The sequence below is a fragment of the Euleptes europaea genome, chromosome 12 (assembly GCF_029931775.1).
Source record: "Euleptes europaea isolate rEulEur1 chromosome 12, rEulEur1.hap1, whole genome shotgun sequence".
NCBI classification, from domain to species: Eukaryota; Metazoa; Chordata; class Lepidosauria; order Squamata; family Sphaerodactylidae; genus Euleptes; species Euleptes europaea.
The window spans coordinates 20,806,585-20,878,673 of record NC_079323.1 but is presented as its reverse complement, the minus strand read 5'-3'; the positions used below and the strand labels follow the sequence as shown (position 1 = coordinate 20,878,673).

Sequence of the window (72,089 nt, the reverse complement as noted above, 5' to 3'; positions counted from 1 at the left end):
GCTGCATGGGGCAAGGAGAGTCTTTAGAAGGGGGAATTCAGTGCAGGGTTTCTGCTAGGATTGCCAAGTGTGGATTGGAAAATTCCTGAAGATTTGACAGTAGAGCCTGGGGAGCCAGGGTGTGGGGAGAGGTGGGACCCCAGAGGGGCATATTACCATAAGGTCCACCTGCCTAAACAGCCATTTTCTCCAGGGGGACAGATCTCTGTAGTCTGGAGATCAACTGTAATCCCAGGAGATCTCCAGGCCACATTTGGAGGTTGGCAACCATAGTTTCTGCCCTTAGCAACACAGCCTTGTGTTTCTTAAAGTGCCGCTACAGAAATACTTCCCACTCAGCCTATCGCATGAATTCCAGTTCCAGCCCCCTTGGGAGCTCCAGGTTCTCTACAATTTGGGGCTCCACTCCATTGAGTAATTGCATTATGGTGGCAAAAGAAACTAAGAGGAAGGTAAAGAAGGGACAGAAACCAAAGAGGATCTGCAACAGTTTTACCCCACCCCATCTCATAGAAGGGCTCAGCAAGAAAAGCTGTACTGTGAGCCTGGAAAACCACTCTATGAGTTCTGATAAGAGTTATAATCCCAAGAATTAAATAATTGTCATCAGGGTTACAGCCACCTTTAGGGCTTTTATTTGCTTTAGGGGATTATTTTATTTTATTTTTGCAAACCAGTGATTATCATGCCCACGTCTGTGGGAAGAGTAAGTGGCACCTCCAGCACTCTGTTCCCTAGCCTGGATTTCATGAGTAATGAGATCCCACTCAGCGTCGAATTATAGCTCACACAGTGGAGGCCAAAAGAAAAGGGCTAAAAATGGAAAGGAAAGCCAGGACTGCTGCAGAGCTTTTCAAACTAGCAAGTAAATATCCTCAAAATAAGCTAAAAACGGTGGCTAGCGTGGGAAGAAAGTTCAGAATGAAGATGTTTTGGAAGGCTAGGAAGCAAGCAGTAGTAAGATAATGACATCAGATAAATTAGAGGGTCTCTTAAGAGCTTAAAATGCTGGGGGGACAACAACAACACAGAGACTCTGAACCCTGCTTGTAGGCCATCTAGGGGCTTCTTTTACTGCTGTTTTTTTGGTCTGATCCAGCTAGGCTTGCCAGGCAGGGCTTGGGAACCAGCAGAAACCAGCAGAGACTTGTGGGGGGGGGGGGATATGGCAGTTGGCAATGGCATGGCATCACTTCCAGGAAAACCCCCGAAGTAACATCATGACTCTCTAGGAAGCACTGTAAACTCTATGATTTTACCACAGAGTTTCTGACAATTCCTAGGGAAGTGTGGCATCACTTCCAGGTTTTCCCTGAAGTTATATCATGTGGTCAGCCTGATGGCAATTTTTTCTTTCTTCCCCCTTTTTTAATTCTATTTTTCTATGGATCCTGGAAACCCTGGATCCAGCAGGCATTTTTCTTACATTTTTATAACCATCATTTTAAAATATATGGGCAAATGTAACGGCATATCCTTATGGACACAACCGTTGTGGGTGGGGGGGACTCTTTACCTTTCTGCAGTGGTTTCAGTCTCTGGAATAAGAAGTAGGTTTTTGCCTCCTTATAGCTGAGTCCCAGATTGTAGACAGGTGATTTCGTCCTATGGAATCATCTTCAATGGGCCTTGCCTTGGGTCCCATTTCATTCCACAATGCTGTTTAATGTTGGGAGTAGCATGTGACAAAGAAAGGATGTTGGGAACTGGCATGGTGTTGCAGCCCTGCTTAGGGTACTCATAAACAAGGGGGCATTTTTCACGGTAGATTTTGCTTCTCTTTTGCCACGGACCCAAAAAAAAAAACTGATTTTAAATTTTTTTTCATGGCCGCAATTTATCCCCGTCAGTCTCGATGTAGTTTTGGTTTTTCATGGGAACAAAGCACTCTGTATTTGACAACGGTTTGGTCTGTCCCTTTTGCAGGAGGCCTCCCCTTCCAACAAGCTCATTGTTTATGCCTGCCCCCAACTCCGCCCCAACTCCGCCCAGCAGATTACCTCCTGTGGTTCACCAGCCCCAGCGCAAAAAACAAGCACCAGTCCCTCTGGTCTCCTCCATTTTTCTTCCACCCTCGCTCTGTTCTGCTTTTGGAACAGTCAGATTCCAAATTGGGGGGGGGGGGCAAGGCAGCGCTTTCCTCAAAGCTTCCCTCTATTTTCTATAGGTGTGGAACCCATTGCCCTTTAATGACAGACAGGATTGTGGGGGGCAGGAATTGCATCCATGTGCCCAGAGAAGTGTTTTCCCAGAGTATGTTCCCCCCAGAAGGCCCCTGGCTTGCGCACTGGCCCTGATCTGACCCAAGTGCAGCGTGAGAGAGAGGAGGGCTCCTGGCTTGAGTGCCGGCCCCGATCCAGCCAGTATGCATGACGGGGGGGAGAGGAAAGAAGGCCCCTGGCTTGTGCGCCGGCCCTGATCCGGCCCCAGTGCATCGTGAGAGAGAGGAGGGCTCCTGGCTTGTGCGCCGGTCCCGATCCAGCCAGTGTGCATGACGGGGGGGAGAGGAAAGAAGGCCCCTGGCTTGCGCACCGGCCCTGATCTGGCCCCAGTGCATCATAAGAGAGGGGAGGGCTCCTGGCTTGCGCGCCGGCCCCGATCCAGCCAGTGTGCATGGCGGGGGGGAGAGGAAAGAAGGCCCCTGGCTTGCGCGCCGGCCCTGATCCGGCCCCACTGCATCGTGAGAGAGAGGAGGGCTCCTGGCTTGCGCGCCAGCCCCGATCCAGCCAGTGTGCATGGCGGGGGGGAGGAAAGAAGGCCCCTGGCTTGCGCACCGGCCCTGATCCGGTCCCAGTGCATCGTGAGAGAGAGGAGGGCTCCTGGCTTGCGCACCGGCCCCGATCCGGCCCCAGTGCATCAAGAGAGAAAAGGGAGACCCAGAGCAGACTGGCTGGCCACCCCTCTTCAGAAGAGTGATGGGAGGGAGTTTTGCCTTGGGTTTTCCGCTCTCAGGATGCACATCTTTCCCATCCGAATTCTCAAAAATCCCCCCTCCCCGCTGAGGTAGAGGGGCCAACAGCCCCTTCCCTTGAACATCCCCCCCATGGGTCCAGCTGCCACCACCACCACCCCCAGTGTGCGAGGCGCACATGGCATGGCCCCGCCGGTCTCCCCCTGGAGCCATCCGTCCGACGTCCCCCTGGGCTTGGAGGTGTGGGCCAGCTCCAAGGCCCATCCCGGGCGAGGGGCGGGGAAGGCGTGCCTCCTGCCCGCCCGCCAGCCTCCGGGACGGAGGGAGAAAAGTGCCAGGACTCTAGGCAGGCAGGCAGGCAGGCAGCAAAAGGGGTGGTATTCATGTCTGAGCGCAAAACTCCCCCAGCCAATCGCCATTCTTGGGGAAGGAGAAAGTAGACGTCATGGGCAGGGGCAGCGGAACCGAAGCAAACTATTCTTCACGGGTCTCTGAGCCACAAAACGCTCACCAACAGGAAAGAACGGCTCAGAAGTGGTTTGATTTGCCGCTGTTATAACGCGGCTTTCATTGCTCAATCCGGAAAAATCTGGAGCTGCAATGAATAACCCAAAATTTGCACCGACGCAAATCAGATTCGAAACCGCAGCAAAGCTCTGTGAAAAATGCCCCAAGGTGTCAATCCGTGATCTAGTCACAGTTTTTTGGGGGGTTGTTTTTTTTTTTTTAACTCTTGCATTCTTTTCTTGAACACAGGATTAGATGACAATGGTGAAATACCTGTGGCTGATTTATGGTTAGCATTCCCAGGATTCCTATTGTTCTTGGAGCAGTGCCTGTGTACCTTCTTGTTGACTTTATAACTCGCATTTTCAACTTTGCCCTCTTTATCCCTTTCGAAAAGGTTTTGATGTTAAGCCAGTGCTTTAGTGCTGACTATTCTGCTTACACTGCAGGACAAACCTTCAGTCCCTGCTACACAGGGACTATTTCATTCAGAAAGGTGGAGGCCCAAGGTCTCAAAAACATGGCAAGAGCAGACTGGCCATTTAAATAACAGGGTGATTTCCTGGTCGGCCACTGCCTTGGGGGCTGCTGACAGCTGGGAGCAAGCCCAGTGTCTTGTAGTGGTTAAGAGCAGCTGACTCTAATCTGGAGAGCCGAGTTTGATTCCCCACTCCTCCACATGAGCAGTGGTGAACCGGGTTGGTTTCCCCCACTCCTGCACATGAAGCCAGCTGGGTGACCGTGGGATAGTCACAGTTCTCTTAGAGCTCTCTCAGCCTCACCTACCTCACAAGGTAGCTATGGGCAGCACCTGTGTGTCTTCTGTAGCAAATATTTATATGTCACATTTTGAAGATCTTTACATATACCATAATAACCCTGTTCTCCATCATATTATTTTTGGAGGTGTTTCATAGATGATGTTCTTCTTATTTTCCATCCAACTGAGAAATTTCAGGATTTTTTAACTTGGATTAACATTCAAGATGAGCATATAAGCTTTACTAGTTCACAGGATACAAATGCTATTAACTTTCTTGATGTAACCATATATGCAAACTCCAATCGTCAGTTTGCCTTTAGACCTTTTAGAAAACCCACCGATAAAGGTGCGTTGTTGCATTACCAATCCTTCCATCCAGTCCACCTTAAGAGGAATCTCCCTTATGGACAATTCCTACGTCTCAAACGCAACTCCTCTAGGGAGGAGGATTTTCAACAGGAATCCACTGTTTTAAGGAAGACTTTAAAAACGAGAGGTTTCCCTAAGGAAATTATTGAAGCATCTCATAGAAGAGTGAATTCTGTACAAAGAGACGAATGAACAAACAGAACATGAACAAACTAGACACATTAACAGTAGCTTTGCAATACTCACCTTTTTCCAGGGAAATACAGAAAACTATTTTTAAGCATTGGCACTTGGTAGCCAACTTACCAGGCTGTGCAAGACCACCAAAATTTGGTCTCAGACGCACATGTTCCTTAAAAGATCAGCTCGTACATACCGATGCTTTACCAACTCCATCTAGAAATCACCCAGCGGGATATTTTTGTTGCAGAGATTGTATAGCATGTGCTCAATCTTTACCAGTCAGTGAATTTCAGGATACCAGAACCGGATTCAAATTCAAGCTTACCCAATTCACCAATTGTAACAGCAAGGGGGTTATTTATTTAATTCGATGCCTGTGGGTTACTTTATGTAGGGAAGACGAAACACCTTTAATAGCACATTACAAGGAAATGAAACACAAGGACCACGAAATGTCTTTTTTCGTGGTATGGCAATATAGGGGCAAACCTTATCAAACCCAAAATATGGATAGACTCTTGGCCCAACAAGAGGCACTTTTTATCTTTTTGTTTGATTCTTCACATCCAAACGGACTCAATACTAACTTTGAATTGTCCAGTTTTCTGTAAGTTTCCTTTAACGGTATGGCTCTCTATAATGACAGGTGTCAATAATTAGGTTAGTACAACCTTAAATGTAGCAGGGAAGGAGCGCTTGGCAGATGACGTACGCATCGCCATCCGCTTGTAAAATGAGGCTATACGCCACCGGTTTTTGGTATGTATAATCTTCCCTTCTGCTATGTATAATTATTTATGGTATTTTGACTTAAGATCTGGGTGATTGTTCATCTATGAATATGTATTTTAGAACAAATGTTCCAAACGGCTCAAGCTTCAAGTTAAACTTTGCGGGACTGCCGAAATTGAGAAAGCCTTGCGAAATAGGACTACCTTTGGAAACCTATTTTTTGGCATCCATGGAAGGATCTTCTTACACTAAGAAAACCTTGATTTTTGAAAAGTTTTGAGCCAATCTGGCACTGTATAATTTGTACAATTTGCTGTTGTCACAGAAAGTGGTATAATTGTTGTTGTCACAAGCTGTACTTACATGTTTGTCACAGTCTGATAACATATGTTTAAGCAATGGATAACTAAAAATTGATTATGCTTCAGTGTATGCCATAAGTGCTGTTTATTTCCATAACCAGTTCCCAATTTTGGCACTAGTCTTTACTTTGAGTTCTAACCTCCAGGTAGTAGCTGGAGATCTCCTGCTATGACACCTGATCTCCAACCAATAGAGATCAGATCACCTGGAGAAAATGGCTGCTTTGGCAATTGGACTCTATGGCACTGAAGTCCCTCCCCCAAGCCCCACCCTCCTCAGGCTCCATCCCAAAAACCTCCAGGCAGTGGTGAAGAGGGACCTGGCAACCCTATCCTGCAGTCCTGCCAGATTGTGGGCACTCTAAAGCCCATTGTTGGCTCTGCTGAGCTGAATGGCCCTGCAACAATGACTTGCAGCACCACAGAGACCACCATCCGGCTTGACTTGTTCCAGGGCCATTTTAACTTCCCTGTCTACCCCAGTGTAGTCAATATTGGATTTAGGCTGGGAAGATATGGATTTCCTCAGGCTTCTGAAGTTCATGGTGGAACCTAGATACAGTCAGTCTCTCATCCTAACATATCTCCCAGGGTTGTGTGGAGATAAAATGGGGAAAATTCCATATTTACGTCTCATATAAGGCGAGACGTAATTATGATAAAGAGGAATTCTGGTGAGCAAGACACAAGTCCACATTTAGTTTGTGTGTTGGGTAGATTCATGCAGAGTTTGGCACCTGTTGGAAGCATTAGTGGGATTGCGTTGTCAAATGTCCATCTCCCTGATGAACTCAAAGATGCAAAATGTGGTTGCTTTTAAGTTGACTTGGGAAGCCAGCAATGTGACATCATGTGCCTGCTTGCTTCATCATGACCATAACTTTTCATGGATCCACTCAAATTATATTCATGGCTCATGAGAGCAGCCTCTTGTTGTGAACTGGTCTTCAAATGTTATCAAGACGTGATCTCACCAGGTGTAACTCATGTGCTTTCCCATTTGTCCTGCCTTCCCAGAGGATGCTTCTCTCAGCCATTACAGCTGTTAAATTGTTGAACTCATTATTGCCTTTGTGAATGGTCACTGTGCTTTGTATACTGTAGAGCTTTGCATAGGAATGTCATGGACTATAGGCCTGTACAGACCATCTGTCTTTGTGTTGACTCATCCTATGTAGAGGAAGAGCAGGCATGAGTACTCTGGCCCTGCCTGCGCAATTGCTGAGTCATTTGCAGGTGCAGAAGCCCAGAGGAAATGCCAACATGTATGTTGCTGATCTCAGGGAGGGGGTGCATGCAGGAACTTCCTCTGTGCAGTCACACCATTTAAGACAACTCAGCAATCACACAGAGATGGAAAGCATGGCCAACACACTCATGCACACTCTCCCTTCTCAGATGTGAGTCAATGCTCTGATGGGTCGTCTGGCCTTTGAACCCATTATTCCCAAAAGATCCCCCCCCCCAAGTGTGTGTGTTAGGGAGACACAGTCTTCTGCATTGGCCATCAGCCCACTGAGAACCGGTGGGCGGAAAAAGGTGTAAAAATGGCTCTGTGCTGGTGACATGGTGTCACTTCTGGTGCATACCTGGAAGTGATGTCATGGTGCTGGCATATGCAATGTTTTAGAATATGGCAAAGCACTGCATCAACATCACACCAGTGACGTGACGTCACTTCTGGCTATGCACCAGAAGTGACATCACGCTGTTTGTTTGGCAATCTCCCCCCAGTCCTCACCCAATCCACCGATGCCAGCTGTCAGCTGGCAACCCTAGTGTATGTGTTGATTGAGAATGTAACTTTAGGTATAAATTTATCTCCCATGGATGAACATGTCATACATCTAAAAAACCAGGGTCTAGCCCTTTAAAATCTATGCAACAAGTATTCTGTTAATATTTAGGTGCCACAAACCTCCCTTGTTATATTGACCTTTTCCACTTGGCAAGACTGTCCTGTGGAAGCCACAGTTTCACTGCCCCAAGTCCCATAGTGGCCATTGCCCACACAGCAGCACCAGGTAGCGTTTCCAGTTCTCCCATTATACTGGGAGACCTCCTGCTAATCTCCCATTTTACCATAGAGTTTTTGCAAAATCCTAGAGTGTCCTGTGACATCACTTCAGGATTTCACCAGACATGATGCCAGCATGCCAGTCCCCACTCCCTATATGTTTTTGGGGGTTGCATCATGGCAACCCTACCACCAGAAGGCTTTTCCCAAGGGGGCTGAAAGACTGATATATCATTATATCGATCACCAATTTTTAAGAAAACCTCAAAAAGTTAGGGGTAATAAGTACTGTTGAGACTGAGGAAGGGAGAATGGGTTGGTTTTATTTGTTCGACTGCTTGATGGTATGCCAACAAAGGTATTGAAATTTGGAAGGGAGAATGGCTTCCGTGTGGGCAGGACCTGGGAAATTCAGACTTTCCTGCCCATGTGGCAGCTAGCCTGGCTTTGCTGCTATCTTTCCCAAAAAATTTCAGCAAAGCAGACTTGAGTAAGATTACAGAAAAGATGAGGAAAACGCAACTGGTACATGGACGCACCACACTTAGAGTGGCCAACCTCTTCAAGTTGCCAACCTCCAGAGGGCACCTGGAGATCTCCCACAAATAACCAGACAACAGACATCAGTTCTTCTGCAGAAAATGGCTGCTTTGGAGAGTGGGGTCTATGGCATCACATAATTGCTGAGCTCCCTCCTCAAACCCTACCGTCCCCAAGCTTCACCCCCAAATCTGCACAAATTTCCCAACCTGGAGTTGGCAACCCTAACCACAATGTTTCCCCACAGCATCCAAGTCAGGGCAAAAAACACGTGTAAATGACCTTTGTTGTTTGCATTGAAAATCTGAAGACATTTCAACTGTCTCTTTAAGCATTCTAATGCATACAATAGCGATAGTGAAGATAGTTTGGAACAAAGATAATTTGTTCTGTAAAAGGCCAGAGTCCACATAATAATGTTTAGCAGCCCAATCAGGAAATGAAGTATGTCTTAATAGGCTATTTATTGTTATAATACCTGCCTCTTTAACCCACGGGAAGTAGCAAATGGAAACTAATGTAAATATTAGTATAAAAGTCATATTATACTACAGCCAACCAACCAGAACAGCAGAAAGCTGTGTGCACCACAAAACAGTGTGCAGACTTTCAGGATCTCTAGTACTCTTCATCAGGCTGGATGTACAGCACAAACCCCACAAAAGGGTGTGGGGAGATAAGTTGTTCTAAGGTATGGCAGCCAAGCCAAATGCCAGCAGTTGTAGTCCTAAAATGGAAAACAGGATGTGCTGCAGACTAAGTGGGATTAATTTAGCCAGCCTTAGGTGCAAAACAGGTTTGAAAGTTGCACCCAATTGCAAGGACGAGAGAGGGAGAGAGAGAGAGAACCAGTGTTCTCCCCTTGGTGAACATTGTATGGCATTTAGGCTCCTATATGACTAAAAAAAGATGTAATGTTTCTTAACAATCAATTAGCCTCAATGGCTCTGGTCAAGTAGATCACTCCCAGGGCTGGAAAAAATGACCCCCCAGCTGAAGGGAATACAAAGTTGTGTGCATGTGAAAAGAAAGTGTAATTCTGATGCCAGCCAAGATAGGCTGAAGCATCTTGGGCATGTTTGCTCCATCTGGTAGTTATACTGACCTCTAGGAGTACCTTTTGCTTCCTTCTTTATGGTGGTGCAAAGGGCTGTCAAGTCACCACCAATTTATGGAAAGCCACTAGGGTTTTTAAAGGGAAAAGATGAACAGAGGTGGTTTGCCATTGCCTGCCTCTCCATATCAACCTTGGACTTCCTTGGTTTGTTTCACATCCAGTTACTAAGGAGGGCTGACCCTGCTTAGCTTCCAAGATCAAACTAGCTTGGGTCATTAGGGTTGCCAGGTCCCTCTTTGCCACAGGTGGGAGGTTTTTGAGGCGGAGTCTGAGGAGGGCGGGGTTTGGGGAGGGGAGGGGCTACAATGCCATAGAGTCCAATTGCCAAAGCAGCCATTTTCTCCAGGTGAATTGATCTCTATCAGCTGGAGATCAGTTGTAATACCAGGAGATCTCCAGCTAGTACCTGGAGGTTGGCAACCTTATGGGTCATTCAGGTCTGTCCATCTTTACTGTACCTGTATATTTTGGTAAAGAGTACAAATACTATAAGAATATATGAGCCTTGCTGGATCAGACTAGTGATCCAACTACTCCAGTGTCCTGGTTCATACAATGACCAACCAGTTGCCTTGAAGGCACAACAGAGCATAGAGGCCAAGACCTTTACCTGGAGTTGCCTTCTGGCTCTGAGTTTCAGAAGTTTACTACCAAAACGCCATATGTCACCAGTGCAGTCTTCTCCAAAGGGAAACAACCTAGGTATGGACTATAATGGAGGGGGTGGGGAGAATGTTGTTGTAAGCCACTTTTCGTTCCCAGTGCAGAGAAAATCAGGATATAAATATCTCAATAAATAAATAAACAAAGTTGAACTGGAGCTTCTTGTAGCTCAGAGATATGGAGCACCTATCACAATATGAAAAGCAGCAGCCAGTCCATGGTCTCACCAACACTCAATGTGGTGCTCAAACTTATCACTGCTCGTTTGACATAATGTTAGGTTCTGTCCAGGCCGTACATTGATGTTGCTGTTGGTACAACTCATTCTAAGTATTTGGGCACTAGAGAGGCAAATCACACACGCATGAAACTGCCTTATACTGAATCAGACCCTTGGTCCCTTAAGGTCAATATTGTCTGTTGGTAGAGCCCTCCAGGATCTCAGGAGGTCGTTTAACATTACCTACTAACTGATCCTTTTTAACTAGAGATGTTGGGGATTGAACCTTTGGACCTTTTGCATGCCAAGCAGAGGCTCTACCACTGAGCTACAGTTCCTCCCCTTATGACTGGCTTGTTTAAAGCAATTTAAGTTATTTCCTACACTGTCACGATGAAGTGACCATGTAATTTTTGCACAGTTGCATGCAGCCCAATTCTGTCTATGTTCACTTATTGGGTCTTCCATCCAAGACAGTGTACATTTATTTGTTTTTAATTATTTATAAATCAGTTGGTTAGCTTTCCCTTTTGTTAACTGTACTGACTGTCATTATGTAATGTATCAGTTTTGTTTGTTAAAATTTGAATGAAATAAAATTAATTATGAAAAATAAAATAAAATGGACATACTGCCTCCCCAGAGGCCAGCATCAGGTGGCTTCCATAGACCACAAATCTTTGCCTGCTTACATGGAAGTACAGGTCATTGAATTAAGTGGGACTTATTGCGCTAACATCCATAGATGCAAACTGCTTCTCTCTTATTTTTAACAGTGTGGTCCTAAACAGAGCATAACCTTTTCAGTCCATTAAAGTAAATGGCCTTGGAAGGGTATAACTCTGCTTAGGACTGCACAGTAAGCATTCATTGCACTGTAATAGTGTAATCATACTCACTGTCTAACAAAATATAGGGCAATAGCTACTTGAAGGAGAAGTCCTACACCCTGCTGTCTCCTTCTTTGTAATGGGAGGTTATAAATAGACTAGATTAGATGCTAGCAATCATATTTCACCATTTCTCAAATGATCAAGAATTTTTTAAAAATTGAAAACAATACCCCCAAATGGCAAAGATAGAATCCTGAACCCTCCAATGTTGATCCAGGGAACCTAACCATTAAATGTCAAGAAATTCCCTGGGAAAGTCCAAACATAAACACACACACTTGACTACCATTCTGATTCTTACGGGTATGCTTTGATTGTAACCTCACATATTTTATGACTGTGATAATGGTGGATTTATGTTGTAATTGTAGAGCCACCTCCTCTATTCCAATTAAACCTAGTCCTCTAGTTCAGAGATCCTAAATCTTGCCAGGTTTGTGGGCATGTTTGGAATTTTGAGGATAGGTAGTGGGAGCCAGGTACAGATTCCAACTCTTGGTTGAATCCTGATTCCGACAAACTAGTATTTTTGTTGTCAGACACTGACTCATTTATCACTTATAGGCTGTCACTGTTTGCTTTAGCAGTTAAAAAGATAAGAGACAAACTGGTGCCAAGGAATGTAACCCGCTAGAACTGATGGCCAGCTAGGATATACTCTAATTATACTGTATTTTATCATAATTTATATGGCATCTTGCATTTTATCTTTACTGTATAATTTTCGTGTAATATACTTTGTAAAGGCTTTTGGCTTCCTACACATAAATATTTACTATTTATCACTACTATTCTCGGTTGAGAAGTTACTGGAGATTTGAGGGGTGGAGCCGGGGGAGGGGGAGGGGAGGGTTTGGAGGGGGGGAGACCTGAGCAGGGTAGTCCACCCTCCAAAGTAGCCATTTTTCTCCAGGGTCTGGAGAACAGCAGTAATTCTGAGAGATCTCCAGGTCCCATCTGGAGATTGACAGCCCAGAGTCAGCACAAAATCACTGCCACCAGGCAATTCCAAAACGAGTGCCATAGCCGATCACAAATGCTGAGAGGTTCTAAGCCAAGGATCATCTTTATAATAGAGGAAGTGGTTACTGGATGGGTGCTCCCTCCAGACACAAAGGCGATGCCTCCTGAGTTCTTCTGAAGCACCTTCTGCTTCAGGTCCAGTGAGGTGGATGGAAAGCTGGGGCTGTCCCTTTGCTTTGAGGAAGAAGTAAACGGGTGCCAGGAAAGAGTGGCAACAATGGGCTCCACTTTTGGGATCACCGCTCTAACTTTGTATCTCTGCACATATGGGGTAGGACCTCCTTATTCCACTCCCTTTCCACCACTTACACAGAGGGCTCTCACCAACAGTACCCTCCTTTCAGCTCAAACTACAGTCAAATTCCGATTAGTGCAGTTTTCACTAACATTGGCTGTTACCGCACTTTGTAATTCCACCAATGTATTAAGAGTTTGAAACTGTTATAAAAAATACTGTTCACACTTTGTTTGGCCCCTTTAGCTGTGAAGACGTCTTCCAACCATTTTTTAGCCTTGGCGTCCAAAAACCCTTTTAAAGCAATGTTTTTTATAACATTTCCAAACTCTTGATACATCGCTGGGAATACCTAGTGAGGTAACAGCTATTGTTTCAATGCTCAGAATCAGAAATCATAGGAAAGGGTAGGAATGAGTTGCACAAGACATTCCAAATCAAATAATGAATCAGTAGCTCTTTCCATACACTGTAAGGGGGTACTTAACATGCATGGGGGAGGGAGAAGGGTTGTGATGGCTGTCCCTGACCTATGTGTACATATACAGGGCTGTCTCCACATGAGAGGGAACCAGGAAGGAACCCCCTTAGAACATCTGGAAAGTGCTAGAGCCACAGCTGAAATTTGGCCAGGAATTCTGACGTAAGTAACCACTGCATTTAGTTCTCACCAGTGAACTTCAGCACAACACTAACGGGGAAGACAAATAATTTAATAAGATAAGTCTTCAAAATGGCAACAAATGTTTATTAATACTGGAATGTTTTACTGTTGCATTCTTAATAATTCTTATGCCTCAGAAACAAATGTTTGTATTAAAGATTAGCCAGTATAACTGAAAATATTTATAGACCCCCCCCCCAAACGGATGTACTTTTTAGATGGGCAACATCTATATGCCACTGAGGATTCCAAGTGAGGGGGAGTACTTTCCTCAGATCTGCAAAAGTCACAACAAAGATATGAAATTTCTCAATGTGATAAATGACTATGCCTTGGAACAGTTAGTCATAGATCAAACTAGAGCATATGCAAACTTGGATTTAATCCTGGGCGATGCCCAAGATCTGGTGTGAGATGAAGGTGTTGTTGAACCTCTCGGGAACACTGTCATATTACATTTCAAAGGACAAAAACTTCTCAAAACTAAGGTGATTCATTAAAAAGAAGTGGAAAGAGTAAGTCAGGAGGCTCACCTATCTGTCTGTTTCTGTCTGCCTACATGTTTTACACTGCTTTTCTCTCTAATGGGGACCCAAAGTGTCTTATAATATCATTCTCCTCACAGCAACAACTCGATGAGGTAGGTTAGTCTGGGAGAAAGCCCAAGGTCACTCAGTGAGTTTCATGGCAGAATGGGGGTTCAAATCTGGGTCTCCCACATTCTAGTCCCAATACTTCAGGATGGTTGAAGGTTATTTAAGCTATTTCAATAGAAATGCGTATCACAGATTGATACCCAACCCCCCTCCCCCAAAAAAACCCACACTCATCTGATTTCCTGTTATCCCCAAGCAAACATGAGGACTTTGTGATGACTGGCCCTAATTATAAAATATCCAACAGTTGCATGTAGATTCAGGCACTCTGTACACACTGGTTAGTGATTAATTTGATGAATTTCACTTTATACCTCTCCCCCTACCCACTTGGAGATACCTGATGGAGAAAATTATGAAGTTATTGAGTTGATACCATCCCAGTTTGAAAAGGATCAGGTATAGGGTTGCCAACCTCCTGGTAATTGGCTAAATCTCCTGTTATCACACAGTATTTCAACACGCAGCCACAAAAATTCCTTTTGTTATTTTTATAAATATTACCTCCTGGTAATAGCAGAAGATCTCCTGCTATTACAACTGATCTCCAGCCCAGAGAGATCAGTTCACCTGGATAAAATGGCCACTTTGGCAATTGGACTCTATGGCATTGAAGTCCCTCCCTTCCCCAAACCCTGCTCTCCTCAGGCTCCACCCCAAAAACCTCCCACCAATGGCAAAGAGGGACCTGGCAACCCTAATCAGGTAGTATTTGATGTGGAAACCACCTACCTGAGGTCCTGAAAATTGGAGTAAACAAATTTGATAGACAAATGGTCTGATGGGGTATAAGGCAGCTTCATTTGATCATGTGAAGCAGTAAGAGTGAAACATGCTTCCACTTAAAAACAACAACTGTGCTTCAGTAATCCTATATGGATAAGATCAATTATATTCCTTTCCCCAAATGTAATAATTGTAAGTGTATCACATGAGTAAGATTATTGTCCCTGGGATATTTTTGGTAAATATGTAGCATTATTTTTGGTTTTGGCCTCCTTTTCTTAAAGCCAGACTCTTGGAAAATGCCATTGAGCAAGACTCTAATTTAAGCAATCACATTGCCACACTTCATCAGTTAAGCCTGCAATCATTTTAAAAATGAGGCTTTGCTGCATTGCTGATATAATTTAAAACATTTAAGATTTGCAGGTATTTGACGATTGCAAAATGAACTGGTTGCCCCACAACATTCCTTCTGCACAGAAATTTTCTAAGGCCTTAATTTTTAAAAACTTGATTCCAAGATGGGGTTTCCTTTCGCCTCCTCCCCTCAAATACATTCTTTTCACTAACACCAGTGGAAGTTTCAAATGAATTCTTATTAAGTAACTGGCAGCACAGTTGAAATACCAAGCATATTCTGTTTCTGGAGTAGGATTTTATTTTATTTTGGAACATAGCAGTTTGGAATATTTCTTGTTTTAAAAAAATACTCTGGATATACTGCAGATCTGTCAAAGGATTTTTAATGGTACTGAGGAAAACAGAGCAGTAGATCTTTGAATGATTGCAGACATTACTTATGAACTAAGCTCTGGATACCTGATCTCCAAACATATCTGTAAAATTATTGCACTCAAGCACTGAACTAAAACGCCAGTCTCTGCTGAGAAACCATGAACTTTAATCTCCCTTACCAAGACATTCACGTTCAGTTATTCCCATCTGAACTCCTTGCAACTTCCAGAAACTATTTTAAAGCAAACTATTTTCTGACAGGAAATGGCTCTGAAGCCCTGCAATTGTCGTTGGTGCCATGACAGTGTGCGCTGCTCATGTGACAGTGTGCGCTGCTCATGCGCTCTGCTACCCACCTTGTTCTTGTGTTCTTCAAGCTTCTCACATCTTTCCAGTATTATTTTCATTTGTTTGGCTTCCCTTCCCTAATCATGCTAGTTTCAAACTACTTTTTGTATACAAAACCTTATGTTCTCTCTCTCTTTTCTATTCCTCTGACCTCTCCCATATTAGAATCATAGAGTTGGAGGGGGCGGGGCCATATAGACAACTAGTTCAACCCCCTGCTCAATGCTGGATCAGCCTAGTTCATCCACCCGCTGCTTGAAGACTGCCAGAGAGTGGGAACTCACCCCCTCCCTAGGCAGCCAATCCTACTGCTGTGCTATTCTCACTGTAAAACATTTTTTCCTAATGCCCAGCTAGTACCTTTCCGCCCGTAATAATTTATACCCATTATTGAGAGTCCTATCCTCTGCTGCCAACAGAAACAGCTCCCTGCCCTCCTCTAAGTGACAGCCTTTCAAATACTTTAAGAGAGCAATCATGTCCCCCCTCAGCCTCCTGTTTTCCAGACTAAACATTCCCAAGTCCCCCAGCCTTTCCTCGTAGGACTTGGTCTCCAGGTACCTGATCATTCTCAGACTGATTGGCCTGTAGTTTCCCGGGCCATCCTTCCTCCACTGTTGAAAATTGGGATAACATTCACCCACCTCCAGTCTTCTGGCACATCTCCTATCCTCCAAGAGGTCTTGAAGAAGATAGTCTCTTTGTTCTACTGGTACTTTTATTTTTCATCTCCAGAGGAAGAGTTTCATCTTAATTCTTTTATTTATGTTATTTTTTCCGCTGGGACTGTCCCCTTAATCATCTTGGTTGTTCTCTTCTGCACCTTTTCCAGTTGTGAAATATCTTTCTAAAGTACGATGTTCAGAACTGTACACAAATTCCAAGTGTAGCTGTACCACAAACATCTAAAAGGACATCATTACATTGTATTCTAATTTTTTTCAGTACTGCCACACACTGTCAACTTTTTTGCATTATCTTTATTTACTTATTTATTTAATTCATTTGTACCCAGCCTTTCTCTCCAATGGGGACTTGTACTTAACTTGCACTTGCTTACACTGAATCTAATTTGCTGCGTTATCTCCATTCACCCATGTTGGATAAAAAAAGAAACAGAAGTCCAGTGGCTCCTTAAAGCATAAACAAAATTTATTCCATCATAAGCTTTCATGAGTCAGAGCTTTACTTCATTGGATGCATGAACCATACATCCAGAGGAGATATACTTACCAGCAACAGAAAGGCAGGAGAGGGGAGATATTATAAAGAAAGGCCAGTTTGAAACAACCAATCAAGGAGAATTCCTTTCATTCATAGCAGGTGAAGACCACTCCTAATAGCTGATAGATGGGCAGAATAGGATTAACATAAAATCCATCTAATCAAGGAAGTGGCAGCATGAAACATGATAACTAGAAGTGCTTAACATCTGTAAAGAGGGGGTCGTGCTAAGCTATGAACACCTATACTGGGTGAGGAAACCCAAGTCCTTGTTATTTTCATGATTATTTTCATTTATAGCCTGCCTTTAAGTGTAGAGGAAAGATAGTGCTGAATCCTAACCTTCACTTTTGGAAGGGTGTCTGTTGTGGGGAGGGGAAGGGAAGGTGATTGTAGGCCAGTGTGATTCTCTCTTAAGTGGTAGAGAAAGTCGGCATATAGAAACCAACTCTTCTTCTTCTTGTGAGGTAAGTGAGGCTGAGGGAGCTCTAAGAGAACTGTGACTAGGCCAAGGTCACCCAGCTGGCTTCATGTGTAGAAGTGGGGAAACAAAACCAGTTCACCAGATTAGAGTCTGTAGCTCATATGCAGGACTTGGGAATCAAACTCGGTTCTCCAGATTAGAGTCCACTGCTCTTAACCACTAAACCATGCTGGCTCTGTGGTGTCAATCTAGTTCTAATCAAAAGAGACATCAATTCACTTAGAGTAGATGTGAGACATTTCCTATCAACAGAAAGGAATGAATTTCAGATCTAATGTAGTATGAAGTGAGATAGTGGAACAAATGAAACACCGTAAAGGGTGGGATATGTGGGCTATTAACATCTATAATGAGTTAGGAATCCAATGTCCCTGTTAATCCCTGGGAAGGATGCATTGTCTTGAATTTGTGAATGAAATTATAATTCAGTTGAATAGTAATCAGCAACAGCATGTCCTGGAAGTTTAAAATGTTTTTCATGTCAGATTTGTGCCTATTTATTATTTTGAGCAGGGAGTGTTCTGTAATTGCCAATTTAGAGAGATCTTCACCATCCACTTTGGCTTTTTACCATCCTGCATAATTTGGTATCACCTACAAACCTGGCTGCCGCACTGCTTGATCCCAATTCCAGATCACTTATAAATACATCATATAACACTTCTCCCTAGGAGCCCCGTGGCGCAGAGTGGTAAGCGGCAGTACTGCAGTCCAAAGCTTTGCTCACGACCTGAGTTCGACCATCCTTCCGAGGTCGGTGAAATGAGTACCCAGCTTGCTGGGGGTAAAGGGAAGATGACTGGGGAAGGCACTGGCAAACCATCCCATAAACAAAGTCTGCCTAGAAAATGTCGGGATGTGACATCACCCCATGGGTCAAGAATGACCCGGTGCTTGCACAGGGGACCTTTACCTTTTTAACACTTCTCCCTAGAGAGATCCCTGTGCACTTCTCTGGATTGCAAGAACACGCTATTTATTTCTGCTCTCTGTTCCCTGTTTAACTAATTTTTAATCCATAAGAAGACCTGCCCTCTTGGCCCATGGTTGCTATATTTACTGTACTTTGTTCAGTGATTTTTAGAAATTAACTTAAGTAATGTCTATGTGAATTCCAGATGGGTAGCCTTAGGAGAACCGTGTAAACTGCACTGGGTTCCCGACAGAGAGAAAGGCGAGGTATCACAGAAGTCAATAACCAGTAAGCAGCAGCAAACTAAAACAGAAATCCAGTGGTTAGAAAAGAGCAAGAGTCCAGCAGCACTTTGAAGACTAACAAAATTTCAGGCAGAGTATGAGCTTTCAGAAATCCAGTGGTACTTTAAAGGCTAAGAAAATTTATTCCACTGTAAGCGTTCTTTCCTATCACCCTTTGGCCGTTTATGCATAGGAGGTTTGGCCTTGGATTTGCTGCTTCTAGGCCATTTATGTATGGAGGTTTTGCCTTGGGTTTGCTGCTCTCTAGATGCATATTTTCCCCATCCAAATTGTCAAAACTCTGCATGGGGGCTTATTGTTGAGTTCTGAGAACTTGGATGGGAGAAAATGTGCATCTAGAGAGCAGCGAACCCAAGATGAAACTTCCCGTGCATAAATGGTCTTAGATGCACAGTTTCCCCATCCGAATTCTCAAAACTCTGCATGGGGGGCTTATTTTTGAGTTGTTAGAATTCGGATGGGGGGAAAATGTGCATCTAGAGCACTGGTTCCCAACTGGGGGTCCGTGGACCCCCAGGGGTCCGCGAGAACGAAATTAAGGTCCGCGAAACAAAGTTATAAACCCATAATAAATTAATATTTTCAATTAAAAGTTCTCTATTATAAAAATATATATTCAAATATTATTCTAAGTTTAATGTCTAACTAACAGTTATGATTAAAGTTTATTTTCAAATTCTTGGAATTTTTATTTTGAACCTTGGGGTCCCTGCACCGAACAAAAAAGTCCTAGTGGTCCCTGGTCAAAAAAAGGCTGGGAACCAGTGATCTAGAGAGTGACAAATCCAAGGCAAAACCTCCCATGCATAAATGGCCTTAGTCACAAGCGTGGCGAGCGTGCACAAGAACTCCTAAAAAGCGGACCAGGCAGCTCTTCTTCCCTTTGCAGAAGTACCTTGCCGTCCGCCGCACTCTTCCTCAAAGGCTCAAGTCCAACGAAGAGCGCTCAGCAGGGCAAGAGCTGGAAAAGGGTCCACGTAGGGCTCCGCCCACCCCGCGCCTGACGAGTGGAACGCCGCGAGCCCCGCCCCCTTCCCGGCCGGAATGCGAAGGGAGGGCGGTGGAATGACGCCGGAGCCCGGGTCACGTGGCGCGAGTGGAATGCTAACAATGTAGCGAATGTCCCAACTGTGCGCTGCCGCATTCGGAGCCCGAGAGGGGGAAAGAGGAGAATGGGGCCGGGGCCGGGGCCGCGGGTTGGGGGCGGCAGCCGCAGCCGGGGAACCGCGGAGGCTGTCCCCTGACTCCCCACTGGGCACCGGGGGAGAGGAGGAGGGGGGCTGCGTGCGGGAAACCCCCTTCCTCCCTGCATCCAGGAGGTAAGAAGGGCTCCTGAGGGGTGGGGCGAGGCGAGGGGCTTCCCCCTGGGCGCAGGCGGAGGTCGCCTTTCTCCCCGGCAAGCAAAAAAAATCCTCCCTCTGCAATTGTTACTTTGCGGCTTGCAAAAGAAAGGGGTGCTGGCAACGGCGGGCGGGGCGTCGGGGGGGGGGGCTTCCCCCGGGGGAATCCTTGGCCCGCGACGTGCTTGATGGATAATATCCCGCGAAGGGGGGTGGGGAAAGGGGGTGGAGGGGAGAACGGCTCCTTCTTCTTGGAAGCGACTCGGGGAAAGTTTCCCAAGAAAAGGAGGAGGAAGCTTTGGCAAAGAAGCGGAAAGTGCCCCCCCCTTTCCTTCTCCTTGCCAAAATTCCCCTTTATGGATGCAGCCCGTGGGAGGGCTGCAGAAAACCCTTCTGGCACTAGCTTGGGTTATGGGCCCAGAGATCCGTTGTGGGGAGCTGGGACCGGGGGCGCTGGCTAGTGAGGAACCCCCCCCCGTTCTCCCTTACAGGAGGGATCGCCAAGTGGAGGCGGCGGGGCCCCCGATCGGCGTTGCCCGCCCCCAAGCTGGAAGTGGAAAGAGGGCAGCGGCATCTGTGGGCGACAGGTCTTGCTGGCAGCTCCCGTGGCGCTCCCTTCCCAGAGTGGCCTCCTAGTTGCTGACCAGGGCTTCCGCGCCGCAGTCATGGCTGCGCGGTTGCTGCGCAGCGGAAGGCGGAGGTTGTTCCCGTGCGGAGCCAGGAGGCGCCTAACTCTGCCTAAAGCGTTGCCCTTGCACCCCGTGGTTGCCGCGGTTGCGGTGCATGGAGGGCGAGCCTGCGCGCAGGACCCCCCGCGTCGGGGGACTTCACTCCGGACGAGGCGTGGTTGCGTGGAGGTGGCGGGGGGGGGCGGGGGGGGCGGTGCCACCCTTAGGCGAACTGGGCGCAGGACTGGCCCGAGCGGCACAGTTTTGAAACAAATTGGTTTCTTGGGGGGGGAAATGCAACTGACCAGTTAGATATATATATTTTATTTTAAGACCAGTACCCCACCAGTGCTGTGGAACAGAATCAAGTATAGCCTCTTATATAAAACGTTTTGCGCGTTTATTCGGTCTGCAAGAGCTCTGTTTTCCAAAACTGGTTCGCTCGCAGCGGGGAGGGGGGCGCCAGCAGCCGGCCTCGCCCTAGGGCGCAAAAAGGACGGGCGCCGGCCCCGCTGACCCCCCTCGATCCCGGGCCGCTTTCCGGGGGAGCGAAGGGCTCCCTCCCAAGCCAGCGGCCCGGCCTGGAGGCGCTGCCGCCCCGGACTTCGGACAGCCCACCCAGCTCCCGGGGGCCGTCCGGGAAAAAGGGGGCAGGGCGCTGGAAACCCTCGGCCGGGCCTTGGGAAGGGGGAGCGGGGCGCTGCCCGGGACCGCGCTCCAGACCCTCGGGCGCATCCCCGGCGGGCGAGCAGCGGAAAACGGGGCCGCCCGGGAAAGCCGAGCTGCGCGCAGGGGAGTGGCGCCGGGCCCCTTTGCGCGGAGCGGAGCGCGTCTCGCCGGCGTCTCGCCGCCCCCAGGGCCGCTTCCAGTCGTCTGTGCGCCCTAGGCAAGGCTAACAACCTGGGCGCCCCCCCCCCCTCCACCACTGCCAACCACCACTGTTTAAAAAACAGATGTCTTGTAGGAAAATAAAAGCACAAAAAGTGTGTGTGTGTGAAGTACCGTCCAGTCGCTTCCGACTCATGAATGAAAGCCCTCCCAAATGCCCTGTCTTGGACAGCCTGGCTCAGATCCTGCAAATTGAGGGCTGTGGCTTCCTTTGGATAAGCCGTTATATAAAGATATGGAAGAGTTTTTTTTAAAAAAAAACTTGGTTAAGGGCCATCGCGTTTTGGGATGAACGGGCAAAAACGAATTTTACAAGTATAGTGAATGAATTATCGATAAAGGATGTAGCTTAGATAGAAATAGTGTAAGGAAATTTTAAATACTGTCAGAACACTTCTCCGGAAGTCCAGTGGTGGCGGGATACACGTGTAAGGTGGGTGTATGGGCACTGTTTACCTTACAATATTATAGTAAAAGATGAAAAACTAGTTCAAGCGCTCTTTTTGTAATTTTTGTATTCTTTGTATTATTATTATTTTAGTTAGTTATTTGTTTATGTGACTTATAATTTGTTATGTTTTCTTTTTTGGTTAAAAATAATTAAAAATTATATTAAAAATAGATAAGCCATTATAATTAATTATATTCTTTATATATAGTTATAATATAAAAACGTACACAATATGTATACATATATATTATATATTGTATTAATATATATATAAACTTTTGATAAGCCGTAATAATTAATTATACTCCATCGCACTGTTGTGGTACTTCCCTTAATCAAGCCCTCAATTTGTAAGTTCTGAGCAAGGCTGTCAAAGATAGGACATTTCGGAGGACATTGATTCATAGGGTCGCCATGAGTTGGAAACGACTTGAGGGCACTTAACACACAAATAAAGCAAACCCGCTTTATCGATCTTGGGCACTGCCTGGTGCTGGTCTCTGCCCTGACAACTGAGCTTGTGTGATGCTGAAGTCTACGTTTACTTTTTCTGCTTCTATAATTCTGTAAAAAAAACTATAGTTGGAAAGTTGACATTGCGTTAGTGCTTTTGTTTTTTAAATGGGGAGGGCTTACTCTGTAAAACTTTGCCCTCCAAATCTACAAACAGTTGAAGACCAGTCCCCCCTCCGTGGGGGCACATGCAGGGAGGATTTCTGATACGATTCCAAATAGAAATTTCCTCCCAGGCACAAGACCAAAATCATAAGTGTGTTGCAAGGCCATGGAAGGTTAAAAGGCATATGAAAATGAACCTTCCTTCTTTGGCCTTTAACTGATTTAGAAACCACATTTGTTTTTCACATGTGAATTCCAGCAGCCAGGAGAGGGGCTGAAAAGCATGAGTGGCCCACATGAACTTGGTCTTAGGCTCATCCTATACAAGAAGAGCCCTTCTGGATCAGACCATCTAGTCCAGCCCCCTGTCTCACACAGTGACCAACCAGTTGCCCTGGAGGGCCAAGAAGCCTCCATCACTGGTATCCAGAGGTTTTTGCTGCCTTGGATATTTGATCCACTAGGAGTATTCTGGGTGCAGTTAATTCTTGCCTTAATTTTTTTTTATTTTGGCCTCTCAAGAAAAGTCCCTGGCCAAGTTGAACCTTTCAGCCTTGAACTAAAGTCTGCATTTATTGTGGTATGACCCAATATCTGATTAAGTAAGAAGCTGCCTTCAAACGTTCCGCCACAATTAATGTAGACCTTTGATACTTGGGTGAAAAAGTTTGATCTGATCAGGGACTTTTCATGAGAAATTTGTTTTGGCCTGGGATTATCGAGAGAGACTGTTGGGAACACCTTACTTCATCAGAAACCAGCTCAGGCCCACAATAAATGTCTTTAAAGTACCACAGGACTCTGTTTTTTTTTGCTGCAGTATACTAGGGCAGCTCTTCTGGAAGTGAAACTGTTAATAATTGTCCTATTCGTTCTATAGGAGTGTTAAACAACATACCGGATCATGGTTTTTTTCTGGAGGAACTTGTGTATCAACTACTTTGATATGGAACTCTTTGGGCAGAGGAAGTTAATTTGCCTTTATTTTCTTGAAAGCATGTATATCTTAAATTTAAACCAGCGTGGCGTAGTAAAGAGCGGCAGACTCTAGTCTGGAGAACCGGGTTTGATTCCCCACTCTTCCACATGGAGCCTGCTGGGTGACCTTGGGCTAGTCACAGTTCTCTCAGAACTCTCTCAGCCCCACCTACCTCACAAGGCGTCTGTTGTGGGGAAGGGAAGGGAATTGTAAGCCGGTTTGAGACTCATTAAAGGTAGAGAAAAACGGGTATAAAGACCAACTGGTCTTCTTTTATGAGCAGCAGGTGGTACTGTAAAAAACATATTGCTGCCTCTGTATTCTAAAAAAATTACGAATTGTGTTCTGGGCTCTGAAGTAGCATGATAGTGCTAAAAAAGTAGGAGACATTAATTAGGTTCCATGGTACTCTTGAGGGTCCAGAATAAGGGACGTTTGTCATGTAAGGCCTTGGATACTGCAAAAAATTCCACTGGTGGAAGGATTTCTGTCAGCAAAGTGTGACTTCTTTGCTTTTCCCCTCCTGTAACAGTTCAGAATGCCCCCCCCCCCACATGCTTCACCTGGGGAACAATTGGTAAAAATCTCTCCCCTCATCTGCAGGAATCCTCTAGGATCCCATCCATCATATGTATGGATTTGTCTCTACAGTAACTATGTCTGTTACTATGTCTGTTTGCAGCACTGGCTTGCTTTCCTTTGTAGTGAGTTTGTGTCTGATCATCTGCTACTCACAGTGTTTACGTCTTAGGAGCAGATGCTGCATCTGCACACAGGTTATTCCAGGTCAAATGGGGATGTCTTTGGAGACATGTGGGAATGGTTTGCATCCTATATTTCTACATTTGTTTGTACATGTTGAGGTCGTGCTAGGACAACTGGGCTCTTACTTTTCTCTTTTATCTTCCAGCCTCTCATGAGAATTGTGTAATCCTCTGCTTTCTCCATATGTCTAGCGCATTGGTGACTATATGCTAGAGCAACTGGTGTTGCAAGCAGCTAGCTCATCTATCAAATTTGCAAGGTGTGGAATTAAATGTCACATGATCTAGAGGGGAGGGAATTAAAATTAGGTTGTTGCAACTAGATAGAGATGCCTCAACTTTCATACCAAGGAAAGAGAACAGAAACATAACAGGTATAGCCACTTCCTATAAAAACCAGCACAATATTTGAATTGTAGAATTTCAGTCCATGAACACATCTTTGGTACGGCTAATTGCCAGATGAATGCTTGGCCTCTTAGTTTCCAGGAGAATAAAGCCATGTGCCTTAAAATCGTTTTCCTGGATTTTTTTAATCCAGGTAATATGAGTCAGATTAATGTTGTGTGTGCCCGAAATCCGAAGTTACCATCTAGTTGGAATTAATGGCCTGGTTCACACATGCAGGAGAGTAAAGTAGAATGGGCTGGATTCCACTGCAGGTGGTGAGTCACCTTTTGGAACTATCCCCTATCATAAGGTGTTCCCCGCAATTAGAAAGCCAACATGGCAATCAAATAGAAGAGGTTGAACTCCCCCCTCTTCTATCTGATTGCCATTGAAAGATAATATAGCATGTACTTCCTTCTCGTTGTTCAAATGTAAGAAAAATACCAAAATGCACTGAAACCTGTGGACACGCTAATTTTAACATACCCCAAAAACCAGGAGCCCCGTGGCGCAGAATGGTAAGCTGCAGTACTGCAGTCCAAGCTCTGCTCACGACCTGAGTTCGATCCCAACAGACGTTGGTTTCAGGTAGCTGGCTCAAGGTTCCATCCTTCTGAGGTCGGTAAACTGAGTCCCCAGCTTGCTGGGGGGTAAAGGGAAGATGACTGGGGAAGGCACTGGCAAACCACCCCGTAAACAAAGTCTGCCTAGTAAACGTCGGGATGTGACGTCACCCTTGGGTCAGGAATGACCCAGTGCTTGCACAGGGGACCTTTACTTACTTTAAAAAAAACTGATATGCCTTCAAAATGTTGTCCATTCACTAATTTCAACACAATTTAACTCTTCCACAGAAGTCACTGGGGTACAACATGGTGTTTCTTGTTAGTACCATAATAGCAGATTGGTGATTGCAATATACCTCCCACCACGTGAGAAGAAGCATATGAATAAGGATTTTAGCTTTATAAATCATTAAAAAGTACATGTTATCTCTCACAAGATTTCTAGGGATAATCCACTGAAAAATAACCATCACAGTATTGAAACTTAAGTCTTGCTTAATGCTCTTATTAGCAATGTCATCCATTATTGTTGTTATTTCTTTGAAGCAGTAACTCTTTTAGGAATGAAAACTTTTCAGTGGGGTGGGGGGAAGGAACTGGAATCCCATGTCTCTACCAGTAATCTATTCTTTTTGAACTAGTGTTAGTTGGATAATTTCCTTACTTGATCAGACAAGATTTGTCCGAAGAAATAAAAGGACAGTTTTGATCTGCTTGTCTTTGCTTAGAGATAATCCACTGCAAATAATTTAATCTTAAAATAAATTCTTTGGAATAAATTGAAGGTGGTGGTAAGAAAATTAATTGAATAATCTGATGGATGAGGGCAATCTACTGATTTTTTTTTACGGGTGCCATAGACCACCAAGAAGAAAAATAAGTGGGTTCTAGATCAAATCAAGTCTGAATTCTTCCTACAAGCTAAAATAAGTAAATTGAGGCTATCATAGTTTGGTCCCATTATGAAAACTCACTGGAAAAAGACAATAATGCTAGGAAAAGTTGAAGGCAGCAGGTAAAAAGGAAGACCCAACATGGGATGGATTGACTCACTAAAGGAAACCATGGCCCTCAGTTTGTAAGGCCTGAGGAAGGCTGATAGTATGAAGTTCATTAATTCATTGGGTTGCCGTAAATTGGAAGTGTCTTGACAGAATATAACATGCAACACAGTACTAATAAAAGAACAATTTGTAACAGGTGTTTTGTTTTTGTTTTTATATTTGCCTGTGGCTTCCTAGTACTATGCAATGTTATCGGTGGTCTTTCTGGACCACAGAGGAGAAATCGAAAGGTGGTAGCTGTGCTGTGTTGGGAGGTGTGACCTCTTCCTGGTGATGGCTTTCCAGAGGAGTGTGGTAAAATCACACCCAACATAGTTGCTGGTTGGCTGGAATATTTGTTTGAGACTTCCTTATTGCAGAGGCCTAAGGTAGCTTTCTACTTTGTCCATATGTTGTGATATAGCTGAACACTGTGCACTTGGTGTAATTAGGGAAAACCCCAAAGGGTTGCCCTAAATTGGCTGCAACTGGACATCACTTTATATACACGCACAGCATTATTGTGGCTGCTACATCATTACTTCCTTTGTGTAATTTGTAATTCTTGGGACTTCTGGACAACAGGCAGAGGGGAGGGAAGTATCTAGAAGGCTGTATGTTAGCCACTGTGGGTGTCTGGTTCTGGGCTAAGACTCTTAAAAGTCTGTAACGTAAGTGGGATAAAAGAACTAAAGGAACACAAAGAGAGGAAAATGTCTGAACAATTAGCAGTCAAATAAATGGAAAGTGGAAAGAAAGGTGTTTAAAACCACATGATGTATGTCATGATTTACTGTAGGCAATGATGCTTTTTTTTAAAAAAGAAAGAAAGGGAAGGCTGAAAACAACTTGCAAATGTAAAAATGGAAAGGGGTTGTTATTGGCCATCAGAGCTAGGTTTTGCTTTGAGAATCTGGCATAGATCTTAAGAACATAAGAAAGGCCAAGCTGGACCAGACCAAGGCCCATCAAGTCCAGCAGTCTGTTCACACAGTGGCCAACCAGGTGCCTCTAGGAAGCCCACAAACAAGATGACTGCAGCAGCACCATCCTGCCTGTGTTCCACAGCACCTAAGATAATAGGCATGCTCCTCTGATCCTGGAGAGAATAGGTATGCATCATGACTAGTGTCCATTTTGACTAGTAGCCATGAATAGCCCTCTCCTCCATGAACATGTCCACTCCCCTCTTAAAGCCTACCAAGTTGGCAGCCATCACCACATCCTGGGGCAAGGAGTTATACAATTTAACTGTGTGTTGTGTGAAGAAATCTTGAACTCAAGGGTCATCTCTTCTGATTGCTCTGCAGTCACCTTTTATACAGGGGCTGCTCCTTCACACCAGCTTGAAGCCTGTGCATTTTCCAGTGGCTCCGGAGAGTGAATAGTTCCATCCCACCTACCCTGCTGAACCTGCAGGTTTGGGCTCTCTGCCAGAGGAATGTAGACCGTTTGCACCAGGTGTGTGTACTGTAGTCTTTGAGCTGAGGAAAGCTTTGCCCTCAACGTGCATTTTCATATATATAATATACACATGCACTTTGGTGGTCCCCTCCTCCTTTTTCTAAGGGTTGGGTTTTTATTTTCCTTTTAAAGAGAAATTAATATGGAAGTAATGAAATCAAGATCTTGCTCCCAAGCCCGGTTACCTGGAAGTTAATTCTGCCAGAATTGGCAGGATGTCTGTGTAAATTTACTTAGAAGAAGAGTTGGTTTTTATATGCTGACTTTCTCTATCACTTAAGGCAGAATCAAACCAGCTTACAATCACCTTCCCCTCCCCACAACAGACACCCTGTGAGGTAGGGGAGGGTGAGAGAGCGTGACTAGCCCAAGGTCACCCAGCTGGCTTCATTTGTAGTAGTGGGGAAACAAATCCAGTTCACCAGATCAGACTCCACTGCTCCAATCCAGAGCTCTTAGCCACTACACCACACTGGCTCTCCATCATGGATCTGGAGGTAAGAATCTTCAACAATAGGCATTGCCTTCTGGTTAAATTTCCTGTGTAAATGCATGTCGAAATGAAGGGGAATTGGACAAGAGAACAGAGACGCTCAAAATGTGTCCCTTACTAGTTTGTAGCTCCGTTTGTTACCCCCTTCCAAGGGGAACATGGTTAAGAGGCCCGGGCTGGATAAAGGCAGAGCCTTGGAATTGAGGTCCCTAGCATTGACACCCGTTCATGGACCCATGGGTGGCCTTGAGGCCCAGATCTCAGCCTGACAGCCCAGTCCTCTGGGCTCCTACAGACAGTTGCAGCTGCACCTTCAACCTTGCTCTCCTGCCCAAGTCAGCATTCTGTGGTTTATGGCCGTCTGGTATTTGCTCTGTTGTCTCCTTTTTTCTCGCTGTGTTTCTTGCTTAAGTGTCGTCCTTTTCCTGGCTTCTTCCCTTTGCGGTTTACTGTCTGTGTCAGGACTAGACCTTGTCTGTGTGCTGCACTGTTGGTGTGGGATGAAGTGTCGTTTCCTCCCATTTTCTGTGGGAAGTGCTTGAGCTATGAGCCTTTGGTCTTTATTGAAAATTAGATAGATAGATAGATAGCAGTATTGGATGAGGGTAGGGGAATGATGCTTGCCACAGATAGGAATTCTCTGCATGCTTTTCAGCTCATGCAAGGTTTTGGTTGGCGTACCTGCACTAGCATAGTTGAATTGCCTGCATCATGGCATCAGTACCGCCTCCTGGCCGCATTAACTACAATAATTTAATTGTGCCATGGCCTTTCCGTTGAGTTTTGCTTGCTTTTCACAGTAGAGGGTTGCAAGTTTGCCACGGTGCCTTCCCTTCCCCCTCCTCAGTTGTTCAACCAGCCATAATATCGGAAAACCCTTCTAGGTGATGGAACATGTTTTGGTGACATTTAATCTTAGTGGTTCTGTTCTAGTGCCTTTGCTACAGCTGCCTGAGGGATGCTCTTTAGTTCCTGCTGTTTATTGCATGGTCTCCTCATTCTTCCAAAGAGGTGGCTGGGTGATCTCATGTTCACCTTCTCATTCATTCTGTGAGATCAAGTTACGCTGATGGGAGGGGCCGTAGCTCAGTGGTAGAGCATCTGCTTGGCATGCAGAAGGTCCCAGGTTCAATCCCTGGCATCTCCAGTTAAAGAGACTAGGTAAGTAGGTGATGTGAAAGACCTCTCTACCTGATACCCTGGAGAGCCGCTGCCAGTCTGAGTAGACAGTACTAACTTTGATGGACCTTGATGGTCTGATTCAGTATAAGGCAGCTTCATGTGTTCATGTGAAAGGGTGACTTGCACAGGAGTACCTAGCAAGTTTCATGGCAAAGTGAGCGTTTGAACCCTTGTTTTTCTGGTCTAAGTCCTATACTCTGTCTACGAAATACTTTTCTTGCCCCCACTTAATGGAACTCTCATCAAGTGAAGTCTGATGATATTTGATTTAAAGAAGAAAGTTAAGACCTTCATGTTCGGGGAAATCTTGTTGGACTGTTGTAACTCTGATTCATTTCTGTGTTGTGGTTTTTTTTATCGCCCATTGTTCACTTCTTTGGATTTTTATAATAAAAGCACAATAAGTAAATGTAGCAAAGTCGTAGTAACAATATACCACACCTGGCTCTTGTACAGACATGTTTTAAGAAGTAAGCCTTTTTAAAGTAAGTGAGGGAAATTGCGTGACAATCTGTATGCTTTTTTCCCCCCTTTCAGACATTTGCAAACAGCAAGATGAGGTTTCAGGGATTTCTCCTGTGTTTGGGAACTGCAAAACACGTGAGCTGAAGAACGGTGACGATAGTAACCGCTATTTACGATTTGTGTAGTGTGTCAGGCACTGTACAGAACGTAGAAGTGTGCCTCATGGTTCTTGCCTCCAGGGGTTTTTGCAGTCTAGACTGGATCATCAAGGGATTATGTTTTGCGGCAAACTGATACCCTCAAGAGAAAAACGGCATTGAATGTCCCCCTTGATTGTATGCAAAAGAAGTTGGTATTTTATGCTGAAACAAAGCTGGATTAAACATGAGGCCAAAGACTTTTCCTGCCACCACTTACTCTGGGAACAGCCGGCAGAGATTGCAGGAGATTCGGGAAGGTTTGAAGCAGCCCACCAAATCTTCCAGTCAAGGATTACCTGTCGGATCGGGCAGTGACAGTTCTCTGGATCCTAAAATTCTAGTAGGGAAAGATGGTGCCAGGCAGCAGCAGATGAGACCAGGCGCCAAGTTTGGACCTTACCAGAAAGCGCTGAGAGAAATCAGGTATTCTTTGCTGCCCTTTGCTAATGAGTTGGACACCACCTCTACCGCTGTGGAAGTGAACAGACAGATGCTTCAGGAACTGGTACACGCAGGATGTGATCAGGTAAGCGTGAATCTTGATCAGTCTGGCTCTGAAAATCTATAGGTGTGATATTAGCGACTGTTGTGTTGAAAAGGCTGCTGCTCTGCTATGTTCCTGTTGCGTATGTATGCAGGACCCCTGTGATAGTCTCAGAGCTTGTGAACCACATCTTAGATTCATGCCTGTGTCTAGGTGGAACTGTTTCAAGGAGGAATTTTCTCATGTGTAAAAAGAGCCCCCACTGCAACCTTCACTTGCAAAAAAATTCTGCTGGACACCTACCTAGTTTTACTATTAAAATGTATTTAAAATTATATGTATTTGTTAAGAGAAACAGTCAGATACTTAACAGGAAACAATTGCAGTGTTCCAAAACTACTATATGCTTTTATATATTTTTTTGTAATATCATTGCATTCTAAATAATCTATACAAGTATGTGTACTATTTCCCTCTGTTTTCGTATTAATCAATAAAGTCCCCCACCCTTTTAAAATGTACTCAGTATGTTGTCTCTGTCCCCTCACCAACTCATAGCGAGTAAGCTCGGAAGCCTCAGCGACTTCCCCTGTTTTGCACAGTCCATTCCAGAAAGACCCAAAGGATCATGCCATTTACTAGCTATCAGTGTTTTTGTAGCACTTTAAAGAGTTCCAAACAAGTTCACAATGAACTGCTCTATTTAATAGCCAAGGGAGCTGTTAATTGGGTTAAATGGGAGATCATAATTAGTCATCCTCTTCATTTCAGGCAGAAATTTCACTTTTTTCCTTTTAATTTATTTCATTTTTTTGCAACCCAAAAGAGCATGTACACAACAATGGCCTCTGTTCTAGAGGGAGCAAGAGAAAGGGAGAGAGGGGATGGAAGAAAATAAATGCAAATGTGCTGATTTTCAAATCTTTTAAAAGAGGCAAAAGGGAGGAAATAAGGGCAAAATGGTATTAGTTTCACTCATTCTCATGCAAATATTATCTTAGTAGAAACTGACAATTTTTGATAGCCGCCAAGTGGCTTCCCAGATGAGCTCCATTTATGGGATATAGGGTGGACACAGGATTGAATCGACTGAGTGACCTCTCCTGGGGCACCATTCTCCTTCTTTCAGACTGATCTAGGAAAAGCTTTCCTTATCCTTGTCCCGTTTCCAAAGAACCCATGAGAGAAAAAAGATAGCTGCTTTGGGCTTCTAGATTAAGTAGTGTATAAATATTGAGCTAGCCTGACCTCCTCAGATCTCAGAAACGAAGCAAGGTTGGTCCTGGTCAGTATTTGAAAGGGAGACCACCGAGGAATACCAGGGTTGTGACACGGAGGCAGGATCTGGCAAACCACCTCTGAATGCCTCTTGCCTTGAAAACCTCACGGGGTCGCCATAACAGCTGTAACTTGATGGCAAAAAATATATATGTAGGGTTGGATTGTGGAAATCACCTCCCACTTACAGAGAATTTGTTTTAACACCTCACACTATGATACCAAACCAAACAAAAAAATGAAACTAACAAAAAAAAAATGAAACTTGCCCAGCTTCATTCCCAAGCAGAGGCATAAGAACTTTTACAGAGCCAACTAGAACTACCTTTGGAGCCTGGGTTCAAATCCCTGCTATGTCATGAAGCTCATCTTGAGCCAGTTGCCCTCTCTCAGGCTAACTTACCTCCCATTGTTGTGAGATCCAGAGTCAAGGTTTTTTGGTTGCCCTGAGCTCCTTGAAAGACGAATGGGATAAAAATCATACAAGGAAATAAACGGGTGCTATGTGAATTCTTGCATATCATCTTGTGCAAACATTTGTGGAAGAGCAATAGCTATTTTTTTCCTCTTGTCACCCATGCTTCCTTGGAGCCAGCCCATGGTAAATAATGTCTGCACAAAGGAGGCCTTAACAAAAATAATTCCAGGTTAGTTTTTTCACCAGCTACTGGCTGTAACTCACATTGATACACATACTACTCTTTCAGAGATGGCTGAAACAAATAGTGCGTGAGGCTTGCCCAAACATTTTTTTTAAGTGGTGCAGACTATTGCATATTTTTCAGTTCCATAATTTGTGTACCTTGACAGCACAAGGTATGAATTTACTTGACGTGCGAGTATGAAGCTGGAAAGGGTGCTGGTCACCAGTCAGCTGGTAAACAAAACTTGCTGGGCTTGAAAGTGCAGCTTTCGGTCTTTGAGAAATACTGGCACAGGCCTGGAGATGCTTCTCGCAGCTCAGTAATCCACTTGGAAACACCCCAGACAATTACATGTGGAATGTTGCATGCAGTTGTAGATAGTAGCTTTTAAAATATTTTGATTGCAGTGAGTAGATGCAATTGAGCATATAATTGGTTATGTGGTTAACCTGAAGGGGGTGGATTCTAGCTTACTCTACTCCCCTCCCCCCGAAACGTTGACAAATGATAAACTGATGTGAATTGATAAAGAGCTAGAATAGTTGGGTTTAGCTGGTGGGATGTAAGCATTCCCTTGGTATGTGTTAGCAATAGAGATCTGGGTGTATCTAAACATATTTAGCTAAATTCTGCAGCAAGTAGTAACTGGGTTCTCCTTCAGCTTGGGAATTTTTGTGAAATGAAGAACGTGCACAATATCAACACCTGGAAGAGTGCATACTGGGAGGTTAAAAGCAGTACAGTTCTTCAAAAGTCAGAGTAATCCGAATCCTACTTCCTTGTAGAGAATATGCAAATTAAGTCAGTTTGCATATTTTTTTATTTGCGTAGTTCTAATGCTGGGTGGTGGGGCTGGATGAGAAATTGAGCAATCGACACCCATTTTTCTGACACAGAAAACCCTTTGGAATCATATCGCTGAAATGTAATATTAATGATAGTACCAAGGGTCCGTAGGCTTCTAGCAATTCTGCAAAATTCATAGTTACAGAAAATCATTTTGGAGTTGGTTTTCAGGAATGAATGTTTCCATTTAATGCTGAATCCCACAAAATACACACCACCAGTTAGTAATCAGTTCGAAGCACAACTTGGGCTGTGTTCAGATGTCGCCAACCGATCCATCCCCTTTTCATGATACCATCAAGCATGCTGTAACGGTTGACTTCCTGGTTGGTAACAAACTGAATTTCTTGTGATAGTTGTATCCAGCCCTTTTAACAAATGGTTTGTTTCTTGCCTGAAGATCAGGATTCTAAACCACAGGAGATTTGGGAGCCTGAAGGAAGATTTCTGAATCTCATTCTTGTGATGAACAAACCTTTGTTTGTTCATATCAGCTGAATGCAGCCACAGTAATATAGGCTTACTGGCGAAGATTAATATCTTGTCCAGCCAAATGAATGCCTGCGAGGCTGTACTCTTTGTGATATGGGCTGCATAAAGCCAATAACAGGACATAAGTGTTTTCAGATTGGAAGTATATTCCTTAGTTTCTCATTCAGGAATATCAGCGGTTAATAAATCTTTGTCCTTTGGAACTATGAAGCTGTTTGTATGCTCCCTGTCTGTTTGCTTGTATGTCCGTTGTCTGTGAAGCCTGAACTCTTAAAGGCTTCAAAGAGAAGCCTTCACTTTTTGAGGAAGACCAGCGTGGCCAGAGTCGTATAGGAGATGGTGACCCTTCAAGCATTCTGACCTAACCGTGTGTAGGGGTTTAAAGATAGTAAAAAGTGTTTCCTCAGTTGAAGATGGGTGGTGGAAGTGTCGTAAAATCACAGCCAATTTAGGGCGACCTTGTAGGGTTTTCAAGGCAAGAGACATTCAGAAGTGGTTTAACATTGCCTGACTTGGTGTAGCGATCATGGACTTCCTTGTTGGTCTCCCAGCCAAATATTAACCAGGGCCAACCCTTAGGATTGCCAACTTCCAGGTATTAGCTGGAGATCTCCTGCTTTGGCAACTGGACTCTATGGCATTGAAGTCCCTCCCCTTCCTAAACCCTGCCCTCCTCAGGCTCCGCCGCAGAAATCTCCCGCCGGTGGCAAAGAGGGACCTTGTAACCCTACCAACCCTGCTTAGCTTCTGAGATCTGATGAGATCAGGCTACCCTGGACCATCCAGATCACACATGCATGCACACACACACAGAGACACTCAGGTTTCCAGCGAAAGATTTTTCCACCCATCTCCACTGGTGCAAAAGAGTCCCAAACACACACTTTTGCTAATAATTGTAGAGAGATGGAGGAAGGTGAGGTCAAATGCCAGTGACGGAAAGGGAAACTGTAATATATGGATTCTAGAAAATCCCCCAAAGCTTTCACTTTCCCCCAGCACCATCAGAATTTGGCCCTGCCTTCTTTTTCCCCTGATAACTTTATAGCACAACTCATTGGTTGAATTGCGTTCATGAGTAATTTGGCTAGGAGTTGCACATTTAACTAGCCGTGGTAGATTCTATTGCCCAAAAATATGTATTTGATGCCAAAAGGTTTTGTAGGAGGCTGTGCTTGCAAATGTTAAGCATGCTTAAAAGTATTTATGTTGCTGTGAGCATTCAATCATTTGGGAATCTCAGCACATGATAAATAGCTGGCAGTCGAGGATGGAACCGCTTTTCTCCTCCCCCACCCCAAGTAGAACCAGTAAAAATAATGAGTACTGGATGAAAAATGAGCTCTGTTAAGCCAGTTTATTCTCCTGGCAATATTTCCTGCCATCAGCAATGTCATGATCTATTAAATGATTTAATTTGCTTTCTTTTCCAATAAAAAGCACCATAAACTTTCCAGTGATGGCTAATGCAGATTGTATTATGGGGAAAAGTTCATAGGGGAGCTTAACATGAATCAAGTCAATGTTTTCAGGGTCAAGTTGTTATTTAAGCACTCTTAAGTTGGGTCTGTGTTCTCTGGTTTGTGGGCTGCAGGCCCCCCGTTTTCATTGTAAAGAGTTCTGATGTATATGGTGGCAGAGTGAAGACTGTGAAACATGTGGATGGTGTAGTGCCAGAGTTCAGAAATCAAAGGCAATCTTGGACAAGTCTGATGATAATCAGAAGTCTCTGTAGGCTGTGTTTTTGAAGGGTTGTGGATCCAGTGTATTAGACACCCTTACCTCTCTTGAGCAGACACAGGATCCCATCCATACATGCAGTTTGTGAAGAAATGGGACTTGGAGGTTTTAAAATGCTAGAAGGGGCTCCAGGAAGAAAGTTTCTGGAGGTTCCAGGAAAAACCTCTTTGACCCAGGTTGACCTAGTCAGTGGGTGAAGACAGAAAAGGATTAACACTGCTGAAAGGGAGCAGAGAGCCCTCTTTTGTCTGGGACACTCAGGGAAGACAGAGCTCATCTGAGGCCTGGAGGAGGCAGCCATTTTTGACAATGTGCTGGGCCCAGGCGCTGATGAAGACTTCTAGGTAATGGAATCTAGATGGAGACTTACAGTACCCTAAGCTTAAGAGCCTGTCCTATATTCCAGCATCTGATAGGGCATGTATAGAGAGAGGGACAGAGGAAATGCGTTTCTCCCAGTTCTTTTGAATCCCTTGCTCAATCTGTTGCTATGCTAGAAGTATCCCTGGAAATGTTTTACTTTTAATAAATACTTTTAAACTTTGAATGCTGACAATAGTTCTCTGTACCACATAGTCCTCCACCAGCTTGGAACACGCTGTTGGAAAACAGGGGGGGCCCTAGGAGGGAGGGAAGCTGGCCGTTGGCAAGCAGCTATTTCTCCAGTGGCAACCCCAGGCAGTATCTTGTCCCCGTGGTACCCAGAAGTGGGGTAAGCGGGAGACACCGAGGCAAGCCCTCAAGGTTTGAGCAATGAAATATAGTAATATGTTTGTTCTCTAATCGTGTTTTTGTTTAATCAGTGAAGTCAACATAGATTGCTGCCGTTATTCGTACTCCTGGTATCTATATCTTTAATTCTGAGCCTGGCTGCAGAGTGCTAATAAAAAAAAACTTCATGGCAAGACCAGGTTCACAAGGGAGAGAGGTTTCTGCAAATCTAAGAGAACCCCCAGATTTGAAGAGAAATCTTAAAATTAAAAAAGGAAAGAATAAAATAAAGCCAATGTTTTAAAATGCTGAGAACGCATGTGATTAGCTCTCACACGATCTAGTTTACATGATCTAGGCAGATGTTTTGGATTGTAGCCGAAAATGGCTGCTGCAGAGGCGAGGTGAGTTGACGGGGGGGGGGGGGGAAAGGAACGGGCAGGCAGGAAAGACAAGTAGGAAGATGAGGGTTGGAATCAAAGTCAGACTGGGGAGGAAAGAAAAAAATGATGTAAATGGGAGGATGCGGGCTGGAGAAGGGAAGAAGTAAGCAAAGGGGAGGAGCTTTGAGGGGAAAGGAAGGAAAGATGTGGCAGGTGAGATGGGGAAGATGAGGAAGGTAGAAATAAAGCAGGGAAAGGGGGAAAGCTGTAGGGCCACGGGGATGGTGATGGCTGAGATAGCAGTGTGAGAAGGAGGACCAACTAAGCAGCTGAGATTGCTACTCACTTTCTCATGTGATTGCCTGCTAGGGTTGCGAACCTCCAGGTGGTAGCAGGAGATCTCATGCTATTACAACTGATCTCCAGCCGATAGAGATCAGTTCCCCTGGAGAAAATGGCTGCTTTGGAGGGCTGACGGTATGACATCATACCCCACTGAGGTCCCCAAATTCTGCCCTCCCCAGGCTCCACCCCCAAATCTCCAGGAATTTCCCAACCCAACCATCACAGGTTCTCATGGGGGCCCCTCTTGTTGTCACTAATCCAGAGAATGTTGTCTGTCAAGGGGCAATTTATGTATCCCAGTTAAGGATTAGTTCCTTCATTACTTTTTCATGACACAGGCTATGCATTTTTAATCTCTATGCACATGTCTCCAGAGCAAACTCCAGAGCCACTAAAACATTAACTGTTAATCCTAAACAGAGAAACACCCTTCTAAGCCCATTGACTTCAGTGGTCAAAAGGATGTAACTCTGTTTAGGATTGCACTGTGAACTACTTGTTTTTCCTAACAGATATTGCATTCCACATCAGAAAGTAATACATAATGCAAGCAGTTTAATGTGAAGCTGCTTATAATGAGTCAGACCATAGGCCTATCAAGGTCAATATTGACTACTCTGACTAAACGCAGCTTTCTAGATACTCAGGTAAAGTTCATTTACGTCACCCACTACCTGATTCTTTTACCTGGAGATCCAGCGGGTTGAAGCTTTGACCTTCTGCATGCAAAGCAAATGCTCTACCACATAGCTACAGCCCCACCCAGTTTCTGTTAAAATCTTCTGAGATTTTTTTTTTAATACTGCAATGAAAATAATATGTATTAACTATGTTTCTTTACTTTAAACAGGGTTGTCAAACTGATTTGTTACAGGGACCGGATATGACATTAATGTCACTTGGTCAGGCTGGGCCATGCCTCCCAGATCGGGACTGGGAGGAGGTGGCTGCCTCGGCTGACTCGTGGGATAAGAGCTCTCAAGGGGCCGGATCCAGCCTGTGAGCCATATGTTTGACAACCCTGCTTTAAAAATTAAGAAAACGTTTCAGTTCCAAACTTAGAGGTTATGGAATGGTATTTGGATTTATGTTGAAACCCCTTTAAAAGTAATTCACATGAAAAAAAATTGACCTTGGCTTTGTGCTCTGGGAAAGAGCAGTTAAAAAGACACAGAGGAATGAATGCACTTGCAAGAATGAAGTTTCTTTATAAAAGGGGAAATGGCTTTAGCAAGTCACTGAAAAAAACTGTGCATTCCTAAGCGCAAAAAGTCACTTCTGACCAAAAGGTTAAGAGTCCTACTAATGCAACAGGAAGTGGTATCACAATAGTATCAGGGTGTAGCAGTTCCTCAGGGAAGGTTTTTAATGGCTGGCTAAATCGTCCACTTATCTGAATAGCTTAGATTTGACAGGACCCCATATGATTCAGGTTGCAACAGAAAGCCCCATATCTGTGCATGGGCATATGAAGATAAACAATTTTCTCCGTTCCCCACCTCATATCTAATTGGCTTTAGAAACCTGAATGTCTATCACTTATTATAGCAGGGGTGACACTTCTGTTACTTGCATTGTGTAGCTTGGGCTGTTGGGGGAGGGCAGTATTACACCCCTCCCCTCCTCCTTTAAAAGCCTCAGTCCCCAAAACTATTCTCCTCTGCTGTCTTGCAAACTCAAAAAAACTGGAATAAAGAAAGAAATAATGAAAAAGTAAGGAACCAAAACTGGGAAAGAGGAAAGTCAGGGAAGGGGGGAAAGGTAAAGATGGTTTCTCAGTCTTCATAGTTTCATAAAGTTTGTCATGTTTCCTGGAATTTTAGCTAATTGCTTACTTTGGCAAAGGCGCCTTTTTCATGGGTGACCCAGTCTAGAAGATCTTGAGTCCACCAGTCTGGACTGGGGCAATAGTCACCGTCCAGTCTTGGAGAACTGGGTGCTTAACAGTCAGTGTTTCTGTGTGAAACTGTCCCCAGTGGGCATGACCAACTGTTTAGGGAAGAAGCCCAGGATTATGCGTGTAACTGTGAAGGAGTGGGAGTGATCTAAAGTCATGGTAATTCTGACCAGAATTTCCCTTTGAAAGGGTTGAATTATTGGGCGATGCCAGATGAAAAGCAAATTCATATCCAGAACGGTATGTTGAATGGCTGTCCAAGTTGTGTTTCATTGTGGCAACTGTAGTACTGGATTAATTTTCTTTGGCCCACTTAATTCTGATGTGGTCAGGATCTTTGCATGCGGTTCATCTTGCCTGACCTCGTGGCAAGTGGCTACGTATTGTATATACACAAGATAGTTGCATGACAAGGGGGAATGAATGCAGTTCCTGTAGCAATAAGCCGGTCTAACAGATTTTAAAACTGCTCTCTGTCAGAGTTGCAAAAGACATTATACACCATTATACTGTGGATGCCGGTAATTTTCAGCATGTTATAGGTCAGGAAAGCATGACACAGTGCTCTGGAATGCACAAGTTACGTGCCACTTTGTAATGGGGTATTTATTGCAGGAAGCATGCATTTTCCCAGACTTCTGCAGTTCATTATCTGGTAGGCGTATAGTAAGGACTTGGCAGGCAGGCATGGAGGAACTTGGGCAGAGGTTGACAGAGCAGTCCCATGCAGTTATTCCAGACTAAGCCCATAGAAATCAATAGGTGTAGACTGGCGTAACAGCATAGGATTACTCTGAAATTGCCCTATGTAAAGTGGAGTAAATTCTCATTTGGGCTCATGCTGCATTTTCTGCTCCCTTAAATCATTGAGGCACCCCTCAATAGAGAGAGTTTCTTTGGTTCTAAGTCAGTGGTTCTGAAATTGATATCTGACCATTCTTGTATCCCACCACTCACACATACCTGTGAGATGCAGGAATCAAAAGAAGGCAAGAAAGGTAGCTCTCATCTACAGGTGAGATTTTTTGTTTGTTTTTCTGAGCAAATTCAATAGGCCAAATTCAACGAGGGCTAAATCAGACATGCCCCTTTCCACATAGCCCAAAATTTAAAAGAAACACCATAATTATCAGGCTTATGGGGCCTGGTTTGGATTGGAGCCGCAAGGGGAGAGGTGCACACATGAAGCTACCTTATACTGAATCAGACCCTTGGTCCATCCAAGTCAGTATTGTCTACTCAGACTGGCAGCGGCTCTCCAGGATCTCAGGCAGAGGTCTTTCATATCACCTACTCGCCTAGTCCCTTTAACTGGAGATGCCAGGGATTGAACCTGGGACCTCCTGCATGCCAAGCAGATGCCCTACCACTGAGCCGTCCCCTATAAGTGGTGAAGACTCCTTCCCTCTGAGAACCTGGTATTTGCCTTGCTGGGAAATGTACATGAGCTCTGGTCATTACACGTTAGTTTCCCCAACAGGACAAATCCCCAGGGCAATTTCAGGTCTGGCCCTGAGGAGGGTTAACCACTCATTCCCTTATGCCACAGTTGCAATCTGAATTGGTCCCCTGTGTACCTAATAATTGGTTTTAAAAGCCACAGGGAGCTGCAGAAATGGCGACATCTTCTTTTGCCCTGAAAGCTAGAGTACAGAACTGGGCTTTCATAGTGGGGTTCAAGGTGTATGTAGGCTACTTGTAGGCTTGATTTGGCTTTTCCCACCCACATGGCAGCCATTTTCCCTGACGCTGTTCCCATGACAGCCATTTTATACCCCCGCCACTGGGGGGCTTTTACTATCACTGTATCAATACACCTATAACAATATGTGTAACAAGTTATCTCTAGTTCCTTCCATTGCACAGATACAAGGGTAAAAGCATATCTCTGCAACGGAATGGGCTAGAGATTTACTTTTTAAAATGAAACCTGAGAATTCAGAGAATCGGTTACAGATCGTGGTGGTGACAGATGGAAACACTGGCAGAGGAAGAACTGCAAGACAAGAAAAACAGAGTGAGGAGGGCATGGGAATATAAAGATATGGCACTGGAAAGAAAAGAAGTGTTGGTCATCGGTTACTCTCTGCTCAGGGGTATGGAACGTCAAGTGTCCAGGCCTGACCCCCTAGCCCAAGAGGTGTGTTGCTTGCCAGGGGCAATGATTAAAGATATTGCAGACTGGATACCAAAACTGGTCAAACCTACAGATCATTATCCATTTTTGATGGTCCACTTGGGAACGAACGATGCGATTGTGAACACCATCACACGCATTAAGGCTTACTGTGAAGTTCTCGGAAGGCAGCTGAAGGGAATGGGGGCACAGGTGATATTCTCTTTGATCCTGTCAGAGGGGGAGGAATGCAAAAGGAGCAGAAGATAATGGAGGTGAAGCACTGGCTACGTTGGTGGTGCTGGCAGGAACAATTTGGATTCTGGGACATCGGGCTAGGTTTTCTGAAGATGGCCTGCTAGTACGCGATGGACTTCACCTATCAAGGTCGGGGAAGAATGTGTTTGGCAGGAACTGGGGGAGATTCATGAGGAGGGCTTTAAACCAACACCACAAGGGAAAGGAGATGACCTACACAGGGATTTCAGTGAAGGAGAGCAAACAGCGGAAGCCCGCCTGGGAAGGCCAGGTTAAACAGAGCCAAGGTGCAAGGCTTCAGGTGCCTATGTACCAATGCCCAAAGCTTGGGCAATACAAAGGAAGAGCTTGAGCTTCTAATGCAGACAGATATGGTTTAGTAGGCATTACAGAGACTTGGTGGGATGGTTCCCATGACTGTAATGTAGTAGTGGATGGATATGAGTGTTCAAGAAAAACAGAAAGGGTCGAAGAGGCGGAGTGGCGCTGTATGTGAGGAGAGGGTTTGCTTGTCAGGAAATACTGGAGGAGGCGGGTGACAGGCCAGTGGAAAGTATCTGGGTGAGGATAAGGAAAGGAAAGACAAACAGTATTGTGGTTGGAGTCTGCTACAGACTGCCTGACCAGGGTGAGGAGGTGGATGCTGCCCTCTTTGAGCAGCTTGACAGTATATCCAAGCAACTTTCTTTCCCCCTGTTCTTAGACCAAGGTCTTGAACAATAAAACCGTAAAACTTAAATAAGACCCATTTTATTTAACTTAAATAAGAAACATCTCCCTTCGTCTCTTCTCTGCAGCCTCCCAAAAGATGTGCAACAAAATAGGTACGCTGAGGGTCAGAGTCCTCTTAAGAGGAACTGAACCTTTTGCTCCAGTGTTGCTTGAGAAGATGTGGACCATTTGTTAAAACATGGGCTAATCCATTGTAGCATAAGTTGGTGTACGTAAAGACGTATCCAAGTAACATGACCTTGTAGTTATGAGTGATTTCAGCTCCCTGATGTATGATTGGAGACAAACTCTGCTAAGCGTCCAGAATCATACAACTTCCTGACCTGCCTGCCAAACAACTTTCTTTATCAATTGATGGAGGGCTGCTTACTGTGTGAACAGGATCTTGTGGGATGGGTGGACTGTAAGCTAAATATGAGCAGTCAGTGTGATGCAGTGGCAAAAAAGGCTAATGTGGTCTTGGGGTGTATCAAGAGAGGCATAACATCCAAATTGCAAGATGTCATAATCCTGCTGTACACCACATTGGTCAGGCTATAACTGGAGTACTGTGTACAATTCTGGAAGTTCAAACAGGATATGGACAAAATGGAGCGGATGCAGAAGAGAGCAAAGAGGATGATCAGCGGCCTGGAAGCCAAGCCCTACGAGAAAAGGCTGAGGGGCTTGGGAATGTCCAGTCTGGAGGAGAGGAGATTGAGGGGGGACATGATTGCTCTCTTGAAGTATTTGAAGGACTGTCACTTAGAGGAGGGCAGGGAGCTGTTCCTGTGGGCAGCAGAGGATAGGATTCGCAATAATGGGTTTAAATTGTGGACATTAGGGATTTTTTTTACAGTAAGAGTTGTTCAGCAGTGGAATCTGCTGTGTAGGGAGCCTGTAAACTCCCCCCCCCCTCACTTGTAATCTTCAAGCAGTGGCTGGACAAACACTTGTCAGGGATGCTCTAGGCTGATCCTGCATTGAGCAATGGGGTTGGACTAGATGGCCTGTATGGTCCCTTCCAACTCTATGATTCAACGTATCGTTATGGTAGATCTGTGTAAAAACATTAAATTGCAGATTTAAAAAAAATAAATCCCCAGTGGCCTGAAGGTGTGTGTGTGTGTGTGTCTTCAGATTTCTGTAGTCCAAACCCTGTTGCACTGTTCATTGTATGTCCCATCTTGTTGATTGTACTAGACTTACACTGCATCATCTGCCTTGAGTCTCTGAGAAAAGCGGTCCATAAATAACGTAACATAAATGCGAGCCTGGTCCCCTGTGAAAATCACTTGAGTTTCAGTTCTCCATCTGTACAATGAAACTAGTGACAATTGAGATTAAACATTAAAACTTTATTACTGTCCACGACCAACACAAAAACAGGTACAGGGAATAAACAAAAGGAATAAGTTCAGTATACAATCAAACTCATGTAGCAACTGCCAACAAACATGGTATATACCAAACACAAACTGCATGATAACCATAACCTATAAACAAATTTACAATTTGAATTTCTCCTTGACAAATACTAAAAATTTAAATCCTACCCAGAAACTTTAAAACTGTTATCACTCTTTATGTCAAAAGGCCCTTTTAAACTTTTTCTGAAATTACAAACTTGGGTACAAAATCGAGCAACCAGCCGTGTTGTTTAATGATTCTTCTCTGAGAGAAAATATTCAAGTTTAATTTTATTAGATCTCCCAGGGAAGACAATTGAGATTGTAAAGTGCTGAATATATAAAAATGAAAACTTATCTTTTAACAGATGCCCTTAATCACTGTAATGTCTTATCCTGAAAATACAAAATTGTGGTGGTGGTTGCAAGGCAAAGTTACAGCTGTACGAAGATCTCTGTTAAAGGACAGAGAATGACATTCAAAAACCAGGGAGTACAGATGGCAAAGGAACATGTACATTTTCTTAGGTGTTGTGGAGCACAGATGCAGTCTTTTCCCACTTGTCTTCCAGTTTATGCCAGTGAAGACTTCTGTCCATTTGTGTGTCCACATTCTTTGGTCAGAATTATGACTGAGAATATCCTGTTCCCGTGTCTTTTGTGTTGTGGATTATCATGTGGCTCATATAATTCTGGCATTTGGACAATGATAAAATTCTGTGTGGTTCAGGTTTTCCATATTTTTTTATTCATTATTTTGTGGTGTTATGTATTATGTAAGCCTCCATTCCCACGTGTCCCATACCTTCTCAGGCGTGAAATATGTGGTTGTTTTTCTCTTTAACTTCTGACCCTTCTGCCCTTGAAATTTTGAGTGGCTCTGTACTAGTAAGGAAATAGAAGAATGATAATTAAATCACTTTCAAGGCCAAACGGAGTAAACAACAATGGCCGTGACAGTATCATTTTTCAAAAATTGGACAACAAAAAAGGAAAGTGTAGAAGAACAGAGTGTCTGTAATGTATACGTAGAGTTAGTTTGAAAATAAAAGCATACCCTTTGTGTGTCCAGCCCTTGCCATTAGAAGCGTGTTGCAATAGTTTAGATTACCACTGGACAGGAGGGTTTCTTTTTGCCATAATGATGCCATCTCAAACGTTTTAGCAGAGAGTACAGCTTAAAACTTACCTTAAATAAATAATCAATGTACATGGTGAATTCTGAGTATGGCTTAACCCAGCACAACGATTCTTAAATTTTACTGTAACTTGCTTGTTTTATTATCTGTAGATCCTGCTTTTGTGACCACTGTGTGACAAAGCAGCTTGCATAAATAAACTCACCAACTAAAAAGACATAAGGGGGAAACGGGAAGGAGGTGAATTTGATAGCTAGAATATGTATATATCCCAAAGGCCAAGACAGATCTTCCCTTGATGGTACTTTTGCTTTTGAATGGGGTCCTTTTTCCTCCTGCTGGTGATAAGAGTCCAGAGTTCCCTCTCCCCTTCACTTTAGCACTTCTTGGGCAGCTGGTAATTAGAGCATTTCTGGCAGGGAGAATGAACTGTGGTTCTTCCTTCTGCATCTTCTCTAGCCAGTGTAAAGCAGAGTGTTCTGGACTGCTTGTCATTTAGAGACCACCATAAATTTTCTGACGAGTGAACTAATAGAATCCACAATTGGGCTGTTTTTCCATTACGAGGTAAACAATGGTAAAATTGCCAGTGGTTAACATGGCTATTCTTAATTTCAACCTAAATTCAGAATCTCAGAGGAGAAAGATTTAATAGGATTTTTTTTTAAATGCCACCTGTGAAGAAAATGCATCAAGTATGGAATAGAAACTACCCCAGTTTGGAGCAGTGCTCTCCAATGTGGTGTCCGTAGGTGCCATAGTGCTCATTGATGTGTTTCCTGGCATCTACTTGGTTCTTCCCCAAAGCAAAGAAGCAATCCTGCCTTTCCTCCACCTCATTGGAGCAGGAGGTGCTTCAGAAGAGCCCAGGAGACATAATTTTTGTGTCTACAGGAAGCATCTATTCAGAAACAGCCATGCGGACACTTGGTTTGTAACCTCTCAATGTTTTGTGATTGTCCCCAGACCCCATGACTGCCAGTTTGTGGTTGGCTGCACCCTCCATGGTATCCGTTTTGTAGTTGTGCTCCCTCAATGTTCTCAAAGTTCAGAAAGTGCCCACAAGCTCAGTAAGGTAAGGGACTTCTAGTCTGGAGGATACACACCTATCTTGAACAGATGTTGTATTCTCCAAGTAGACACTAATAACTTCATCCTCTGGGCATGGAGTAGGGATAACTGGGGGTGTGGGGGGAGGCATTTGTGAATTTCTTGCATTGTGCAGGGACTAGATGACCCTGGTGGTCCCTTCCAACTCTGTGATTCTATGAACTTTCACACCTAGGGCAGAACTGTATGATACCGAGGATGCCTACTGATACCTAAAACAGTAGTCCCACATCTTCTGCAGGGCATCATTGCGCACATACCCATCTACTTCAGTGGCTGCCATGCATGGGACAGAAAATCTCAAGAATGTAATGATGTCACATCATGCATTGTGTCTTCCTAGTGGTTATTGGGCATTGGTAGATCAGGGGCAAGTCTGCTTTTTTAACATTGTAGAGGTTGCAGGGATTATCGTTGAAGACCAAAAGGTTATGATAACTATTGAACTTTTATTTTTATGAATCATGGCTGGTACTTGGTTGGGAGACCATCAAGGAAGTTCCGGGGTGCTACAACAGAGGCAGGCAATGGCAAAGCACCTCTTGCAGCTGTCTCTTGTTTTGAAAACCCTATGGGGTCACCATAACTCGGTTGCAACTTGACGGCAGTTCCTCCACTATTTGTTTCTGTTTGTATAATAAAATATAATCAAAACCAACAATTTTTTTAAAAGGTCATAACAAGCATTCAGTTTATGTAGTCAGTTGGTGCTAGGTGAGTTCAGCCCGAGTTGGTCCTTCACCTGCATGTGGCTGTTTAGATTGATTTCTAAAAATTGCATTAAAAATGTCACTGCAGAGTAAAACAGCCATTTTTAAAAATAAAACAACCATTTTTTTTTAAAGCCTGCTATTTTTTGTAACATCAAGTTTAGCCCTGGAACAGCCATAGAGGAAGTCTGATTTTCATAAAATACTATTTTCATACGATGTTTTTTTCCTCAGTTTCCCAGAATGAAGAAGCTGCAGCTGCTCATTTGAGGTCTTGGTCATCTTCTAGAAGTTTACTGTTTGGGGGGGGGGGGGAAGGAACATAAAGAAAGAAAAGAATTTCATAGCAGCTGCTTTTGCATGAAATCAAACCCCTGGCCTTTTTGGATGTTTTATCCAGCTGTTGCTACTGCCTCCAGCAGAATAATTTGAAAAAAAATTCATCTTTCAGTTTTGGAAAGCAGAGCAGTGTTGCAGTATATTAATTAATAAGGCTTCCTTTGTGGTGGACTTATATGCCAGTCGAGTCTGAATTCCAAGTAAAGCTTGCAGCTGCTCTGACTGTAGGATGAGGATAAATTCAGCCTGTTCTTCATTTCTCTTTCTTAAATGAGCCCTTATTTCTAATAAATACGGTGGAGTCCTCCCTGAAATTGACTTGGAGTCCCTCATTGACTTGTGTGGAGTGGGATCTGGGCAGATCTTTCATAGGGCAGAGACTACAATGGTGCTGCTTCCTTCAGTCAAGACTCCTTCATGTACTTCAGCCAAAGATGGAATGTGCAGTTCTGGAGGCCTCACTTCAAAAAGGATGTGGACAGAATCGAGCGAGTGCAGAGGAGAGCACGGAGGATGATCTAGGCCTTGGAGACCAACCCCTATGAGGAAAGGCGGAGGGAGTTGGGAATGTTTAGTTTGGAGAAGAGGAGATTGAGAGGGACGTGATTGCTCTCTTTTAAGTATTTGAAGGGCTGTCGCTTAGAGGAGGGCAGGGAGCTGTTCCTGTTGGCAGCAGAGGTAGGACTCGCAATAATGGGTTTAATTGTGGGTGGAAAGGTACTGGCTGGATATTAGGAAAAATTATTTTGCAGTAAGAGTTGTTCGACCGTAGAATCAGCTACCTAGGGAGGTGGTGAGCTTCCCCTCACTGGCAGTCATTAAGCAGTGGCTGACAAACACTTGTCAGGGATGCTCTAGGCTGATCCTGCATTAAGAAGGAGTTTGGAGTAGATGGCCTGTATGACCCCTTCCAACTCTACGATTATATGATTCTATAAGGATTTATGTGCACCAGACATCTGTGTTAGATTTGTTTTCATTTCACCTTGGCCTTGTTCTGGTATTGATTTTGAAATCACATTTGCCCTTGCCAGGTCCCTCTTTGCCACCGGCAGGAGGTTTTTGGGGTGGAGCCTGAGGAGGGTGTGGTTTGGGGAGGGGAGGGATTTCAATGCCATAGAGTCCAATTGCCAAAGCAGCCATTTTCTCCAGGTGAACTGATCTCTGTCAGCTGGGGATCAGTTGTAATAGCAGGAGATCTCCAGCTAATACCTGGAGGTTGGCAACCCTAACTCAACTCTCACTAAGGGCAGAGCCGAACCAATCACCCTACTAGGTAGCTGCCTTCCAGCCATAGAAGGAACCCCTGTTGCTTCTCATCCAAGGGCCAACAACACAGATCTGGCCCAGAAGATTGACAGGGATTAGATGGGCAATTATGGAGTTAAAACTGGCGAGGAAGGGGTTAAAACAGGGGCTGGAATTACCAACCAGTCAGCTGTACAGCTCTTGGGAGAAGGCGCACCCTCCCACGACAGTCAGGAAGCTGTGGGTGGACCCGACTACTGTTTAGGCTGGCCTTTAAAAGTCAGGGAGATGTCGATGAGGACAGGCTGATCTTGGCTCCATGCAGTGGAGAAGCCAGCCTGGGGAAATAAGCAAGATGGGGTGAACTTCAGGTTAGAGTTGCCAAGCCCCCGGTGGAGGGGCATTAGGTCCTGTTGCTTGCCACCACTCTGACCCAGTGGTGGAAAATTTAAAAAACCCTGCAGCGCCTGAAGTTCTAACTGGAAGTGACAAAGGGTAGATCTAAGAGTCACCAGACTTTATGGCTTTACCATAGAGTTTCTGGTGATTCTTAGAGTTGTATTTTGTCAGTTCTGGGGTAGATCTAGGAATCTCAGGAAACTATGGCTTTTCCATAGAGTTCCCGGAGATTCCTAGAGCTACCTTTATCTGTGCTCCCCATGGACTCACCCACAATCCCCCTACTGGTTGCCTGACGCTGCATGGCAAACCTGCATTTGCCAGCAGCGTGGTGAGGTGGTTAAGAGCAGTGGATTCTAATCTGGAGAACCGGGTTTGATTCCCTGCACCTCCTCATGAGCGGCGGACTCTAATCTGGTGAGCCATGTTGGTTTCCCCGCTCCTACACATGAAGCCTGCTAGGTGACCTTGGGCCAGTCACAGTTCTCTCTCAGCTCCATCTACCTCACAGGGTGTCCGTGGTGGGAGGAGGAAGGGAAGGTGGTTGTAAGATGGTTTGAGACTCCTTAAAGGTAGAGAAAATCAGAGTATAAAAGCCAACTCTTCTTCTGCAACCTGCCTCCCCTTTCCACATCCAAGGCCTTAAAAAGAATAGTAAAGTGCCTTGCTGTACAAGGCATTAGACTAGTGGAAGGGAACCCGAACACAAAACCTACAACAGCTATAAAAGAACGATATCCCTAGACTACTGGTCCTTGTTCACCTTAAAGTATCAAAATTTCACTTTGCACATTTTAAGAGCTGGAGTAGTGGAGTGGTTAAGTGGGTGGGTTGCAAAACTGGAAGTCCTTAGTTCGTTGTCTCCATGGTCACAAACTCATTTAGGTAAGCCATTCCATTTCATCCTCACCTATGTGCACATACATACACCTTTCAATACAGGGCTCCTGATACCATCCCACTATAAAAGACTGATGTGTACAGTACCTTGAATAATATGGTGTTTATATGCTGCCTCTCCAGAGAACCCACTCAAGATGGCTTACAAAATGAAACAAGGGGGGAAATAATGAAACAGCATAAAAATAATTGTAAAAAATGAACAAACCATTAAAAACCTGGCCAGAGTATACAAACAGCATAAAGTTATTCTCATAAAACAGTAGTATAATTAATATATTATTATTTGATATTACTTTTTATTGTAAGCTGCCTTAGACCCTTTTTGGAAAAAAAGAGGTTATAAATTACTTAATGAAACTGATTAATAAATGCATATGTCAACATTTCTCTGGCTGCAGAATGAGACAATTGGGTTTTTTAAAAACAGAAGACATTTCAGTAGACATAGCTTTGAATTTTAGAGAGGTATCCTTTGTTGTTCCACAGAACTTCTGCCTTTAAAGAATAACACCAATTACTGTGTGATGTAGGCAAGCATCCCACGGTGGACTGAATCTCTACAGAAGAGCACAGTTCAATTACAGTGCCTTCAAATGAGTTATCCTGAAGAGCTTCACTGTCCCTGTTAAATTATTCCCAGAGGACTTATTAATTATAGAAATTAGCAGTCCTAAAACCATTGAAGTGCTAAACCTCATTTAACGTTAGGGGAGTACAGGAGACATTGAAAGAAAAATGTGCCAGTTAAAATTCATCTGTGTCCTTTGTTCCATATACAGACGCTGATAGGTCACTCTGCTCTTTACCACCCCTGGTTCCACACATATTCACACCCTCAAGTGATATGTATTACTACACTGGAGAAGAGCTGTGTCCCGTGATTCTTTTTTTTTTTTAATCCCTGCTAAACATGAAGGTAAAAGTTATTTAATGCTGGCCTGGCTGTAGCCCCCCTGCACTGTTCAGAGGCAATATAACCTGAACCGTGAGCAAAGGCCTTGGGGCAGACAGTGGCTGGGGCAGTATCTGATAAACAACCCCTTCTGCTTTCAGTAACATCTCCATCCAGATTGTGTGATATGACGACGTCTCCGGGAAGAATGCGAGGTTACGACCTGATGGGCATATCAATAGATCAGTAAAGGCTGCTTGGCAGAATGAGGCCTAATTTCCAGAAGTGGTCCTAGGGCAATATGGATGAAACGTCTGGTCTCTAGCTACAAGTTTGGCAGTATGCCTTGAGGCCTGTTGACCCAGCCAGCCCTTTCAACCTTTCTGCTGAGACCGAAGTAATCTGGAAGATTGCAGGAAGGGGGGTTTGTGTTCCTAGAGGCAGTCTGTTTTCTATACAGTTTGCTTTCTGCTGGCCTGAGAGAAGGATCATCCATTTTGCAAAGTGGCAACTGAGAGAATCTGGGGATCCAATCAATTTCTTATGTAAGATGTTCATTCATGGGTTGCTCAAAGAGACAGTTGCCTGCAAAGGTGAGCTGATACAGAACAATGTTAGTGGTTTGTAATATAGAATAATTTGTCAGAAACTAATATACTTCTGTTTAGGCTTACCAGGTCCTGTCGGTCCATGGGCTTTCTGGAGTGCACTCGCGATACGCCTACATCACGTCTGGGTTTACTCGGAAGCGATGCGGACGCTCTATCAATCTCGGCCGAAACTCATTGATAGAGCATCCGCATCGCTTCCGAGTAAACCCAGAAGAGATGTCGAGTTTCTGCCGAAGTTGCTAGAGCATCTACGTCGCTTCCGGGTAAACCCGGAAGCGACGTAGGCACATTGCGCTTGCGCATGGTGCCCGCTGGCCCTCAGCTGGTCGGCAGGCAGCCCGGTGGATAGGCAGGATTTTACCCTTGGGCACTTGGCAACCCTACTTCTGTTCCATTCTGAAATTAATCTAGTATGGTCTTGGACCCCACATGCGTTTTTCTGATCTTAGAAATGGCTGGGTACAAATGTAGATGAGAGACTAGGGTGTCATTCCACCGAGTGGCTGTAGAATTTAATTGCATTATTAACATCACTTTCTCAAGAGAGTCGGTGCATATGGCTATAAATATATAAGATCTGCAACTGACGCCACAAGGAAAGCCTTCCCATCTTGAGCTTGTTTTTCTGTGGGCTGCTTCTCCAGGAACTTGCAACTTTTGATCTGGGTACACAGCTGAGGGATGTCTTTACACAGTTTGTCAAATCGTTCCCCTTCTATCCTCTGAAGATTTGTAAACACAGATTTTGTACATACTCTGGATTTCTCTTTGTAGCTACAGGGAGGGCATGAATAGAAACAGTCACTTCTAAATTAGTGGCTGCAGTCTTGAAATGGTTGGCATATTGAGTGATACTTTTTATAAATGTAATGTCAGCCAAATGAATGTTTGGCTAATGCGTGCGCGGTAAAATTAGCAAATGCATCACGCTGATGCTAATGAAGAGGAATAACATCATCACAGCAGTTCATTGAAAGTGTCATCCCAGACAGATTACTTGCCCTGAAAGCTGGGGTCAAGGAGTCACTATCAAAAGTGTGTCTGTATTTATGTGTGTTTGAATGAATGGCTGCTATACGTGATGTGGTACAATTACACTTGGACAGCTGAGCACACGGGGAACATTTTTAGATAGGAACTAGCATGACATCAGTAAGGCCAAAAACACACACTACTTTGTGAATAGATTGTTGTATCTGCTCCTTTGCGGTGTCAAGTATCAGAAATTGCCATTTATTTCAAAACTGATCCAAATCCACATGTACCTTTCTTAGGCATGTTTTACTTAACAATATACAACTAAACATTGTTGTCTTATGTCCACGTATAGGGCCAGTTCATGCTACTGTGACTCCAGTCTTCTTGCTGTGTAAACTTGACATTAGGGTTGCCAACCTCCAGGTACTAGCTGGAGATCTCCTGCTATTACAATAGATCTCCAGCCGATCTAGATCAGTTTACCTGGAGAAAATGGCTGCTTTGGCAATTGGACTCTATGGCATTGCAGTCCCTCCTCTCCCCAAATCCCGCCCTCCTCAGGCCCCACTCTCAAAAACCTCCCGCTGGTTGTGAAGAGGGACCTGGCAACCCTACCTGACATGGGTGATTCCCATCTGTCCATCAAGGAGGCAGGACTAAAATTCTTCCAGACTTCCTGTCTCCAGGGCAGAGTCACCCATTTTCCTTAGTTCCTTTCCTACCTCGTTCAGGCGTTTATAGAAGCTGCCCAGCAAAACCCCTGCAACTTAACAGAAGGCACCTAATACTCCTATTTCTATGCTTTTATACTATACCTACTTCTTATTTCTTTATTCTATACTTCAATTCCTCCTTTGGCCTACTCCTTGCACCCTCCCTTCTGAGACTGAGATTCTGAAAAGAGGCCATTCATATTCCATGACTGTAAATTATATAAATCTAGAAGGGCAAGGGCAAAGACCTGTGCAGACAGAGAAGTCTGGCTTCAGGATCCGTGAAGGTTGTCTCTGCTTTCCCTATAACTTTGGCGAACGCTGCAAGGAACTAGCAACTTGTTTTAGAAAACAGATGTGTCCGAATGCTGGTCTGTGCCCACTGTCAACATCCACATGATTGTAGAGCTTGTGCAAATCACTACATAGGCAAAGCCCGGCCCACCACAACTTCTTTCATCCAAAGAATGGTTGTATTCATGGTTTCATGGTTGTATTCATCTTTATGACATTGTAGAGCATTTTCATCAGCTTGAATTTACGAGTTCCTTTATTTTTCCTGAGTTTGATATTGGTTTGCTGAATAACATGACTATGCAACTTTTTAGTTTTTGTCCTGAGTGGACTTCATTACAATCATTGTTACTCTCAGTAGTAAATGGCAGGGGTTTTTTTTATCTCCCATGTTGAACGAGATCAGCAAAATTCCACCTGCAGTTGTCTGACCAAAGGTCACTAGACAGAATTTTAGCCAGTGCGCAAAATTGCTTAGACTTATTGAGTCGGACCCAGTACCTTAAAAACAACCAACACACCACAGCTATCTTCATTGCCTTGTAGCAACTGTTCTAATGTCAGCTGAATTTAGAACATTGATAATCTTTGAACAGCAAAGGCACATATCAGAGCTGCGTTCACAATTGTGGTTCTTTTTTGCTCTTTAGAAAACACCAGCACCAAAAATCTTTTAGCATCGCAGAGCCCAACTCCTTTGGTGTGGGGGAGCCTGGACTCTCCCTGGCCATGAGCCATTTACCTGAGCAGTTTGGTGCAGAAAAGTCTTTTGAGGGAAAAGCTTGCCAGGTGTCAAGTGGTACCTTGTACTTTTTACTTGGTGCAGGGAGAGACGTTGGGGACCAGATAGAAACAGGTAGGCAGCAGATGTCACTCAAGGTAGCCGAGTTGACTCTCCACATTTTAGAAAATGCACAGATTTGTTTCGGTGGTAGCTGTAACCAGTTACATAGAACTGTTTCCCTTGGCTTTGACTGATTTTTTTAAGGAACATTTTTAGCCTTCATCCTTAATCTACTTGACATTCACACTATTAAAATCTCATTAAGCGCATGTCTCATCATAGGCAGGATACTTGGATATCTGACCTGAGTACTTTAATCATTTAGTAAGCCTGTACATTCAGGGCCATTGCACAGGGGTCACATTGGTCTCTGTGTGGAACAGGGTTTTGTGTTTGTGTGTGTGCATTTGATGATTCCACAGCTGTGTAATGCCCTTCCTCATTATATACACCTTACTCCATCTTTTCATTCATTTTGGAAACATCTTTATTCAAATTGGCCTTTTAACTGATACCTTTTAAGTCTTGATTGATTACTGGTCTTTTGTCATTGCCATAACATTTTATAAAGGTCCCCTGTGCAAGCACCGAGTCATTCCTGACACATGGGGTGACATCACATCCCGACGTTTACTAGGCAGACTATGTTTACGGGGTGGTTTGCCAGTTCCTTCCCCAGTCATCTTCCCTTTACCCCCAGCAAGCTGGGTACTTATTTTACCAACCTCGGAAGGATGGAAGGCTGAGTCAACCTTGAGCCGGCTACCTGAAACCAACTTCCTTTAAACTACACCTTAAACTGTGCTTTAGCACTGAGGGGTTCCTAGCTTCTCTGAAGCATGACCCTTTTAAATCCTCATGGCAAAAAATCTTAGATGAGAAACTGGCGTTGTTGGGCTTCTCGCAGGATATGTTATCAGATCTTGGGAAAACTGAAGCTTTTGCCAAAATTAAAAAGCGCATTAAAGAGCTCGATTATAACAGCACTACTTTTCGTGTTCGTCGTGTCTGTTCATCCCAGTTCTTCGGAATACCCCCTCCACGTGGTCTGCCTGCCTATACATATTATCTAACAACTCCTCGTCTCTGTAGAGCTTTTTGCTTGGCTAGATTGAATGCTAACCCTTCTATGGTAATGCAGGGCAGAATTCTGAATATACCATACTCAGACAGGATCTGCCCTTGCTCTTCTGGCTCTATTGACTCATTAGCCCATGCCCTTTTGGAATGCCGCTTTTACGAGGAACTTCGATCACACTATATTTCCCCCCTTTTAATATACAAATCCAATGCCTCTGTGACTGACATGCCTTTTTTACTAAGCGATAGGGACCCCAAGGCTACATTGTCAGTGGCAAGATTTGTTTCAGTCCTTATATCCCTCCAACACTAGATATATGCTGCTGAAGATCAATTGATCAAGGAGCTTCTAAGGGATAAAAGGAAAAGGAAGGAAACCAACTTCCTTTGGGATCGAACTCAGGTTGTGAGCAGAGTTTGGACTGCAGTACTGCAGCTTACCACTCTGTGCCACGGGGCTCTTATAACATTTTATAATGTATGTTTAATTGCTTTAAATTATTTATATTCTTGTTTTGGGCTCTGCTTTGAAATTGTTGGAATGCATCTTATAAAATAAATAAACAACAGGCCAGTAATACTAAGCGGTCTGTGTGTAAAACATATATAGTGAAACTTGTGTTCCATGAAGTTCAGGACTGCCAGATATTCGCCCACAAATAAACTCCTCCAACACTGGGCTTGCCTTAGAAGGCTGAATCTTCTCTCGTAGAGATACCATTCTGGCATGATATTTCTGCTGTCTCCTCCCTTGGGAAAACCCTTATCTGTTTCCTGCATCTGTTACCCGTCCTTCTTTGTGAATGGAAAAGCAAGTTATTAATTTTTGTGGCTGTTAACAAATAATTTCCTTTGTCCCGATCTTGGATGGCCTAATCTCCTTCAGATGTACTAGGGGGGTGGGAGGAGGTCTCTTCCCGTAACTTCTTGAGCAATCTTTACTCATGACAATCAATATAAATATGTTCTGGCACCCGGCACCTTTTTTTTTTTTTAATGAAAAATGTTGCTGGACAGTCTTATAAAACAACTAGAATCTTAGCCTCTGCCAACATGAGCAGGGAAGAACGCCAGCAGAGAGGCTAAAACAGGGGAATCGGTCCACAACTATTTGCCTTCAGTGTGCTCAGCATTCAGGTGAGGAATGCATAGAAACATCTCCTTGCTATTACACAATAACCTTTTCTTCTTCGGGTTCTGGAGCTGACTAATGGAGCTGTGTTTTCTTTTACTGTCTCTTGTATAGAACTTCTATCATCGTCCTAAGCATAATAATACTTGGCATTTTTATAGCATTTTCTAGATAGTCAAAGTGCTTTGTATACATTAACTTGGTGATCCTTATAACTGATGGTATAACCCAATGGTTCCCAAAGTGGGCAGTACCACCCCCTGGGGGACGGTGGGATTACCTGGGGGGCACTAAGAGGCAACGGGGTAGCGGGGGGGGACACTAGAGGTGGACCCCTTCAACTGTGTTGTTGGATAGGGTAGGGGGCGCTGGGGTTGAGTTTGTGGAACCAAGGGGGGCGTGGCCCGAAAAGTTTGGGAACCACTGGTATAACCAAAGCATGAAATCAGAGAGTGCAGATTCTCTCAACTCGGATTTTCCATGCTAATTGTGCACTGAGCTCAGACCTTTTGAACGGGTGAGTTCAGCTCGTGGTTAGCTTAGCTCTAACACTCCTTCTGCTTTTGCCACTCTCTTCCCTTTCCCTGTGTTATTTACCTGGAGGTACTGAGAGAAGCGGCTGCTGTTGGCTGCACTAAGCAGCAACAGTGTCCCAGGTGCTAGGACCTCTTAGAACTGAGATGCCGTGTAAAACAACAGTCCTTGTCGCAGGCTAAAGAACCGCACATTTCTTTTAAAACCACAGTTCTCAGAGATCCTGGCTCCTAGAACTTTATCGCTGCAGCATTCAAGGGCCACAACAGCACCTCTTAATGCTGCTGACCAGAAAGGGATGGGAGCGGTAGGAGAGGGGCATCACAAGTGGACATGCAAGGCCCCCAAGCCTTGTTGAACTTCCAGTGGTTTTGAGAGTTTGATGAGAGGCGGAGTTCTAAATGAGCCTGAGTTTAAAAAAAGGCATTTGGGACTGATTTGGATTGAACCCAAATTAGTTCATTTTAGATGAGCCCATTCTCTAAATGAAATTCAGGAAGGTCATCAATCACTGCTTGCAACAAACCTATAAAGAAGGTATCATTCCCAAACTGCAGAGTGGAGAGAACAGGTCATATGTGATAGCTGTGTGGTCATCCTATATCTACCTAGTGAATTAATGGTTGAGGTGACCTTTGGAACCAGGCATTTCCAAATCCCTCATGGTCACTATACCAGCTTTCAGGCTGTAGATTGGCTAGTATTCTTCTTTGATATAATCTCTCCATTGTAGCCTAGAGTTGTCCAGTGAGTTACTTCTGGACAATCCAATAAAATTAAGTGGAATCGTTTTTTGTATATCCAGAAAGCAACAAATACAGTACCCAATCTTCTATGAACCTCATCTCCTGTGTAAGCACTGTAGATCTGTTTAGAATTTATGTAGGAACACACACCTATAACTTTGGGCAACGCCCAATACTTGGGCTTGATTGGGAGATGCTTCCGGTGCCAAAATAATTGCATTTTGCCCCCTCAAGTGTTATAGAAAGTATAAAAATGATGAAACTCTACAATGTAGCTTTGCTAATATGCACAATCATTTTATATTAAAAGAATTGAATGCATCCCATAGCAAATTCTTTTCTTTTTAATAAGTCACTTGTCAGAGACGGCAAAAAACGAACAGTGTGCTGGAGTAAGTGAAGTAGGACTGTATTCATGTAATTGGTTAGCTGACAAAACAATCCATTAATCTCAACCAAGAAGTCAATTGGAGTTGGAGTTAGCAGCAAGTGTAGGATGGGTGTCTGAATAACTTAAGAGGCTGTTACCCTTGCTTCTGTGTTAGTTTCAGGTGATGATTAACTAATAACCTAGTCATTATCTTCTCCATTCAGCTACTGTTCTGTCTCTGTGAGAAGTCTTCTTTTGTCTCCAAGCATGTGAGAGCTGGAATCATGTTTTATTCTTCCCTGATAACAGTGACATTTAGCATTTATCGACTGCTTTCAGTGTTCAAAGCAGATGTATTATGATCATCTCTATAACAGCCCGCAAAGCAGTCCAGTATCCTTCTCCACATATTGCAGATACTAGTCTGAAGTGGATAGAGAGGGGAGGGACTGTGTGGCTCAGCAGCAGAGCATCTGCTTGGCATACAGGAGATTCCAGGTTCAATCCCCGGCATCTCCAGCTAAAATAATCAAGTGGTAGGTGATGTGAAAGACTTCTGCTTGAAAGCCTGGTGAACCACTGCCATTCTGAGTAGACAGTACTGACCATGCAGACCAATGGTCCTACTCAGTATAAAGCAGCTTCATGTGTGTGAGTGGCTTGTTTAAGGTTACCTGCTGAGTTTGTGACTGAAATGAGATTTAAAAGTCTCCTGGATTACAGATAATCTCTTGTCTTCTATACTATTCCAGATTCTTGGTATCAAGGCCTTTGGCATACCCTACCACTCCTTATTAAGACTCCACCTGGAAGATGCCATTCTATCTACATCCATCACTGTAGTCCTTGACCTCCAATAAAGAAACTACTGAACTTTTCTGGATGTCCCTCTTTCCTTAAGCCAAATCAGCATACTTCTGATAAAATTGCCTTTCTTTCTTGGTGTGATCACATGCCTCTCTTATAGACATATGTTCACATGGTTCCTGGAACAGGATTTGAGGAATCAGCCACAGGATCATGTGTGCATTCTGCCATTCCATTCCTCTTAGGATCACTGTTGCATGTAGCTATTCTTACTCCTACACAGAACAAATCTCAATATGCTTATAATGTCCCTTGATTAAAACAAAGTTCTCAAAGTGAGTTTAACAGCAAATCTAGGGTCATTTAACTAGAGTTAGGAGGGGCTGTGGCTCAGAGGCTCTGCTTGGAATGCAGAAGGCCCCAGGTTCAATCCCCAGCATGTCCTGTTAAAGGGATCAGGTAAGTAGGTGGTGTGAAAGACCTCTTTCTGAGACCCTGGAGAGCCGCTGCCGGTCTGAGTAGCCAATACTGACTTTGATGGACCTCCCCCCCCCCTTCTTCTCCTACATCTACCATTTTGGCCATATCTGGAACTATATTCCTGTCGCTTTTATGCTTCCTCCTCCTCAGTGGAACAAATGAGATGGTTTTGCAAACTGTTCCCTAAATAAACAACCTGACCCCCATTACAAGATTGCCTGCTACCTGTTGGATAATAAATGCTTTAAATATGTGTGTGAAGTAAGAATGATCCATTTTGGTTTGTTTTTGTTCTTATTTTTATATTTACTCCCACACAAACTATTTTGAATGAATTTAAATGTTTCAGAAGCTGTCTTTAATCAAATAAGGCAATCTATGAGTAGGCAAGGCTGATTCCTTTTGTAGCTGCTGCTGGGAGAAGAGAACACAGCTCATTTAGCTGTAGCCGTTGCCAGAAATTGGCTGTCTTATGTTTGTGTCTTGGGTTGCTATGTCATACAGTTGTTTTGAGAACATTCAAAACTGACTGGTTCTAGTCAGCTCTGCCCTGTCGGTAATAATAAAATATAAAGGTGCTCCCTCCAGAGTTGAGTGTCTTACCAGGATTTCTTCGAAATAATTAATGAAGCAATATTTAAGGTACCCAATCTTGCAAAATAGCAAAACTCATTTATTTTTAGGGACTACAATGTTTAGCTGATCAATTTAAAAACTTTTGCTTTTAACCAGCAGATTTTTTTTGTAATGGAAGTGGTACTAAAATTGGGTCTTTTTCCCCAGCTTAGGTTGTTCTTCCTCTCTCTTGCACTGGAAAGAGTGCCTCCTCTAAAATGGTGCCTGCTATGACATGTACAAGAAGTGTCTAAAAAGAGAGTCCTTTTTTTCTTCAAAACCGTTGTTATATCCATGTGCAGATTTAATCAATTAGTTGCTCAACTGACATACGGAGTTTATACGGGAGTTACTCCAGCCAAAGCTCCTTGGTTCCAGTTGGGTTAGCCTGGCCTAATTCTGTACAGGATTGCACTATGAAACCTCATACAATTTAGAATCCTTTAATGCAGTAACAACCCAAATGTGTTAATGTATTCTTATATTCTGCTCTTGTTTTTGAAAGAGCAATTTATGTGGGCCTCCTGTCCAGGCCTTGGGTTGGATTCAGCCAGATGTTCAGCTGGTGAAAAAAGGAGGGTGTGGTCCCCTTTGACTTCCAAAAGGGCCATGCTGTGAATCATGAGACCTTCATGGACAAAAGCCATATGGGATGGGAGAGGGGCTGTAGTAATGAGGGAATCTAGGTGAGATTAAGTGGAAACGCTGGCTGGATCCAACCTCTTGATTAGACTGACCTCATTTTAGCTCGAACATTGCTATGCTATCAGATACATTCAGACTATATGTGGGGCTGTCATTTGTGTCTGTATCTTCATTTTATCTAGGAGATGGCGATAAGAGCCCTCAAACAGACTGGCAGCAGAAGCATAGAAGCAGCTTTGGAATACATTAGCAAGATGGGATACTTAGATGCTAGAAATGAACAAATAGTCCGTGTAATCAAGCAGACTTCTCCGGGTAAGCTTGAGTGTTCTCTGGATTTGATCCTGTTTAAACAAGAAAGCAACTTTGCAGCTACCTTGACCCTTTTAACTGTAGTTCCTCAAGGAAGAAAAGACCTTAGAATTGTGTTCTATGTGGCAATCTCTGCTTGACATTCCATTCCCGGGTCATTTGATGTGGTAAAGACTGATGCAACAAACTGGAAGACTTGCAGCAATTTTAATTTTATTTATTATTCAAAGGTTTGGAATGGCGTTTACAAGGAAAATGCGAAGGTTTTGCACAGTTGAGAGTTCAAAAAGAGAAAAGACAAAAAAGGGAGAATTAATTTACCCCATTTTTGGCTGTTTCCATCACCTTCACTAGCTCTTTTCTCCCTTTTGGTTTGGGGGGAATATATAAAAAAGCAGCATGCAGTGAGTTGCTCTAATAGCTTCCCCTCCTGTATCCCTTTCCCAGCTTGCACTATGAAAAGGTGAATTTATCCAAGAATTACATTTGAACCTGCCAGGAACAGCAGTTTGACCACCTAATTGGGTTAGGCCTTAGGCCTCTGGTCAGAGAGAAGCATTCTCTGCCCCCTCCTCCTAGTGCCTGCCACGGCTTTGAGTCGTGGCAGGGGAAAAGTAAGAAAAACTGCAGTGCCAACTGTGGCATTACGTAACTTGCAGTAAAAACGGAAGTGATATAGGGTAGCTCTAGGAATTGCCAGAAACTCTGGTAAAACCATAGAGTTACCTATGTCACTAGCATTTTTTAAAACCAGAAATAGTATGATGCTGCAGCTAGCATTATGGTCCCCTCATATCCTCATTCACAGCCTTCCCACCAATTGCCAGGGTTGTATGTGTGCATGTTAAGGAATGGCACGATAACGTTTACTTGTGTGAATGGTTTTCTAACACATTCCCACCTATTGTCTTTTATTTCCCACATAGGAAAAGGCATCTCGCCACACAACATCAGCCGTAGGCCCAGTTTTGAAGGATCCAGTGAATCTTTTCCGTCCTACCACCAGATCAGTAACCCAGGCTATGATGGGTCAGGCTTTGGGGCAGAAGCTGCCAACATGCTCAGTGAGGTTTCCAGGCCATATATGGACTACTTGCTTTCTGCTTCACAGTCTGCAAATATGAGTGCTCCTGTACAAAGGCCACCTGTTGTTGGTTCCCACAACACACCTGGGAGTCACCAACAGAAAACATACCCTGCAAACATAGATTCTCCAGTAATCAATTACCCGGTGGTTACTCACAGTGGCCAAGCTTTGCAGCTGCAAAGTAACCATGGCACAAACAGCCCGCATTATAGCAGGCAGCCCATAATAGTGCAGGGTGATGTTCTTGGGTACGGCATTCAGCGGAGTCAGTCGTTTCAGAACAAGCTACAGCAGGAAGGAGGTTATCCAAGCCTTCCGAACAAAGGGAATGTGGTTCAGAATAACTCTGGCCATGGGTTCCAGCAAGCAACGGCCGGTCTGTATATGCCCCATTCTCATCACAAGCAACCCATCCAAGCTTCTCACCCAATGCATGTGATCACCAGAGGCCCAGCATTTACAAACGAATTTTCAGACAGCCCGCCACAGGGTCTGTTGACCCCATCTAGAAACAGCCTGAACATGGACCTGTATGACATGAACAACCCTCAAGTTCAGCAGTGGCAAGCGACCTCCTCCTCCTCGTCTTCCTCCTCCTCCCGCCGTGATTCATTACAGAACCAGGCACTGGATGCGTCTCCCCGGCAGCATGTGCCCTTCAGATCAGATGCTTGTGTGCCGAGCCGAACCAATTCCTTCAACAATCACCAACAACAGCAGCAGATACCGGTATCCATGAGGCAGACTCCTTCAGGCAAAGCTGACCCTTCCATTAGTTCTCCAAACACCATCACAGCAGTCACCTCTGCTCATATCCTCCAGCCGGTGAAGAGCACAAGAGTGATGAGGCCCGAGCCACAGACTGCTGTGGGCCCTGCTCATCCTGGCTGGTTACCTGCGCAGTCTTCGGCTGTGGATGGCGTAGGAATGATTGAACAGCACCCCCTTCCTGTTGGAGGAGCAAATACTTATCCATTAGATGTTGATTATAGCAATCAGGAGCTCAGGTGTCCACCACCACCATATCCTAAACATTATCTGCTGCCTAGTAATTCCGAGCAGTTCGATATCAATTGCTTACGTACAGGAATTGAGCAGACAATGAGAGGGGTCTCAAACTCACCAAGCAACAAAGCAGAGGAAAACGGGGAAAGGAATGATAAAATCAAGAGCGTCAAAGTGGAAAAATCCGGCAAGGATAAAAAGCAAATCCAGACCTCACCAGTGCCAGTGCGAAAAGGTGGCAAAGATGAAGAGAAAAGAGAGTCCCGCATCAAGAGTTACTCACCATTTGCCTTTAAATTCTATATGGAGCAGCATGTGGAGAATGTCATAAAGACCTACCAGCAAAAAATTAATCGCCGGCTACAACTGGAGCAAGAAATGGCCAAAGTAAATTAACTTTTGTGTGTTTCTTTCATAAAAGGGGAAAAAATCAGAGTGGGATAAAAGTAATATGGCATCCCTCCATATTTAACATAATACAGATTTTTTAAAAACTTTTGATTCCCAGAGGCAGTGTAATAATTTCATCCAAAAACAAACTATAGCGAAAACATGTCCTGATCCTCTGCATCCTTAGGACAGTGCTGGGTATCATTTTTGATGCCCTCATCTTCAGATTCTCACAGTCACAGAGGGAAGGAGTGGAATGCTACAAATCACTGTCCACTGGAAGCCTGCTTAATCCTTACTGGCTGCTGAGGTTTTTTTCTCCACATAGTGCCCCCCCCACTTTTCATCCTTGTGTTCTTTGCCATGTGACCTAGAAATATGTTTTTTATTTAGAAAGAAACTGTTGTGAGCCTTGGAGTAATGAATTTGGAGCCTTGTACTAAATTTTTATGCCTGTGCGATGCAATTGCAAAATCACAAAATGGCCCTGGTTATGTACTAAATTAAGTTAGCGAGCAGAATACAACCTGCGTGTGTTGTGTTAAACATTTTGAGGTTGATACAGAACCTTAGCTTTTTAAGGGAGAATTTTAAGCAGTCATGTTAATTAGGAATTAGCCTCAGACTAACTTTGTACAGTTGTTTCTAACGATGTATATAATTAAAAACTGACTGTCTTGATTTCTCACTTCTTCCCCTTCCCTTGTCTTATGAAGGCCGGCCTTTCTGAAGCAGAGCAAGAACAAATGAGGAAAATCCTCTACCAGAAAGAGTCCAACTACAACAGGCTCAAGAGAGCCAAGATGGACAAATCAATGTTTGTAAAAATCAAAACTCTGGGTATTGGGGCTTTTGGAGAAGTTTGCCTTGCCTGCAAAGTGGATACTAATGCTCTGTATGCCATGAAAACCCTCAGGAAGAAGGATGTGCTGAGTCGTAACCAAGTGGCTCACGTCAAGGCCGAGAGAGATATCCTCGCAGAAGCAGACAATGAATGGGTGGTTAAGCTCTACTACTCTTTTCAAGACAAAGATAACCTTTACTTTGTGATGGACTACATCCCCGGCGGAGACATGATGAGCTTGCTGATACGAATGGAAGTCTTTCCAGAAAATTTAGCCCGGTTTTACATTGCTGAACTCACTTTGGCCATAGAGAGTGTGCACAAAATGGGATTTATCCATAGAGACATTAAACCTGATAATATCCTGATTGATCTAGATGGGCACATCAAACTGACAGATTTTGGCCTCTGCACTGGATTCAGATGGACGCACAATTCAAAATATTATCAGAAAGGTATTGTGCTTTTAGACTAGGCGGGGGCGGGAAGCAGGGTAACATGTTATAGTATTTATTTTACAAAAAGAGCTGTTTTGGCAAATGCACAAGTGTGTGAACAATCCCTAGAGACTACACACAGCACAATGTTGTTTGTGGCAGTTTCTAATGACCCCAAATTGATTCTGTTGTTTTCTGGTAAGACAATGAGCTACAGGAGAGCTTTTTGACTGGTTGCTTAGTTTTTAAAAATATGCTGTTTATCAAATGTATAAGATAAATGTTACACATGAGTAAGTAAATATCTATCTATCTATCTATCTATCTATCCACACACACATAAACCTGAGTCATGACAAAAATAAATTACAAAGCTTACAAAGTCTACATTTCAGAATATGCGTGATTCAAAACAAAACATAGTAAGTGGAATAAATTTCTGTTTCCTGAAGAGCAGATTTATAAATCCTTCCATGTAATCATGTTAGTTTCTTTTTTCTTTGAAAGGGAGTCATATCAGGCAGGACAGCATGGAGCCAAGCGATCTCTGGGATGATGTGTCTAACTGCAGATGTGGAGACAGGCTGAAGACCTTGGAGCAAAGAGCTAAGAAACAACATCAGAGATGCTTAGCCCATTCGTTAGTTGGCACTCCCAATTACATTGCACCAGAAGTCCTGCTCCGTAAAGGTAGAGCATGCCTCTCTTTATCACTTGAAGGCAGCTACTTTGAATTCTGTTTCCTGTATGAAAAAAAATATTAATGGGCTGAGGAAAGCTTGAGGTTGACACCTGTGGGTGCAGTTTGCGGCTCTTTATCTTGTTGAAGCATAAGCCCACTGTTGAGTCACTGAGTCAATGCAATCTTGGCCCTTATGGCTCAGACATGCCCAGAAAACTCACTGGAGACAGTTAGAGCAAAAGGTAGAAAGAGTTACAGGAAATCCATGTTTACCTCTGCTCAGTTCTTGGATTTATCTTGACTTAATGGTAGAAAGAAAGTATAAGTAAAACCGATAAAGTGGAGACAGCATTTCGATTGTTACAAAAGGAAGTTGGTTTCAGGTAGCCGGCTCAAGGTTGACTCAGCCTTCCATCCTTCCGAGGTTAGTGAAATGAGTACCCAGCTTGCTGGGGGTAAAGGGAAGATGACTGGGGAAGGCACTGCCAAACCACCCCGCAAACAAAGTCTGCCTTGGAAACGTCTGGATGTGACGTCACCCCATGGGTCAGGAATGACCTGGTGCTTGCACAGGGGACCTTTACCTTTAATGACAGTGTGGTCCAAGTTCTATTTGGCAGCTGCAGAGGCAGTGCTGAGGGGTGATGCTTTGTAGAGTTGAGATCTTTGAAGGGCATCTGTTGTCTACTAAAACAGTGAATAATAAACATGCCAAGTACTTTTTTGAGTTCCCGCTTTGCTTTCAGTGACTAGACCAAGGCTGACCATCAGAAGGCATTGAGGCAGATTTCTCAGTCATCATTTTGGGCCACAATTTATTATTTTGAGATGAAACCATACACTTATGTGTGATAATTTAAAAAGAAATTGTCTTTGGAACACAGCAGGAAGTATTGTGCACAATCCTGCTCTTGCCAGTTGAAGAATACATTCTTTTGCTTGCCTTTCAGGATACACTCAGCTTTGTGACTGGTGGAGTGTTGGCGTGATTCTCTTTGAGATGCTGGTAGGGCAGCCTCCCTTTCTGGCTCCCTCGCCCACCGAAACCCAGCTGAAGGTAAATTCAGTCTAGTTAACTATGATAATAAAGCTGGATAGTGTGTCAAAGTTTGAAAAATATACTGCAGCTGTAGTTGCTGGTGTTTGATTTTGAACAGTGCCCCAGAAACAGGCTGATACGGTAAAGTATGCATATTTATGTATTTATTTATTTGCCCACCTGTCAGGACCCAAGGTAGGTAATAATAATAATACAAAATACAATAAAACTGTATGTGTGTGTAAAGTGCTGTCAAGTCAAAGCCAACTTATGGCAACCCCCTCAAGGGGTTTTCAAGGCAAGATACATTCAGAGGTGGTTTGCCATTGCCTGCCTTTGCATAGCAACCCTGGACTTTTGTGGTGGTCTCCCATTCAAGAACTAACCAGGGCCGACCCTGCTTAGTTTCTGAGATCTAATGAGATCAGGCTGGCCTGGGCCATCCAAATGGGCAAAAAAAAACCCTATGTATACAATCTCATAATTTAAAACATTAAAACAATATGTTAAAATTCATTTTAAAAACTGCATTTAAATCACCATTGTAAAACACCTTGTGCAGCAAAACATTCTCTTTGGCCGAAACTCAGACTGCCCCAAAAGCTCTGTGGAATAATTCTGTTTTAGATCCTTGCTGGAAACCCAGGAGGGGAGAAGTCCCTCTGACCTCTATGGGAGGCTGTTACAGAGGTGTGGGATAACCACAGAAAATTACCCCACCGTATTTTGTCTTTGGTCTAGCATGCATATTCTCCTTCATTGATCAAATCTGGGAGTGTACCTATTGACAGTATTGGGCTCCTGGGAGTAATGACTGACAGTGTCATTGGGTGTATCCTAGTGCTCTTGTTGGTGGGGAAATGAGTTACCGTTTGTGATATTGTTTAGGTTTGGGGGGTTTCGGTCGTTATCTTAGCTGTTTTCCCAAACTTATTTCATTGTGGCAAGAAAGATGATGGACAGGGAATAGAGAAAGAAGTGCAACTGTCAGCGGGTCCAGCTGTCCAGTTGTGCTGAGCAGAAGCGCTACTGGTTGCTAACTAGCTGTTTGCGTTCTTCAGGTGATCAACTGGGAGAGCACCCTGCACATTCCCTCCCAGATCAAGCTAAGTCCTGAAGCGAGTGACCTGATCGCCAAACTGTGTTGCTCTGCCGAAGAGAGGCTTGGAAGAAACGGAGCCGATGACATTAAGGCTCACCTTTTCTTTGACTCCATAGAGTTCTCCACTGACTGTCGCAGGCAGCCGGCTCCCTACATCCCAAAGATTAGCCATCCAACGGATACATCTAATTTCGATCCAGTTGAGGAAGATGGTCCTTGGGAGGACACAAGTGAGGACAGCACCAGAGCCTGGGACCCGCAGGTCTCCTCTAGCGGCAAACACACCGAACACGCCTTCTATGAGTTCACTTTCCGAAGGTTCTTCGATGACAACGGATACCCGTTTAGATATCCAAAGCCTTCTGGGCTAGAAGTAAACCAGTCTGAGAATTCTGACATAGAAAGCAAAGATGGGCTGGATCAGACTGGAGCTTGTCAACCTGTATATGTGTAAATTATTGTACAGAGTTCTCAAAGCAAAAAAAGAAAAGAAAATCACAATTTTAGGGTCTTCCTTTATGTAGTCCTTAATTGCAACGAGTTCTAGTTCAGGCTGATATAAGTCTGGAAAGGACTTGCAGACAAGGTCCTAAATGGAAGCTCATTCTGATTTAGGCCATTTAGCACTGTAAATAGCTATATAGATGAGTACACTTGAAATCTGGATCTTCATCAGGCTGGGTTTGTTAGCAAATGTTTTCCTTCTGGATCTGTTGCCCGCTCTGAGTATTTACAGATTTCCCCAGCATCATGCTATTTTTTTTTTAAGTGAGCAAAGAGCACTTATATTTTGTTTATAGCAGGGTTATTTTTTCCTACTAAATTATAGGGATTAAGTTTGACAAATCATGCTGCTGTTCTTCTTTTCTACATTTTTTTTAAATTATCCATCGCACTTATGTCACATTTTTTTTTGAGGAAATGTGTAAGATTTAAGAACGTGTGATTCAAGGTCGCTGTGCAATAATGTTTAGTAAGAGAAAACAAAAAGTCCACTGTCTAACGTCCTAAATTTACCATGGTGCCATTTTTTTTATTCACACCCTTGATTTTTATGTGTATTTTTCCACATTTCAACAAAAATATTTTGAAGCTGCTTATTTCCCTTATTTTTTCTTTTGGATTTTCATGTAATCAGAGTGTGAGCAAGTGACAGGGTGTGATTTCAGTGACTGGTGTGTGGAGAATGTTGCATGGGCTGATTAGTTTGTTTTCCTGTTTGAGATGACCTTTTCCTTGCCATTCACAGGCAGGTCCTGTGTACCAATTTCACTGAGGATCTACAACTTAGGCCTTCAGAATTTGCGTGCTGATAATGTATTGTGTGGATGGGTTTTTCCCCCCTATTATGATGTATACCGCCTTTCTATGTTTTAGAAAACAAATTACAAAGCATTGATTCAATAGGGATTGGCAGTGAGGATGGGGGTGGGTGGGAGAGGTTGGTATAATCACCTTGTTTCATAAAAGATTTATCCTCCCAAAGAAAGGGTAAAATAGCAGAACATTTTCTACCAGCTATGTAAAATGACCTACTCGCTTAGCATGTAGATTTGAGTCCAGTTTCACTTTAGAGACCAACAAGATTTTTGGGGTATGAGCTTTCAAGAGTCAAAGCTGCCTGTGGGAACAAATGCTCTCTAAGCTTTGGCTCTTGAAAGCTTATACCCTGAAAATCTTGTTGGCCTCAAACAGCGCATTCCTGACTTCTGAGGACGAAAATCCTCAGGAGGCCAGGAAGGGGGCTGCACTGGCGTTGGGACCCCCCCCACGCTGGCATCTGGGCTATTTACACCGCCGTAAGTGGCCCCAGTCCTGGCAGGGAGGCTCGGATGCCAGTCTCCCGGCCCTGCCATAGCAGTGCCACCCCGGGAAAACACCCACTGATCAAGATGCCCTTCTCCTCGGAAGAGAAGGAGCCCTCATGGTAAGTAGTCAAGGCTCCGTTCCACCAGCATCCCACCAGTGTAAAGGCCCGCGCTGGTGTTCCAGGGGGCATTCTGGCATCCCGGGAGGCGTTCCCAGGGTGTTCCGGGGGCTGGGGCTGCCTGTAGGCAGCTTCCTGTCCCCTTTTGCCCCGAGTACACCAGCAGGGAGAAGAGCGAGGCTGCGCCTGCTTTTTAGCAGGTGCAGCCTTGCTATTCTCTATGGGGCGAAAATCCTTATTTAAATTTTTAAAAGCCTGCAAAAGGCTTTTTAAATATTTTTAGCGGCTGGGAAACTGGTTTGGAGGCAGTGAGGCGGCGCCTCATCCATGCCGTCCCCGACCGCCAGAGGCTCAGGAATGAGCTGTAAGGTTTCTACTGGACTTGAATCTTGCTGTTCTACTGCAAACCAACATGGCTACCCTCTGAAACTCACTTAGTATGATATACAGTGTTCAGCAGTTTTGAAACTCACCATATAGTATTCATTAACATCTCTGTAAGGTAAAACATATAGGTGAGAATTTTCTCTGTGCCTTAAATTTGATTCAGGAACCTTCAGTTTGATACAGCTTTTTCTTGTGGCACAAGATAGCAGAAGAGCCACATTTGTGCCCTGAGAAAGCTATGCTGGGGGGTCATGAAATTCATGTGGACAAAATGCTATGTAGGACAGGGCTGCCCTGAGGAGAGGGAAATGGGGTGAGATCACCCTGGTTCTCACTTACGACAACAGAAAAGGTGGTAGTATCTAGCCACTTATTTTTGCGTTATCCTTAAAATTAATAGGACTCTTCAGAGCAGTAACATTAAGGGTAATTAAGTGACAGTATCTTTTTCTCTCTGGGGCTGCCCCTGATTAAGGCAGCTCCTGAGCCCATCAAGAGGAGAGAGACGGGCTATAGCACGATATCTTTTCATATCTAGTAGCTTCTTTGTGATCACCTCAGAGGTATGGATACTGCACACATGATCAAAGCATAGAGTAAAATGGACTCGATCATCTGTTGTTACAACAATTTTACAGGCATTGTAACTCAGATCTTTCCCCAAGATATGTCGTTTGGTAATCCTTGATGAACATCACTTTGGGTCACTGATGGCACTTGGAATTGGAGGCTGCTTGGAATTGTGAATTATTCTATTTGACAGCCCTGTCCTAATTGTGCCCACACCAAGAGAATGTGCTTGGGGTTTGCAGCCGTAGTTATTCATGTGAATCGCTCCCGTTTTAAAAATGCTGGCCCTGATTGCACCTGGTCTGTTATATTGTGTTCATCTCTTTACGGTGAACCGTATTAATCCTTCTTCTCTATCAAAATGCAAGCATACGCTAAAATAGTAAGAAAAACAGTTTAAAATATGCCTTTTTGTTAGCTATGTTAATGTGAGGATTATTCAAAGTGATAATGGAATACTAAAGATAATTAAGCCATACGTATCTTCATTTATATTATATATATATAACTAGTTTTTTTTTCCAAATCCTTAATTCAGATTAGTTTAACAGTCCTATTTTAAATGATTGATTGCAATAACATTTGAGGGTAATATTCCACGGTGGGTTTTTTTGCTTTTAAAGTTTTCTAAATCTAAAGCTTCATTTTCTTTCTATGTTATTTCACATATTATTCCTTAACATTTTAGCCTATCATATCCTACCCTTTGTCCAAATACCTAAAGCAACACCACCTGTAAATCCATCAGGCTAAACTAAACAAAATGATTGTGTATTTGTTTACATTTGTATGAAAGGAGTGTTCTGAGGTATGCAGTGCTTGTGTTGTGGCGATCTATGAAAGATTCAGTATTACTACTTTTTATATAATAATGCCATGTTTTTGATATTTACATCTATCTGACATACTTTCATGTGGTAGGTTCTTCCTCAGGAACTCAGTTTAACTGTTATTTATTTATCATTTGCCTTTCAAAAGCTTCTGCTGGCACAATTTATTATTAAAAAAAATGAAAATCCCAGATGTCTCTGTGTTTGTGTGATCTGTGTCATGTTGGAAGGTAAAATGGAAGAAAAAAGAGGGGAATAAGACCCAACCTAAAAACAGAAGCTGGGTACCCGAGGTTGGGTAAAAGGAATTTTTATAAAGCCTGCACACATTTACAGAAATAAATAAATAAATACAAACAGTTCAAACCCAACCAGGCATGTGTATAGATTGCAAAATCTATTGCCAATTACTCAAACATCTGGTCAGATTGGTTTTGGTTGTAATACTGGTTAGTATATGTCTCTCATATACTATGTGTGCAGGTATCAACCTAGTAGAGCAGTCCTTTACTAGCACTGCTCTACTAGGTTGATACCTGCACACATAGTATATGAGAGACATATACTAACCAGTATTACAACCAAAACCAATCTGACCAGATGTTTGGGTAATTGGCAATAGATTTTACAACCTATACACATGCCTGGTTGGGTTTGAACTGTTTGTGTATGTGTGTGTGTATATATGTGTATATATTTATTTATTTATTTCTGTAAATGTGTGCAGGCTTAACATGGGTTTTAATTAACCTTGGAAGGTAAAATGGAACCATACTATCAGTGCATTCCTGAGCTGCACCGGTGGCCAGGACAAAATTCTTCAGGAGGCCTGTGCCGGCGTCTGGGCGGCGTACGCCGGTGTTTGTGGCCCCAGCACCAGTGTGCAGGCCCGGATGCCGACAGAGCCTTATGCCAGCATCCGGACACTGGCAAAGGCCGCAGCGGCATCCCAGGAAGCATTCCTGGGGTGTCCCCGTGCTGGCCGGGGGGCGGGGCCACCGTTAGGCAGTCTCCTAAGCTGTTACTGCATGGGAACGCCCCCTTTTATTTTTTAAGAGATACACCACCTTTTAGGTGGCGTATCTTTGCACAGATTTTTGGCGCCGGGTGGAGGTTGCCTCCTAAGCCCGGCACAGGCATTCCACTCAGGAATGTACTGAAAGTGTGCCATTGAGCTCATACAAGTCGCTCGCTCATAGAATTTTTTTGCATGCCTAAATGTACCTGGATTGGTCCTTGCGTCCTAACAGAACCAACTTCTGAGGCACTTGGAAATAATTCTTACCGCAGGCAGCCAGGCAAGAGGGTATTTACAAGATGATTGTTGGGGTTTTATCACTTATTTTATTCTGCCCATCTTCCAGGGACCCATTACATCAGGGGTCCCCAACGTGCTGCCAGTGGGCGCCATTGCATCTGCCAACACCTTTTCTGGTGCCCGCCAAGTGTTTTTAGAAAGTAGGCAGGGCCAGATAGGGCTTTTGCCCACTAGGGCTTCTGAGTGACTATTGGAAATTTGATTGGCTGTGCAAA

At 43.9% G+C, this 72,089-nt stretch overlaps 1 protein-coding gene across 1 annotated transcript; it reads left to right on the top strand.

The window, feature by feature from the left end:
• Positions 1-30,142: 30,142 nt before the first annotated feature.
• LATS2 (large tumor suppressor kinase 2) lies at positions 30,143-67,320 on the top strand. The gene is made up of 7 exons (XM_056858710.1): positions 30,143-30,627; positions 60,127-60,259; positions 61,183-62,735; positions 63,455-64,037; positions 64,527-64,709; positions 65,652-65,758; positions 66,802-67,320. The coding sequence occupies exons 1-7, from the start codon at positions 30,286-30,288 to the stop codon at positions 67,294-67,296; spliced, it is 3,396 nt and encodes a 1,131-aa protein (XP_056714688.1). The 5' UTR covers positions 30,143-30,285; the 3' UTR covers positions 67,297-67,320.
• Positions 67,321-72,089: the final 4,769 nt, after the last annotated feature.

Excerpts from the sequence above, each read along its gene's own strand:
- LATS2 (XM_056858710.1), top strand. The coding sequence starts at position 30,286 with ATGAGGCCAAAGACTTTTCCTGCCACCACTTACTCTGGGAACAGCCGG. Across the intron at positions 30,628-60,126 it reads TACACGCAGGATGTGATCAG|GAGATGGCGATAAGAGCCCT; the intron begins GTAAGCGTGAAT and ends CATTTTATCTAG. Across the intron at positions 60,260-61,182 it reads AATCAAGCAGACTTCTCCGG|GAAAAGGCATCTCGCCACAC; the intron begins GTAAGCTTGAGT and ends TTTCCCACATAG.